The sequence below is a fragment of the Callorhinus ursinus genome, unplaced genomic scaffold, assembly GCF_003265705.2.
Source record: "Callorhinus ursinus isolate GAN/ISIS: 27379988/994484 unplaced genomic scaffold, GSC_fseal_2.0 scaffold102, whole genome shotgun sequence".
NCBI classification, from domain to species: Eukaryota; Metazoa; Chordata; class Mammalia; order Carnivora; family Otariidae; genus Callorhinus; species Callorhinus ursinus.
This window is the reverse complement of record NW_027397164.1, coordinates 260,504-328,752: the sequence shown is the minus strand read 5'-3', so window position 1 is coordinate 328,752 and position 68,249 is coordinate 260,504. Positions and strand designations below refer to the sequence as shown.

Below are 68,249 nucleotides of genomic sequence, written 5' to 3'. Positions count from 1 at the left end.
CTCGGTTTAATAATGCACCGCAGCTCAGATCACAGGTTTGTTGGAGGAAAGAGAGAGGGGACAGATGGAGGGCTCCTTACGCACACGAGGCCACGGCTGCCTCTCAGCCACAGGGCCTCCTGGTTCCCCTCCACTAACGCTCTTCCATCTGTCTTTTGTGCAAACCGCAGATGATCAGCCTTGTGACAAAGGTAGGCTGGTATTTATCCCCTGTGTACCTGGACAAGAATGTAGACTGTCTGGAGCTAGAGGGCTTTCTTTTCCTCCCCCTGTGCCCTGAGGTGTGAAGAGCCGCTGGGGATAGAGCGCCTCCCTGCCCACCGGACACATAGTGCCCCACCTTCCCTGGACTCTGGCTGGGCTAACTGTGCCACCAGCTGGGTGGGAGGCAGGAGACGGGAAGGTGGGGCGGGCGAGTGAATCTCCCCTCCTTCTACTGTTGGAGATCCTAACCCAGAGGGGCCTGCTGGCCCAGAACCCCTGCCACGGCCTGTAAAGTCTGTTTGGGGCCTAAGCATGGAGAATTGAGTGAAACAGAAGGACTCGGTTTCCTGGGGAGCCAGGACATGGCATCTCTCCCGAGCTCCCGTGAGACATCATTCCAGTGGGCTCCTCCTCGCCACCCAGGAGCCGGGTCCCTTTGGGTCAGAGTATGTGTCCAGCATGGCTCACTGGCTGCCCTCTCTCTGTTTGGTTCCCAGAGACCTGTGACTGTGAGGGGTACTTCAAAGGGCACTATGTGGGTGAGTATCGGGCCTCGCCCCCCAGCACCCCCTGCCCTGCCCACACACAGCCAACTGTGGGCTCTTGGACCAGGGGAAGACAAGGGCAGAGTGACCTGAGCCCCAGCAACGCTTCAAGAGCAGCCGAGCCTGGGGGACCCATATTCCCCTTCATCTCTGTCAGCCAGGGGAGGGACTGACTTGCCCAGGCTTTGGGGTCCCCCCCAACTTCCACCCAGCCCCGGGGAGCAGAGCCCTGGCAGGGAAGGAATGCGGACCGCTCCATTAACACCGATCTGTTATCATCACGGTCTCGGCCATGGTCCAGTCCATGTGTGTGCCGCCACCACACAGTGACGGAGCCTTTTACCAGCCTCCAAAGGTCCTTTGCTGCTTTTATTTTGCTTAGTCTTTTCAAAGGCCTTAGAGACCGGCAGAGATTTTTTTACCTTTCATCTGGAAGTAATTTCAAACTTACCGAAAAGGTGCAAGAATCGTACCAAGAACTCAGATTCACCAGATGACACTTTGCCGTATTTGCTTTGTCATCCCTTGTCTCACACATACACAGTTTCTTCCTGAGTCCTGTGACTCGGTTGTAGACATCACATCCCTTCACCCCTAAATGCCTCAGTATGTATCCCTTAAGGACGGGGACATTCTCTTACAGAACCCAGGGGAATTACTGAAATTCTGGGAGTTTTAACATGTATACAGTTCTCTCATCTAATACACTGTTCATTTTAAAATTTGGCCAGGTTGCCCCAGTAATGTCCTGTAGAGCATTTTCCCTGATCCAGGATCCAACCCAGGACCACACATTGCACTTGTAGATTTGTATTCCCATTTCATCATAGATAAGGAAATGGAGGCTCAGAGAGGTGATGATTCACCCAAGTCGGCCATGTGCTAAATAAAACAGTGACCGGGGCACCTGGGTGGCTCAGTCAGTTGATCGTCCAACTCTTGGTTTCGGCTCAGGTCACGATCTCAGGGTCGTGGGATCGAGCCCCCGGCCAGGCTCTGCGTTCAGCTTGGAGTCTGCTTAAGACTCTCTCTTCCCCTGCTCCTCCCCCTGTGCTCTCTAAAAGTAAACATCTTTAAATAAAACAGTGACCTTGAACCCTATTTTTGGAGGCCAGATGGTCACCTTTTCTTCACTGTGCTGTGCATCCTGATCAGCCCCTTCCTGTAGCAGGAGGTAGTTGGGAGAGGTTCAGTGGGACTCAGACCCCCTTCTAGGTCTGGCCAGGTAGAGAAAGTCTTTCCTGGGAGATTCTGGGACAAATGCCACAGTTCTCCCTGCCCTTCCCACAAAGCTGGTCTTCGGAGAAGCTTCCGGCTGGGCCGAAGAGAAAGACCGGGAAGCCCCCAGGAAGGAAAGGGGTCTGCAGGAGCCGAGGCTCCAGAGCTGCTGACCTATGAGGAGGTAACCAGGTACCAGCACCAGCCTGGTGAACGGCCCCGCCTGGTGGTTCTGATTGGTAGGTGAGGTCCCGCATTTCCAGGGAGTGGGCTGGCTTCCTCCTGGACTCCTTCCTCCAGGAGGGAGCTCAACAGCCTTCCTTTTGTTTCCCAGGATCCCTGGGAGCCCGGCTGCATGAGCTGAAGCAGAAGGTGGTGGCAGAGAACCCACAGCACTTTGGCGTTGCTGTTCCACGTAAGAAGGCCCACACGGGGGTTTGTGTGTGCATGTGTGAGCATGAATAATAGTCCATAGGGACTTGACTCCCCATATCCATCTAATCCTTACTTTGGGTCTGAGGGACCGATGGGCACTGCCTGCTATGGGCAGATCATGGGACCTAGGCATGATAAGAAACCCACTTTCAGTGGTCCACTAGGACCCTCTGAGGCAGAAGCTAGAGGACCACTTGCCCCGTTCCTTCCTGGGGTGGCAGATGAGTCTAAAGCACACTGCAGGCAAAGTAGCAACCTCAGGATGACACCAAGGGGCTATCAGCACCAAGGGGGCATTCCAGCTTCCTCTTCACAGTGACTCTGACTCCAACGGCCCCCGCTCTCTGCTTGGGTAAGAGAGCAGGGCAGAGAAGGCGGGAGCCTGGTGAGTTATGATACTGCTTGGGCACTCCCTTGTAGCTGGCTTCCAGCCCATCAGAGTGGCTGGGCACCCTCCAAGGTGCTCACAGCCCTGCCAGTTCCTGAGGCTAGGAGCAGCTGTGGATACTGAGGACCAAGGAGGCAGGAGGCCCTGGTTCTGGATGTGATGCAGAAGAGGGGCATGAAGGGTCTAGGAGCTTTTATGTGCAGTAGCTTGGGCGGCCCTCCCAGTACCCTTGAGGAGAAGGATGATCACCATCCTGTACAGCAGAGGAAGACACTGGGGCTCAGGAAGGTTAAGTAACTCGCCCAGTGTCACACAGTTGGTAAGTCGTGGGGCCAAGATTCAAACCCAGGCAGCCTGCCGAGTCACATCCTTAATGAGGCCACACGAAGGGCCTCGCCCCTGCCGCCTACCGCTCCTGTCCTTGGCTGTCCCTTCCCTTTCTGGGACCCTCCGTTCTTCTGGCCTCAGAAGGATGCAGTGTGGGCACTCGGGGTCACCGAAAGGGAAGGCTGTGGTGGCAGTAATTAGACTTTTCCAGAATGTTCTAAGGGCAGCTACCAATCCTTTCTTTTGCCAGACGCCTCTCCCCTGGACCTCGGGGTCCATAACCCAGGGTGTGGGTTGTCAGAATTGTCTTTCGGAGCCCTACCTGAAGTGGCAGGGATTGGAGGGAGGAGCAGCAGGCTTCAGGAAGCCATTCTAGTGGCATACCTCTGATGGACCTGGGAGGTAGGCTTCCGAGGGCCACTGCCTTCCAGGGCGGACTGAAACAGGACATGTGGAAGCTGCTCTCACATGGGTCCTTCAGAAATGCCCAGATCCATCCCCCAAGACAGGGGTGCATGGATGGCCAGGCCTACCTGCTTCAGGCACCCCACAGATAGGTGACTTCCCCCCCTTTGCTCTTAGGAGCTGAAAGAGTCAAGGCAGACTTCCCGAGTCTTCCTACTTCAGAGAGGTGGTGACTTTTATCCTGGGCTTTGAAGCATAAATAGGAGTTTTCCAGGCAGAGAAGAAAGGAATAGATCTCTACACAGAGGGAACGGTTTATGGAAAGGGATGGAGGTGTGACCCAGGGTAGCAGCATTAGGGACTGGGGAGGCTAGTGGGGATGATGTGGGAGGAGACACCCATCAAAAGTCTTTAGGATGTTGTCGGTGGTGAATAAAGTTTTTAAACAAGCGAATGACACGGTCAGAAAAGTGACCCTAGCAGCTCTGCCCAAGATGGGACAGGGATGCCACGTACAGAGCACAGAGCATCCCTGTGTGGTCCCCAAGGGCATGAAAATACTGTCCTTCAAGACCCGCATCTTTTCTTTCGGAATGCTCTGGAAAAGAGCCGTGTGTTCCTTCACGCGTGCTCTCCTGTGAAGGACCTGATTTTCCCCTGAAGTGTGCACCTCAGTTCTATCACAGAAATCCGTGGAGAAACGCTGTATGGTTTGTAGTTATTTATGTGAGAGCCAGCTTTGCTGAAACCATCTAGTCCATCACGGGACTGTCTGTTTTCTTGTCTCTTTTCTCAAAATGAGAAATAACCGAATAAGGAATTGAAAGCCTACAGCAGGGCCGTCCGTATCTGGGGCCCCCTGGCTCGCAGAAAAGACACACCCAGCCCATGGCGGCTCACAGCCGCCACTCAACTCCCGGTACCACCGCCACTGAGGAGGAAATCAACGGTTAGGACTAGGGATCCCTTTAGCGATTTTTTACAAGCCACACCACCTCAGCCAGGCTGTCTGGCGGGGCCCCTAAGGGCAAACGCTTGGCATGGGACGGAGCTCACACCCTGGCTTGGGACTTGACCTCCCTGCACCTCAGTTTTCCTCCCCTGCAAAGGGGGAGGCCTCCTTTCCCACATCGAGGAGGGTGCCTGCCCCTCAGGGACACTGAGGAATGGGGAGCGGTGGGTTCATCCACTGAGCAGCGATGAGCTCCGGAGGGGAAGGAGGGCCCAGGCTCACTGTTGTTCTTGCGCACTGTGAGGGGACATCTCTTTGCCCAGTTTCCCATTTCCTTTCTTTCAAAGATACCACCAGACCTCGAAAGAGCCATGAGAAGGAGGGGGTGGAATATCACTTCGTCTCTAAGCAAGCATTCGAGGCCGACTTACATCACAACAAGTACGTGGCCTGGCGGCCCAGCTGGCCCTTGGTGCAGCCGTCTGGTGTTCCCCCTGACCTTGTGGGAGGGCCTTCGGGAAGGATGGGGGACGCGGAAGAGGAGTTATGGTGGAAAGTCTATCTATCTTGCCCCGCTAATTTAGGCAAACTCAGGAACTAAAGGCCCATTCCCTGTTGGTGGTGTTTTAGGTTCCTGGAGCATGGTGAATATAAGGAAAATCTCTACGGAACCAGCCTGGACGCCATTCAGGAGGTGATGGCCAAAAACAAAGTGTGTTTGGTGGACGTGGAGCCGGACGTGAGTTTCTGAGCCAGTTGGGCGTTTTCTGTTGGCAGAATATATAAATGAGGGGAGGGACGCCTGGGGGGCTCAGTCGGTTGAGTGTCTGACTCTTGATTTCAGCTCAGATAATGATCTCAGGGGCGTGGGATTGAGCCCCGCATCTGGCTCTGTGCTCAGCAGGGAGTCTGCTTGAGATTCTCTCCCTCTGCTCTCTCTCTCAAAATAAAAAAAAAAATGATAAAAAAAATAATAATAAATGAGGAGACTGTATATTTTACAAAACATTTGACCCCAGTCTAAGGCTTTTTTAGTCCAGAGGACTGGATGTTAAAATTTCCTTAGGTCTGCCTTTGAGAATCTAAGGAAAGCTCTGTAGCCCGAAATGTGCACATGTATACACCAAATGGCATTCATTGTAGGGTGCTCCCAGGCCCCCTGGTGGCCTGCAGACCTGGGATCATAGCCTCTGCATGGTGGGGATCAGGCAGTGGGCCGGCGCCGCCGGTCCGCAGTGACAGGACAGAGAATTAGATGCCACTGCACAGGTGGATGCTGGGGCCCAGCTCAGGACACCGCCCCCGCGCCCCCACGGCAGGTCAAGTCAGTCAAGTCAGTGGCTCAGGGCATCACCGAGAGAGGCCACCCGGAGAGCAGTTGGAAAGAGAAAAGGGAAGGAGACAGTGACCCTTTGAAGGGTGTCAGATCCACACCCTGCCTGCTGTGTGTTTGGCGGGGGCTCAAGCATCTTCTTAACCTTGTCTTTGACAAATCTTCTAAGCTTTGAACTCAATCTGGGTGTTTTTTTTTCCTCTATAGAAATGGAGCTCTGATTTTATGCTATAAGGTGTAGACTTTATTTAACAGAAGTCGGCTTGAGACAGATTCCAAAAAGCTCATTGTGTCTATGAAGGAAAACCCTCTCTCATTTGGACTTGCTGGGGGTTGGTCCTCAAAATTAAAAGTCTAAATTGCAAAATTTTATTTGAAAAGTGATTTTATTGATTTTGGTGGGGGGGTGGTGCAGATTGTACATATAACAGTTTAATACAGTGTTCCAAATGAGGCCCTTACATTATAGGTCATAGGTGCTAATGAAGAGGATGGATTGCATTTGAAAACCTTCTAATGTCTTTACAGTTTGTTTCAGATGATTTCTTAGCTTCTTCATTTGCTTAGCAAACCTTTCCTTCTCTGAATATCATAAGGAGGCCTGTGTGATAACACATATTGTGAATTAGCGTAGTCCAAATTGACGACGTTTGACTAAGAGATGCACATTGAATCTTCTATCAGGACTGGGCAGGTGGAGAAGGGCATAAAGAAGGTTAATTAGAGCTTGTGGGGTCAGAGCTAAGAGAGATGGCAGCAGTTGGGACCAGGGCTTTGGAACGTTCTTTCTCAGCAAGTGGGCCTTTGGGGCCCAGCCAAGTCCAGTGTCAAAGTGGAGGATGGGAAAATGAGGAGCTGGTCTGCCCGGTTGAAGTCCATTGTCACAGGACCATGTGATCAGGACCTTTGCCACTGAGGTTATGTGATAAAGCACACTGTTACGGAGCATTCAAAAAGTGTTTCATAATAAAATGTGTCCTATTTTTGAACTTTCTCAGGCACTGCAACAACTGAGGACCTCAGAGTTCAAGCCCTATGTTATATTTGTAAAACCTGCGATTCAGGAAAAGAGGAAGACGCCACCCATGTCCCCAGCTTGTGAGGACACAGCAGCCCCACGTGTAAGTTTAGAGTTGATCATTTCTGAGGGCCTAAAGGGGCTGTTACAGCTGTGTAAGGGGCTTGTACCTTCTGCATGGAGCTGTCTTTCCATTTGCCTGTTGGCCAGACTTAGATGGTCAGTCAGGTCACCGGAAAGCCCAAGGTGCGGCAGCTGAAAGTTCCTCCCGCTTCACACAGGGATGGCTCTGCCTGGGCTCCCCACCCTTCACTCCTCCACAGAAGGATCCTCCCAGAAAATAAGGGACATCTGTCAAAGACTTGATCACACTAACCTGTTCAATTCCCAGGCCAAACCCAAGTCGTTTTTAATTGAAACACCAACTTCGGATCCAGCAAGTGGATCCAACATGGGGCAAGGGACAGCATGGCGGGAGTCTTTCCTATGGGTTGTTCAGGACTGTGACTCTCTCCCTGAAGCACAGGGGGTTGAATTCCACCTTTACAGGCCAGGAAAAGGGTTCTGGAGATCTCCCCCCCGCCTTTTTTTTTTAAGTAGGCTCCAACAGGGGGCTTGAACTCAATGACCCTGAGATCAAGACCTGAGCTGAGATCAAAAGTTGGATGCTTAACCCACTGAGCCACCCAGGTGCCCCTGGTTCAGGGGATTTCTGGCTGCAAAACAAATGTCATACTTTTTACTCCATGAGAGATTTACTTGAGTTCCTTCAAGACGCAAATATTAGAAAGATTGAGGTACTTAGTGGCGAAAATGTTCCTTCTATAGTTCCTTAAATAGCTATATGCTTCCAAGCTGAACAATGAGGGTGCCTGGAGGAGGGGAAACTCCAGAAGCAGGGGACAGGGGAGGTAGGATTGAAGATCCAGGGACAGCATCAGATACTGCAGAGTGCTTTTGAGTATGAGAGGAGCCCTGCGAGAGAGAGTATGGATTTAGCAAGCTTCTCCTGATGTCATCTACCTTTTCTCCTCCTGGGAGAAAGTAAGGAGAAGTGACCTCAGCCTTCTGTTCAGTCTTTGTGGCAGCATGCCCAACTCTTTCCGAGCCCCTTACAACCTATCTTCAGACCCTGCAGGTGCTCTCACTAAAGTCGGGATCTGGGGCTGATGGGGAACAGAGAGAAGAGAAGAAGGAGGAGGAAGAGAGAATATTTTGGAATGTGGGTCTCTTTGGGGGAGGGCGGCTCACCCCACGCTCTAAAAGCACTGAGTCTCTGTAAGCACAAGAGAGAAGGCGGCAGAGGCCTGGCTAGAGATAGAAAGGGAGTGGGTGAATGCCAGAGATGAATTTCATTTTGTGATGTTACTTAGAGGTGACCTGCCACGTGCCTTTTTCCCCCAAATCAAGCTAACCATCAGTCAACTACTGGCTTGAGGTTCTGCTTCTTCAAGGTGTTTTTGAATGAAGAAACAAACCCTACGCAGGCCGGGCGAAGGAGGGATGCGGGCAACCTGTCCCTCAGGGTTAGGGGGCAGGAAAACAGTCTGATGAAGGAAGTTGGGGACCCCAGGGAAATGGGGTGTTTGGTCAGGATTGTCCCAGCACTTTTGGAAAGAACTCTACTCTAGCTACGGTGCTCATGTTGGGCTCTGGTATGAGGAAATGGCAAGAAGAATTGAGTTCTACGTGATGAATTTAGGAGTCTGAATTCAGAGAGCCTTAGAGTTATTTATTCTCCTTCTTTGCCCCATCATTGAATCCAGAAATGCTTGCTTTGCTTATAGTTAATAGTATTTGCCATTCTTTGCTGTAATTACTTAACCAAATTGACACACAACACAATGGTACCCCTTCTTTGGAAATACCTTCCACTCGGAAGTGTGTATTATGGGTACACACAGATATAGAATCGGCATCCGCCCAAAGCCCGTGTCATGGCTGAGGTTAACAGGTCCTAATATCTAACAGTAGATATTTTGAGAAGACGAACAAGGATTGTGTCTACTTCTGGGCAACATTTTCGGACATGTGATTGGGTGTTATCACCACATTCTGTTCTTGTGTACACCATGGGTTTTTCATGGGCCCAAGTCAGCCACTCAAAATTAGACGTTAGAACACTGCCCGAGAAAAAGGCTGGAGGTTTCTTATTTTGAGGGAGAACAACCCAGTGGCTCCCCAGCTGCCCCTTTCCCTGCAGGACGAGGAGCAGCAGGAGATGGCTGCCTCTGCCGCCTTCATAGACCAGCACTACGGGCATCTGGTGGACAGCGTGCTGGTGAAGGAGGACCTCCAGAGTGCCCACAGCCAGCTCAGAGTGCTCTTGGAGAAGCTGAGCAAGGACACTCACTGGGTGCCTATTAGTTGGGTCAGGTAACTGTATCCTAGAACATCCGGGTTGGAGGGGACCTAGAAGACCACCTCGTCCAGCCTCCCCCATGCTACCGTCAAGGAATCTCAACTGTGGAGAGGAGCGGAATTTTCCATAAACTCCATTGTCAAGAAGAATATATGTGTGAAGTCTCGTCCGTTATTGGGTTTTTGTCTGTTGTTTTTCACTGCACCCCTTTGGAGCAGAGAACATGAAAGGGGGCGTATCACAAAATAGCATATTTCATTCACTCAAGTATCACAGGCAAGGCGACCCTGATTTGCACTGAAGTTAAGTAGCCACTGTCTTTTGGGGGTGGGGGTGGGAAATTTACACAGTTCCAATTTGCAGAGATTATAAATGGAGCAATGCTTCATTTATTCAGCTTTCTTGGAAATGGAGTTGTCCTTACCCACTGAGATTTTCCATGCAACTGAAGCTCCCCTGTCCTCAAGCACTAAAATGTTGGTTTTAACCTTTGCGATTATGTTTGCTTGGCTGTAAAAAACTTGGTTCTCTGCCTTCTTAAATAGCGAGCACACACAAACTTTTTTTTGAAGACTAAGGCACACTTCGCCATCATCGTGAATTTCTGCGCTATTGTATGATACGGTGGTGTTTTCAGGGACTCTGGAGGAATGTAAGGCTGCTTGTCCCCTTTCTAAATCCCCTCAGACTCCTAACCTTGAGCCCTGGCTTTGCTTTGTTCCATTCCATCACTTGTCCCTCTTGCTCCTCTCACCATAGCTTGGAAATTACAGTAAAATGCAGTGTGGCTTTAACTTCTGAGACTGCAGAGAGGCTACTTACACATGCCAAGCTCTTTCCCTCACGAGAAGAAAAGGGGGTCAGGTTCAGGGCAAAGTACCAGGGGGAAGATTTGCTGCCCGTTTAGAAAATTTTCATTTTGCCTTCTCAAACAAGGCCACCTTTGCAACTTTCTAGCTCACTAACCTGATAGGTCCATCTGCCAGGATCACATTTTTCAGGTCTTTCTAGCAAAAGGATAAGGACTTCTTTGCACTGACCAAGCACAAATTCTAAACAAGTGAAATGAGTCTTGAGTTCTCCCACATAGCCGCAGGGCAGGGAAGACAACTGCCCCGTGGAAGCGTGAAGGACACGTACAAGGTTGTGTGGGTTATATGGGAGAGCCAGGATCTCAGGTCAGGTCTGAGGCCGAAAACAAGTCAAAACGACTCTTGTTTTTTTATTTTTTATTTATTTATTTGAGAGAGAGAATGAGAGACAGAGAGCACGAGAGGGAAGAGGGTCAGAGGGAGACACAGACTCCCCGCCGAGTGGGGAGCCCGATGCGGGACTCAATCCTGGGACTCCAGGATCACGACCTGAGCCGAAGGCAGATGCTTAACCAGCTGAGCCGCCCAGGCGCCCGGTCAAAATGACTCTTGAGAGACACTAACCAACTCTTAGCAAAGTCCCATCTGGGTGGTTTTTCCTCCAGTGTACGAACAGAGGGGTTGAACGCCAGATGGCGCTTTTTTTTTTTTCCCGTTTATCATTTTACTCAACAGGCATTTTTGGCTTTGTAATGTTTTTATGCAATTGTCAGATAAAATGGTAATAATTCTCCTCATGTATATTATGAAGCAGGTCCTGAAAATGGGATGTCTGCCTCACTTCCCGTCCAAGTAACTTTGCTGCCCCTGAGATAAGCTGTTTGCTGCTCGTCTACAAGAGTAGAGTGGGTAGGGCCCTGGAGACAGAGGTCATTTGTAAAGTGTTTATACTGTTTGTAAAAAGCAGAAAAGCCTTGCTTTAAAAACAACAACAACAACCACGCAATTGTTTACACATAGATATCGGTGACACGTGTGTAAATGCCACGCCAAGTCCCATCCCAGCTAGAATTATATACGTTCTGAGCCCCTGGGCAAAATCTTGACAAAAGTCCATCACTCTGGGCCCCCATACTGAGAAATCTCTTTATTACATACCCCTCAAATACAGCTTTTTTCCCCCCATGGGCCTTCAAACTCAGGTAAGCTCTGTGTCTGCAAAAAGCATGTGAGCTCTAGAGGATGTTTCTAGATCTGGGATGTTCAATGGGTGGGGCATATCCACTGCCACCGACCATTCAGGACTCATTGAACATGACACTCCTACTGAATCTAGGCATGGCTTTTGGATCTCTCAGGACAAAGTATCCAGTATCAATTGAGCAGAATGAGCAAGTGAATTAATTCTGTTTGCCATCCTTGATCCAGCAATTTGTAAGCTCCTTTGCCATCCATTCCACTCTCTGCAAGAGGGGGGTTTAAGAAAGTTACAACCATCCATCCTTCAGGCAGTGCTCAGTGATGATAAACATCAGCTAATTATGCATTTACCCTTCTAGGTTTTTTTTTAAAGATTTTATTTATTTGAGAGAGAGAGAATAAGAGAGAGCACGAGAGGGAAGAGGGTTAGGGGGAGAAGCAGACTCCCTGCTGAGCAGGGAGCCTGATGTGGGACTCGATCCCAGGACTCCAGGATCATGACCTGAGCCAAAGGCAGTCGCTTAACCAACTGAGCCACCCAGGCGCCCTACCCTTGTATGTTTGAATACATACATAAAGATGTGTAGCCTTTCGCAATTTTACACCCACTTACCCGGGGTCACATCACTGATACCACCAGTCACAGGAATTATGCATCCTGAAGCGATAGCCCTCAGTGATTTATTTAAAGACAACACACCAGCACAAGCTCAAAGCCCAATCTTGAGGCATCCAGGTCAGAATCAATGAGCAGCATTTATCTGGGGGAGCTGATGTGGGGCAATTTCTTACTCTATTTTTTTTGTCCTGCCCTCTGAATATAGTCTCAAATTATTGCTTCCTTTAAAAGGCAGGCTTGTGGTTTCAGAACAAGATGGTGTAGAATCACAGTTTCCTCCTCTAAGTACAGCTAAAAACCTTGGAAGTTTAAAAACAATGATAAAAGGACTCTGAAAGCTAGAAAGACGATGGTGGGGGGTATAGGGGCTGGGCCTGGGTGGCTCAGTGGGTTAAGTGTCTGCCTTTGGCTCAGGTCATGGTCTTGCAGTCATGGGATCGAGCCCTGCATCGGGCTCTGCACTCAGCAGGGAGCTTGCTTCTCCCTCTCCCTCTGCTCCTCCCCCTGCCCCCACTTGTGCGCTCTCTGTCTCAAATAATTAAATTTTTTTTTAAAAGAAAGAAAATGGTGGGCTGGCTAAGGACCTCAGGACTTGAGGAACAACAATGTGGTGAGTTTCCTGGGTTTTCTTTTCGTCTCCCATATACCCTGGACTAGCTCTGAAGGGGCCTGCAACCCAGAACCACCAACAGGCATAGATGAAGAAGGGGGAAAAAAAAGGAAAGGAAAGTTTGCTTTCTCTGCCAAAGGACAGGGAGCCCAGTAGAGACCTATGGGGAGCCCCCACCCCAGTTTCACACCAGGGCGCCAGCAAGTGGCCCAATTCGTTCCCAGCAGCCGCAAAGCCCTTTGCCTCCAGGCCCTCCAAACAGTGGCAGCCCCATCTGCCTGCCCTTCTGCAGAAGGCGGCCCAGCAACACCATGCAATCCAGGGAGGCATCTTCTGACACCACAGAAGACACCAGCAGGGATGGATCGGGAACCCTAGCAGCACCCAAAGAACAACGCAGACCAGAACAGTATCTCGAGGGCTCAGAAAACTGCATCGCGATCTCCTTCTCCTGGCAGCCATCTCTTACTCAGCATCATGGCCGCCCTCAGACCTCTGGTGAAGCCCGAGATGGCCAACAAGAGGACCAAGAAGTTCATCGACACCCATCAGACCAGCATGTCAAAATTAAGAGCAACTGGTGGAAACCCAGAGGCATTGACAGTAGGGTGCACAGAAGATTCAAGGACTAGATCTTGATGCCCAGCATTGGTTACAGGAGCAACAAGGAAAGAAAGCACATGCTGCCCAGTGGCTTCTGGAAGTTCCTAGTTCACAAGGTCAAGGAGATTGAAGTGCTGCTGATGTGCAGCAAATCTCACTATGCGGAGACTGCTCACAATGTCTCCTCCAAGAACTGCAAAGCCATTGTGGAAAGAACAGCCCAGTTGGCCATCAGAGTTGTCAATCCCAATGCCAGGCTGCACAGTGAAGAAAATGAATAGACAGCTTATATGCATGTCATTCATGTTAATAAAACCATAAAACTAAAAGGAAAAAAAGAGAGAAATGAACTTCCATTGGAACTAAAACCCGTAAAAGAACCAAGAACAATACACTACACCTAAACAGGACTCCTACCTGCTAAAATAGAAGATGTGAATAAAATTAAAAGATCCCTAACATAATAACCCAAATGTCCAGGATACAAGAGAAAATCACTCATCATAACCCAAACCAGGAAAACAACAATGTAAAGAAAAGACAATCAACTGTACCAATACTGATATGATTCGGATGTTAGAATTTATCTCACAAGGATTTTAAAGCAGTTGTAATAAAAATGCTTCAACAGCCAATTGCAAATTCTCTTGAATTGGAAAATCTTAGCAAAGAAATGGAAGTTATGAGAAAGAACCAAATGGAAATTATAGAAATTAAGAATTGTTGTAAAAGTTAAAATTTGGATGAACTCAGTAGTAGAGTGAAAATGACAGAAGATCAAATCAGGGTACTTAAGGGCAAATCAATAGAATTTACTCAATCTGAACAACAGACTGGAAGAAAAAAAAAAAGAAAAGAATCAGGGACCCATGAGACAAGAACAAAAGATCAACGTTTGTATCATGGGAATCCTAGAAGGAGAGGAGAAATGTGGAACTGAAAAGTATTCAAAGAATAATGGCTGAAAACTCCCCCAAATTTGGTGAAAGATAGAAACCTACAGATTCAAGAAGCTGATAAACTCCAAGTAGGTTAAGACCAAAGAGATCCATAAGACACATCATAATTAGTCTTCTGAAAACCAAAGACTAAGAAAAAATCTGAAAAACAGGGAGAAACAACCAGGGAGGAACACCAATTCAAGTTCTATTTTAGTATTGCCTATTAAGGAAACTATGGAGGCAGACAGAAGTCACACAACATTTATAGAGTGCTGAAAGCAAAGAACCATCAATCTTGAATTCTATATGTGATGAAATTACCCTTAAGGAACAAAAAGGAAATGAAGACATTCTCGGATGAAGGGAAACTTAACAGTAGCACATGCAGACACTGAGCAGTAAGAGTGCTGGTTTGAAAATATGTAGCCATGGGCTGGCGGTGCTGGTTAAGCTCAGCTGGTTAAATGGCTCAGCTGGTTAAGTGTCTGACCTGGGCTCAGGTCATGATCTCGAGGTCCCAGGATCGAGTCTCACATCGGGCTCCCTGCTCAGTGGGGAGTTTGCTTCTCCCTCTGCCCCTCTCCTTGCTTGTGCTCTCTCTCAAATAAATAAAATCTTTTAAAAATATTGAAAAAAATCATTTACTCAGGGAGAAGGAGAAAGAGAGGTAGTAAAGGATGACCCTGAGGTTTCTAACCTGTATGTCTAGAGGAAGAATCTAGATTGAGGTGATTCCTCAAACTGAGATAAACTGGAACCAGTTAATAATGAATTTATAATTGGACATTTGATTTATTCTTTAAACTTTTTATTTTGAGAAAATTGCAGATTTACATGGGTGTAAGAAATAACATAGAGATCCTGTGTGCCCTTTACCCCATTTCCCCAGGGGTAGCACATGGTAAAATTATGGCACAATGTCACCAGGATATTGATATTGATATCAAAACACAGAACAGTTTCATCATTGATAAACTGGATGACATCAAAATTAAAATACTTTGCTCTATGAAAGACTCTGTTAAGAGGAAGAAAAGACAAATTACAGACTGGGAGAAAATATTTTGCAGATCACATATCCAAAAAGGATTTGGTCTAGAATATATAAAGAACTCTCAAAATTCAATATTAAAAAAATGAACAGTCCAGTTAGGAAATGAGCAAAAGATATTCACAGACATTTCACAGAAGAGGATATCCAGATGACAAGTAAGCCTATGAAAGTTGTTCAACTTCATTAATCTCTAGAGAAATGCAAATGAAGACCATATGAGATGTCACTATGCACATATTGGAATGGCTAAAATGAAAAATATCAAATGCTGGTGAGGATGTGGAGAAACTGGATCACTCATCCATTGCAGAAATGTGAATGGCATAGCCGCTCTGGAAACAGATTTGGGGTTCCTTTTAAAATGGGCTTACCATACAACCCAGCAATTGTACTCTCAAGTGTTTATCCCAGAGAAATTAAACTTATTTTCATGCAGAAACTTGTAACATATATTCCTAGCTGCTTTATTCATAATAGTGAAAAAAGCTAGAAACTACCCAAATATCCTTCGACAGTTAAATGTTTAAACAAACTGGTACATGTATACCTTGGAATACTACTCAGCAGTGAAAAGGAATGATCTTTTGATGTACACAACTTGGATGAACTGCAAAGAAATGATATGGAATTTAAAAAAGCCAGTCTCAAAAGAATGGATACATACCGCATGATCCCATTTATGTAAGACTCATGAAATAACATAATTACAGAGATGGAAAACAAAATAGTGACTGCCAGGGGTGGGGGGTGGTTAGGAATGGGAGGAAGAGGGGGGCTGTCACTAAAAGGGGTGGTACCATGGAGTATTTTGATGATGGTACAGTCAACTATGTATCTTGAATGTGACTGTAGTTACCCAAAGCTACACATCTGATAACATTACATAGAGCTACACACACACACACACACACACACACACACACACACACACACACGAGTGCATGTATAACTGGTGAAATTTGTATGCATTCTATGGATTGTACCAACGTCAGCCTCCCGGATTGATATCGTATTACAGTTACACAAGATGCTAACTTTGGGGGAAGCTCGGTGAAGGGTGGAGGAGCCCCCCTGCCCCCGCGTACATTTATTTGCAACTTCCTGTGAATCTAATTATTTTAAAATAAAAAGTTTATTTATTTGTGATGAGAACACTTAAGCTTTACTCTCTTTCAGTATAAAAAGCTTAAAAAGGCTCAAACCCAGCACGATCAGTCATGGCAGTCATGCAGCGTTGTCTTGCCATATGTTTTGAGATATGTTTGACACTTTCACTGTTGCTGTTCCCTATAAATGAACAGAGTACGTGGAAACTTCAATGAAGCATTCTTTTCCAATGCTGTGTATTCACAGAGAGACTAATGGCGTTTGTTTTCTGTGTTGTCTGAACCTTAATCTTACCACGTGCTTCTGTTTTCCATTTTCACAGAGCTGTACTTGGGGCTGGGTCATCTTAACCCCACCTTCCTCCCCTCTAGGATGGTGACAACGGTGTTATGTTGTTTTTTTTTTTAAGATTTTATTTATTTATTTGAGAGAGAGAGAATGAGAGATAGAGAGCATGAGAGGGAAGAGGTTCAGAGGGAGAAGCAGACTCCCTGCTCAGCAGGGAGCCCGATGTGGGACTCGATCCCGGGACTCCAGGATCATGACCTGAGCCGAAGGTAGTCACCCAACCAACTGAGCTACCCCAGGTGCCCGACGGTGTTATGTTTTAAAAAGGCATTCTTCTCTCTTACTTTCTCAGAGAAACTTCTTTTCATAGTCCCAAATAAAAATGCTTATTGCATTCTCCCTTCCGCATGCTCCACTCTGTCCCCATTTTGGGATGGGACTTAAAGCCTTTGGATAGTTTCAATGTAACTTACTCATTTTATGTTCCAAGCTTTATTGTAGCATCCTAAGATTAAGCATTCAGCCACTTAGGAGTGTCTTGAAATTCCAAGCAGCTAAGAAATCTTAGGGCTTTCTCTTGTATCTTTTCCATGGTGAGTAACCTTGTATTCAGGGAGAGGAGAGGGAGAGAAATGGAGAAACATCAATTATACAGAACTATTCTTTGGAAAGCCTGAGTGTCCATTTATCCTTCTCCCCAGGGGCAAAACACATACACACACACACACACACACACACAACTTAGTCATTCCTAATAATGTGAAATAATACAAAATGCCAACACAACCGTACTTGAATAGTGACAGAGTAAAGTAACTTTGGCGCAATAAGAAAGCCATGAGACCTCCTGTTTACATCCTACTGCAACAAATCACTTCCCCTTAGACTCACGTAAAGACTCAAAGCTGATGACAAAGCCCAGCCATTTCCTCCTCGTTTGGAGAGAGGAAACAGAGAGCTCTAAGTTCCTTCTGTACTAGAAGGGCAAAAATCCATCCCTTTAACTGGGTCCCTTGTGCTCCATCTGTATAGTTCTTAGGGCTTTGCTATCAGCCATGATCACTGTATTTCCCAGTAAGAAGCAGCCGTGTTAAGACATACCTATTCATCTTGGGAGAGAAGATATCTTGTTGTATTTTTGATATAGCGCCTTGAATTCTTGAAGGGAAAAATCAGAAAGATTTATGTCAATGCCATGGGGCTGGTTCTAAAGTTGAAGGTCTAGCTCCTGAGGCTGACTTAGAAAAGGCTTACAGACCCAAGCCAGGGAGTGGGTTTTTTTTTAAAAAGACCGCAGAAGGCTTTTTTTTCCTTCTTGAAGGGTTGTTCCTAAATGAAGGAAATCGTGTACCCTTCCTCCTTTTTGCTTGTACATTCAGTCTTTTTTTTAATGAATTAAAGCTTGAGGGAAGATGCTACCAGATAGTTTCTGAAACTGACGCATGGTGGCTTTGCTACCCAAGGAGCAAATGGATTAGCTCCTGGATGGTTCGCTCCCGTCATTAGCTTTGTTTGCTCTGGGTGGTTTTTCTTTTACCAGTTGCTGCATTTTGCATGATCTCTCCCTTAGCCGCTTAGGGGGTCTCTTCTGAGACCGACTCTACTCTGAACACAGACGAACTGTGTGGGTGCAAGGGAGGAGCACAGAGTAGCCACGTGCCTGCCAGTCCATCTCGGACAACCTGCGGTCATAGTGGGGTTTGCGATCACCAAGCCTCTTCAGAATGCCCTGGTTTTCCACAGTGATTCTCACTAGTTCCCGGTTCCTTGTTTCTCTGTTTAAGCTGAAAAACACAAAATCCTGAGATGGCCGGAGAATAAAATTCCTTTCCTGGATGAAGTCGTGATGTCGTAAACCCAGGCTGCCTAAGTGCAGGGAACAGACTTTCCTGCTGAGCCCTGAGACCCCCCTACCCCTGTTGAACTAGACTACGCTCTGGGGTCCGGGCACAACGTTGGCAGGTTTCTATCAGTGGTTCTCAACCCTGATGTCCACTAGAAGATTCTACTTTATTGGTCTGGGTGCAGCTTGGGCATTGGCATTTTATAAAAGCACCCCAGGAATAATTATGTGAAACCAGGACTGAGAATGTCTGGTTTATATGACGGGGGAAGGTCTTGCCTATGGACACATCACAAAAGGCTGGTGACGAGTTTTGCTTCACTTCATCTCACCGTTCAATGGTTTCAGATACACAGGATATAGGAAAGGCACCTTGACACGCCCTCCCCTCTCACACGACCAAATTCTTTCCCTTGCATACACTTCTTTTGTAGCCCTGTCTACACTGCATTATTATTTACAGAAAAGTCTCCCCTAACAGGTCTTGAGTTTTTTGAGGCTGGGAAACATATATATCTCATTTCATCTTTGTATTCATAGCACTTAGCACATAATAGTTCCTTAGGAAATATTTGAGGAACCGATTCTTAAGAATGCTGTGTCATAGTCCCAGCTACGGTCACCATTTTATAAAAGTGTGCAGTGTTTTCTTGTGACAAACTCTGAATAGAATTCCAAAAATTCTCTTAGCTGCAATAAAAGTTAGCTCTTTACCAACTAGAGAAAGGTCCCCGTTTTGGATAGTTTTCATTCTCCTTAACCTGGTCTCTGGCTACCATCAAGATACCTTCTCTCGAGTACACCTCCTGCTCAGGAGAACCTCGCACTAAAAGCCAACAAGGGGAAAGTCAATTTTGACTTCCCAAACATGAAGAGAGGAGAGAGAACACTACCTCTTGGAAAAATATTCATTCCAGCAATCCACCTTGGCAGGGCCACGATGGGCCTTTGCGATTTTCTGACACAGTTGCTTGTTTTCGTATTCGATTTTGTCGATTCGCTTTTGTTCACCCTGGTAAGAAACCGCATCCCCACCATGGTCACATCGTTCAACACCCAAAGGCTCCGCATCACCCTCCTCTGGAATGGTGGGAAAGGGGCAAATTGAGGGCCGCAGTGGAGCCTGGGAGGAGAGCATAGGGATGGGTGGTGTGCAAAGGGGAGGGAATCTTAACAAATCTCTGGGTGAGGAGGGTATTTATAAGTCTGGGAAACTGGGCCTCTTCAGGACATTGATAAAAATCGATAATAAAGTACATCCACAGAGGGCAAGAACGAATACCTGTAGTTTGCTCAGTTTTAAAATGTGATGTGTGTGCGCCACTGGAGGTTTGGTATCAACAGTAGGCTTCACTAGAGGATAAAAGAGAGCCATGTTACTACACAGGGGTCCTCTTAGCTACCTCGGAAAACCTGCTCACGTTCCAGACAACTGCCCCGACTAATAAACATGACAATTTTGAGTTCTGACCTTACTGTGGTTCAGGAATTTTAGGTTAGTTTAATTTCCCAAACTGACATCTTTGAAGAGTTTTCAGCACAAATACCAGAATGTGAGGACGAGAAAAACTACAACAGAGATGAATGTCCTTTGCATCTAATGAAAGATTCTCTCCCATCCTTTCCCAGTACAACTAGCCTGTTGGGAGCTGGAGTCCTACTGTCTCTCTAGCTTACTCTGGCTTTAAAGAGTTTTAAGTGAGCATTTCCATCCATTGGTAAATTTTGTCACTGACGCCAACGTCCTCTTGACCCAACCCAGCAGAGAAGGCCATATCATCACAAAGCCATGTACTGGTCTGGTTTACTGTCACTATCTCTAAGGTGTGGACCCTTCCAGAACTCCTAATCACAGTGTCCCACCCCAACTGCCCACATACCTATTTGTATTCTATTCTTGTGAAATACGTAGTGGCCAAAGTCCAGCTTCTTTCTGAAGGTTGTGCTCTGTCTGTGATTAGAAACAATTACAGGGTAGGCTAGATAATCCAGGGAATTGTTCATCTTCTCTTCCTAGTCTCACTTCAGAAATGAGGCACCCAGGCTCCTCTGTGAGGTACTTAGCGGTCCCCATTAGAGGTTGTCATAGTTACCCCCTTATGACATCAGGGACAGGTCTTGGGGAAGGAAGAGGAGCGGCAGAGCATGCTTGGCTGTCCCTGGGCTTCTGTTTGGAAGCTAACACAGGTCCAAATCAAGATGAGGGTCAAGACTCAGAATCTCTCCCACCCGCCCGGCCTGCGGATGCCACCAACACCAGGGGGAAAAGGTGTGGTGTGCTGGGAGGGGTGGGAAGGCACCGGGTGGGAGGTGGGGGGTGGGGATGGAGAAGTCCAGCCTTGGTCACACACCTTCAGCTATAAGCTAAGGAGTCTCCACCACAGTAGATCTTCTGGAGGTGTGAGACCACAAGCTTTTGGGGGGAGGTGAAAGATGACCTTAATGAGAGTCTCATCCAGTTTTTTCATTTTGCAGATGAAGAACCTGAAGTCCAAAGCAATAGCCTGCTCTGCTGCTCAGGAACCAAGTTAGTGGCAGGGCAGGGCTCAGGATGGGGGGTATCCTAAATTCCTGGGATATTCGCTTTTTGGAGGAGTGGGGGTGGGGTGGGAATCTGCCATCGTCAGGAGGACAGAGATTGTTTTCTGCTTTTAGTGGGATTTCAGCAAATGAGGGGGGCTGCCAACACTGACGAGGCTCATGGTGGGCTAGCGGCTGCTCCTGGAAGGGCTGCAAAGGAGCCTGATTCATCTCCATGCTAGCACATGTGTAGTGGCACCTAGTGGGTGATGTAGAGGGAGAACACCTACTGAGTGCTCACCGGGCGCTTTCCTTGAGTGTCACATTCAATCTTTCAAAGAACCCTAGGAGTTAGGTACTAGTATCCCATTTTTTACCCCCAGCAAGCAGGCTCAGGGACGTTGATTCGCCAGGGTCAGAATGCCAAGCCTGGTTGCATAGAGTCCAAGCTTTGAAGCCCGGTGCTGACTCCCAGTAAAGGTTGGAAGAAATGTGCCTCAGAGTTGGGCTTCCCAAACTTTAACCTTTCTAAGGATCGCCAGGGGGGCCTGTAAAATGCACATTCTCATTCAGCGGGGCTGGGCTGGGGCGGAGATTTCGCAATTCTGACCAGCTCCCGGGTGGTGTCAATGCCGCTGGTCCGCAGCAGGCAGATCAGCGCACAAGCGGAATCGGGTGTCCCGGTAATCCTGCAAAAACTAAGCGACACCTGTGTGTACCCCGTTCAGTGGGAACATTTATTGCGCTCTGCGTTTAATCCAATGAAGTTACTGCACTTCCCCATTTATAATGATGCAGGAAAGGCCTCAGCTGGGCGTGGGCCGAGGACCCCCGAAACTCCTGGGTGGCGCCATCTTCGCCGGGGTGGGGGGACCGACAGGCCCGGGGTCCCCCAGAGCGTCCCCGCGGCGCCGCCTGCCCGCGGGGAGCGCAGCGCGCCGCTCGTCCGCGCTCCGCCTTTTCCCGCGCCCGGCGGGCCCGCCTCCGGGGCGGGACGGGGCGGGTCCCGGCTCGGGAGCCCCCGCCCAGCTGACCCGGCGGCTCTCCCCTCGCAGGCTGCTGCCCCGCCGTGCAGGGCCCGGCAGCCGCCATGTCCGGCCCGTTCGAGCTCTCGGTGCAGGATCTCAACGACCTGCTGTCGGACGGCAGCGGCTGCTACAGCCTGCCGAGCCAGCCCTGCAACGAGGTCACCCCCAGGATCTACGTGGGCAACGCGTGAGTAGCAGCCGGGGCGCCCCGCCCACCCGAAAGCCGGGGTGGGGGCGTCGCGGGCGTGCGGGGGGGTGGTGGTGGGCGGTGCGGGGCGTGGTCGCCGTCCGGGAGCATCGCAGGGGCGGGGGAGGGGCTGGAGTCGCCGACCGCCCCCGCGCGGGGAGCGGAGGGGCTAGACCCCGCCCCGGCCCCGCGCGGTCCTCCTCCTCGCGGGGGGCCCGGATCCCGGGACGCTCGGCCAGCCCGGCGTCCGGCCCGAAGCCGCCGCCCTCTAGGGGCTCGGCTTTGGGCGGGGTCGGGCTACCGTGATCACTTAACAGGTGGCCCTCTGTCACCCGGCCGGTCTCCAGCCCGCGCGTCATGTGACAGCTGCCTGGTTCTGCAGTGAGGTCACCGCGGAATGTCTGCCTTCGCTGCCATGGCAACTGGCTGACGTCACAAATCGGGCGTGGAACTTTCCTGGCTGGGCAGACTAGATCAAGGAATCGAAATACTCCCAATGAGGGATCCGGAGAGCTGGGCTGGGGTTCCCTCGCTCCTTCGCCTGCCTTCCGGATAGGGTTTGATTTACCGACGCCCTACGCTCTATGGGCCAGGGTCTGCGTGTTGGAAACCCAGAACTAACTTCCTTCTCTCCTTTTATCCGGGAGGAAATGGTGGCCCAGGGTGGTTGAGGGACTGTGAGGACAGAGTCAATGTCTCGTTCATGTCTGTATCCCCTGTCCTGCTGCTTATCCTGCTAAGGGCTGCCGCAAAAACGGGGTTCCTCGCGGGGCTAACAGGGGTCCATAAGGCAGGGCCCACTTTCATGGGGGACAGTCTCATCCACTCCATCCCTTCATTCACCGTATTGAGCACCTACTCTGTGTCAGGCACTTACAGTGCACATTCATAGTGATAGTAATGGCAATGGTAAATTTGTTGAATGTTGAATTTGTAATGCATAAGGGAGGTGAATGGGAGCTCACCTTCAGAGTTTTTTTAATCAACCACTGCTTTACAACCATGTGCAGCGTTGTGAGCAGGGACAGCTGCAACAGTCCCAGAGCCTCAGCCAAAGGGCTCAGGGAATTGCAAAGTTCTGAGGATAGCGCCCTGTCCAGACACCCAAGCAGCATGTAGCCGTGGCACCCTCAGGGACCCTGTGCTCTCGGACAGTTTGGCATATTCAGCTGCCCCTACTTCCTGGGTGGAAACCGAGGTTGTGAATGTCTGTCTGGTGACAGCCAGAGTGGCCAGTGCTGAAGACCACTGTAGAAAAACACATCCCCTGCCTGATTAACGAATCTGGCTTTGACCTGACCAGGGGTGTGTTGGGGGGGGCACTCAGCAGGGAGCCAAGTGCTCCCTGCCCGTTGGGAGCCCCCTGAACCAAATCAGGGCTCACAGGCAAAGAGGAGCCTGTATGAGCCTCATTTTCTAGAACTCAGGATATGTAGTTGATGTGGACATGACAGGCAGAGTGAGGGGGGTGGGCAGAGCAGGGCTGGTGTCAGGCCTCCTCCCAGCTCGGCTGCCAGCAGCCCGTGTGACCCACAGCTCATCCTCCCGCCGTCCTGTGGGGCCAGAGCTCAAGCCCAGGCCTTGCTTCCTCACAGGCTGCTGTGACAGGCAGACGCCATCGAGTCGGAGAAAGCGTTTTGTGAAGTATAAACTGCTGTTTGAATTGGGATGTTGTTGGGAGATGAAATAAAGGAGCCCTTTGACTATTCAGATCAAATGTTTTATAACCCCCAGAGTTCTGTTGGCGCCACTCGGTCCCCAAGTGCTTGCTCACCCAGGAGGGCTTCAGAGACGTGGCTAGTGCTCTGTGGCAGAAAGGTCCCTCTGGGGGACTGGAGGGGCTGCCGTTCTTTATGATCCGAGGAAGGAGGCTGCCTCGGATGTGCTGATGTCCTTCTTTTTCACTGATTCACTACATAGTCATTCGGCACCTAATACGTGCCCGGTGCTGTAGCAGGTGCTGGGAAGGCAGACCGGGTTACTCCCTCCAGGAGCTCAGAACAAATAAGCACAATCAGGCATTAGAAGAGCACGGACCACAGTGTCACGCTCTGTCTATGGGACCGCTCATTTAACACAGCCACCCCAAGGGGTATCAGCCCCATTTGACAGACAGGGAAACTGAGTCACCAAAAGGTTAAGTGGCTTGCTCAAGGTCATCTGGCTGGTAAGTCTGAGGGTTGGATTCAGACCCAGGCAGTCTGGCTCTAGAGCCCATTTTGAGCCACTGGGTTGTACCACCACCACAGGATAGGGGAGCACGATGCCAGATGGGATGGAGGGGCTATCGGGACATACTGCAGAGGGTGGTGAAAAATGAGAGGGTGTGTGTCCATGGAGAAGCTTGAGAAGGGCATTCCAGAGGGAGGGAACAAACATGGGCATGAAACGCCCCAGCTATTTGGGGAAGCTGCCGGTAATTAGATATGGCTGGAGGGAGGGAGGGAGGTCATAAGATGAGGGGAAGCCGGCAGGGGCCGAGCGTGGACAGTTCCTAGCTTTGCCGGGAGACTTAGAATCTTCTCCATCTTCCTCCCCCCGCGGCTGCCAGTTGGTGAGTTAATCATCCCCTGTTGCTGTCTCCTGTCCAGGTCTGTGGCGCAAGACATCCCCAAGCTGCAGAAACTAGGCATCACCCATGTGCTGAATGCTGCTGAGGGCAGGTCCTTCATGCACGTCAACACCAATGCCAACTTCTACAAGGACTCCGGTATCACCTACCTGGGCATCAAGGCCAATGACACGCAGGAGTTCAACCTCAGCGCCTACTTTGAAAGGGCTGCAGACTTCATTGACCAGGCCTTGGCTCAAAAGAATGGTAAGACACCTGCGGTCCAGGAAACAAGGCAAGGGCAGCTTTGACTGGACTTTTTTTCTAGAAAACAGGCCCACAGCCGGCTTCCTCTTGGAACCTGTCAAGAGGCCCCACGTTACACAAGATGTACAAACCTTTCTCACAGTGGCAGCCTCCGGGGTCCTGGTGTTTGAGTGGACTTTGGCTGGGAGTTCATTTCTAGCCACTCCCCGCCATGCCCCCAATTCAAATAGGTTCAGCAATAACGATTTATCTTCTGTGATAAGAAGTGCTGAAGTGTTGGAGCTCTGGGGCTGGTTGATTCAGCAGCTCAGTGGCGGCATCTTCCCCCTGCCACCTTCTGGGCTCTCCCCTAGTGGTCCCAAGATGGCGGTGGCAGACCCAGTCACCACACCCTGGCGGGACGAAGTATAGCAAAAGACCTGACAGCCGTCTCTTCCTCATGTTTCTTCCTTTTTTTAAAGAGCAAGTAGAAGGGCTCCTGGGTGGCTCAGTTGGTTAAGCGTCTGCCTTCAGCTCAGGTCTTGATCCCAGGGTCCTGGGATCGAGCCCCGTGTCGGGCTCCCTGCTCAGCAGAGGGAGTCTGCTTCTCCCGCCCCCTCTGCTCCTCTGCCCGGCTCGTGCTCTCTCTCTCAAATAAATACATAAAATCTTAAAAATAAGTAAATAAATAAAAATAAAGAGCAAGTAGAAGGGTCCTCAGAAACCCCTCAGTGGGCTTCCCCTCACATCTCACTGGCTGGAGTTGGCTTACACGAATGCCCGGCCAGGGGAATGGGGCAGCCATGACTGGCTTAGGCTGGTGCTCAGCAAGCTATAGCCCACAGGCCACATCTTCCAGCCACTTTCTAAATGCTTCCTGCAGCACAGATCTAAGACTGAAGGAAAACTGCGGAGGCACTGGAAGTCAGGCAGGCCGCCCCCCCGGGGGGGAAACCTGGAAGGCAGAGGGCAGACCTCAGTTGAGCAGGCCGGGCCACCTGCCCTTCCTGCTTTTAGCTTGTTCCTCTCAGCATCTGCCTCTACCTTCAGGCTGCGTCCCCCAGCCTCTTCCTCCCTGACCCACAGCCTTTTCAGGGGAGGTGAGCCCTGTGAATGTGCAATCAGCCTTGTCCCCCTGCTTCTGGCCTGTCTCTGCTTCTCTTGCCCAGCAGCCTCCCCCTGGAATGATTTCCAGTGACCAGTGTGGACTAGACGCTGGTTATCGCATGTCTGGGGCTCAGGAGGGAGGTTTTATCACCCGGGAAATCTGCAGGCTCTACTATCAGCCCCTTCATGGTCCATTACGGTCTCGTGTACGTCACCCCCTCCGTTCCGGCTGTACTGAGTTCCTGTGTAGATGGGAGCGAGCGGCCCAGTTAAGGGGATGGATTTTGCTCTTCTTGTATATGGGTTGGTCATCCACTCGGGGAACTTAGAGCTTTCTGACTTTGTTTCCCCTTCCCCTACCACTAGGAACAGACCTTGACTTTTTGTGACCTCCTGCCTTAGCAGGAGGTGGCATGGGCTAAGTTGTCAGTCTGGAAAGTTCTCTCTGCCTCTCCCTACCTTGTCTTCTGGCAAACTCCACCTTGTGCCTTAGCACCGGGCATAGTGTTCTGTCTTCCATGAAGCCTACCCTCAGGCTGGGTCCACTCTGTCCCTGTCTGTCTCCCCAGCACGCGATATAGCATTGGGCACCTAGCAGACACACTGCAAATAATTACCGAGTGAGTGACAAAAATAAATTCCGTGGGCTCTCATGCCAAGTGTAAATGCCTCTAGGATTGACTGGCTGAGTGAGTGAACAGAAATACACTGGCCTCCCGCAGGGTGCAGGGCTCGGGGGAGCCAGGCGTCCCTCACTTTGGAGAAGTGGGATGAGCCAGGAGTGCTCAGAGGAGGAAGCAGTCACTTCCTGACTGGATCAAGGGAGGCTTATACGGAGGAGGTGTTATCTGGGTGGGGCCTGGAGGGATGGGAGTTGGACCTTCCCCTTCCCGATGGGCTCTGTGAGTCCTGGGCTGCTGATTATCTACCAGGTGGTGAGGCAGCGGCTCTGCAGAGGGTCCCCTTGCCAGGGCCTGGGCAGGGAGAGCCCCACTGCGCATCCTTTGGGTATACTGGCTAGAGAGGGAATGGGCAGGAGAGTGGCGGACTCCCCCTTCCTGCTTGGGAGGCACGGGGAGAATAGAGTCCTGTTTTGGGGTAGGGTGATGGGAACAGAAGAGACTCTGTTTGACCTCTGGGCTAGCAGATTTCCTTCAAAATAATGGCAGGATAGAGGCATTGGTGGATAATCATTCACTTGGCTAGTCAGCAAATATTTATTGAGCACCAAGTGCATACTAGAAGTTGTAGGGCATCCAGAAATCAATACCCCACAGTCCGTGCCCTTAAGGCACGCACAGTCTGGTGGAGGAGCATAGATCTGTGCATGGCCAACAGTGGCACAGAGCCAGGCCGCTGTTGTAGAAGGTTCTGGGTGCCACCAGACAACTCCTGTTGCTGGCTAGGAGTTCATTATTGAGTGCTTGCATATGCCAGACACTAGCCTAAGGGCTTTATATGACATTACCTTCAGTCCCCTGACAACACGGTGCAATGGGTAGTATTAACACGGATGAGGAAATCAAGGTGCGGGGGCTTAGGTGGGTCACAGAGCTCATAAGCAGTGTACTGGCCAGCAAAACAGAACCAATAGAATAAATAGATATTATTTATTTTAAGGAATGGGCTCACATGATTATAGGATCTGGCAACTCTGAAATCTGTAGGGCAGAGTGGCAGGCTGGAAATTCGGGGCCAGGCTTCTTTATTACAGCCTCGAGGCAGAAGGTTTTCTTCTCCAGCGAACCTCACTTTTTGCTCTTAAGATCTTTAACTGATTGGGTGAGGCCCGTCGACATGATTAAGGGCAGTCTCCTTTACTGAAGGTCAACTGATAGTTGGTGTTAATTACATCCAGGAAATACCTTCTAGACTAGTGTTTGCCCAAGCAACTGGGCATCGTAGACAAGCGGAGTTGACACATGTAACCATCGCAACCAGCAAGTTAAAAGTTAAGCCCACATTCATATGACTTCAAAGGTCTTGGTTCTTTTTTTTTTTTTTTTAAGATTTATTTTTCGGGGCGCCAGGGTGGATCATTCAGTTGAGAGTCCCACTCTTGGTTTTGGCTCAGGTCATGAGCTCAGGTTCCTGAGACTGAACCTTGCCTATGGCTCTGCGCTCAGCAGGGAGTCTGCTTGCCCCTCCCTAGCCCTCTGTCCTCCCCGCCTCCTAGCCCCCGTCCCTGGCTCACGCACGCACACACGCACGTGCTCTTTCTCTCAAAAAAAGATGTATTTATTTATTTATTTGAGAGAAAGAGAGTGTGTGTGCACATGTGCCCCTCCGGGGGAGGGGGGGAGGTTCAGTGCAGGGCTCAGTCTCATGACCCTCAGACTGTGACATGAACCGAAATCAAGAGTCAGACACTCAACCAACTGAGCCACCCAGGCGCCCCAAAGATTTTGGTTCTAAATCCCTATGCTGACAAAGGAAATACTTGAACTGGGGTTTTAAGGGATGAGTAGGAGTTTGCCAGGTGGCCACAAGAGAGACTGTGTTCCAGGTAGAGGGAATGACACGTGCAGAGGCACTGGGGTGTGGGAAAGCACGGGGAGGTATCAGGGCCGTGGGCACTTGGCCTTGTAAGCCACATCTTGGAGACTAGAAGTCCTGCAAAGGGTGACAGGTTGTTTTTGAATTTTAGAAAGCCCCTTCCGGCTGCTGGGGGGAGTGTGGATTGGTGGTGGTGAGGGTAAAGCGAGAGCTCGGTTTGGAGGCGTGGAGGGGGTGGAGGTGAGGGTGATGAGGACCTGAACTAAGGCTCTGTGGTGGGAGGGGGTGATGGCAGAGAGAAGCCAAGGCTTGTGGGTCCCAGGGACGCCCCCCTCCACGGTGGAAATGCAATGTGCTGGGACTTGTTGATGCTTGCTTTCACCAGATGCTGGGGATGCAGCGGGGAGCAAAATGGCAGACACCCCTGCCTTGTGGAGCTTCCCCGTTTCAGGCGAAGCTGACAGCAAACAAATGAAAAAACATTTCCGGCCTGTGTGGTGGGGGGCACTAAAGCAGGCGGGAGAAGGGCTGGGAGTGGGGGGGGGGGGGTTGTGGCTTTAGAGAAGGTGGGTCGGGGAGCAGACACCGGAGGAAAGAGGTTTGCAGGCTGAGAGGCCCGCTGTCTGGAGAGACAGAGAGGAGGAGATGACTTCAGAAGGGGGGGCTGGATTGCATCAGGCCTCGTGGGCCATGGGGGAGGGCGTGAGAGGGTGTTTTTGTTTGTGTGTTTTGATTTTTTCTGTCCCTGTGTTTGTATTTGACATGCATGTTCCTTTTATTTTTTTAAACCGCTTTGTTGAGGTATAATGGACATTCAACAAATCACACGTATTTAAAGCCTACAATTTGGGGCGCCTGGGTGGCTCAGTCGTTAAGCGTCTGCCTTCTGCTGGGGTCATGACCCCGGGGTCCTGGGATCGAGCCCCGCATCGGGCTCCCTGCTCCGCGGGAAGCCTGCTTCTCCCTCTCCCACTCCCCCTGCTTGTGTTCCCTCTCTCGCTGTGTCTCTCTGTCAAATAAATACATAAAATCTTTAAAAAAAAATAAATAAAGCCTACAGTTTGATGTTTTGGCATAGGTGCACACCTGTGAGACCATCACCGCAAGCACAATAGTGAGCCCGCCCGTCACCCCCCAGCCCTGGCGTTTCCTCAGGCGCCTCTGTGACCTCTCCCCTCTGTCGCCTCCGCCTTCCTTTCCTAAGCAACCACGGCTCTGCTTTCTGTCCCCAGACATGAGTGTACATTTTGTAGACTTTTGTATACATGGAATTACACGGCGGGTTCGTTTTCTTGGCCTGGCCCCTGTCAGTATAATTGCCGTGAGTTCCATCCGTGTGGCTGCACATGGCCGTAGCTCTTTCCTGTTTAATGCTGACGAGTTGTCCATCGTGCGGAGGTGTCCCAGTTTGTCCGTTCACCTGCCGGTGGACATTTGGGTCATTTCTCTGTTGTTTTCTTTTTAAGATCTTATTTTGTTATTTGATAGAGAGAGAGAGCACGAGTGGGGGTAGGAGCAGAGGGAGAAACAGAGACTCCCTGCTGAGCAGGGCTCAATCCCAGGAGCCTGAGATCATGACCTGAGCCCAAGGCAGACGCTTCACCGACTGGGCCACCCAGTGGCCCTATCTGTTTTGCTTTTGATGGAAATTTCAAATTCAGGGGTGCCTGGGTGGCCCAGGCACCCCTCCTTCTTGTTATTTATCTGTCCTGCTATTGATGGGCCTTCGGGAGCTGCCAGTTGGGGCCGTTATGAACAGCTCCGCCCTCTGAATATTCTGGCACGTGTCTTTTGGGGACACGCGTGCACCTCCCTGCTGGGCCATAGGACTTGCATGCGTTCCGCTTGAGTACGTGCGGCCCTGCAGTCGGCCAGAGTGACGTGCAGGTGTACATCCCCGCCCTGCACAGCCTCAGAGAGAAGTCTTGCTTCTCCACAACCTCACTGGTGCTCTGTGTTTTCCATCTTTTTCCATGCGGGTGGGGACACAAGGGCGTCTTGTTGTACTTTTCATTGGCGCTTCCCCGGAAGAGTTCTGACTCGAGTCGGGCTGTGTGCGGACGGCCCCAACTCCAGCTCACGTGCCCCTCTTTCTTTTTCAGGCCGGGTCCTCGTCCACTGCCGGGAAGGTTACAGCCGCTCCCCAACCCTCGTGATTGCCTACCTCATGATGCGTCAGAAGATGGATGTCAAGTCTGCCCTGAGCATCGTGAGGCAGAACCGTGAGATCGGCCCCAATGATGGTTTCCTGGCCCAACTCTGCCAGCTCAATGAGAAACTAGTCAAGGAGGGGAAGTTGAAACTCTAGGGCACTCCTGCTGCCTCTTCTCTAGAGGCAGGGAGGGGAGGCCCTGGTCCAGGTGCCCCAAGCTGCCATGTTTAGGAAACACAGTGTACCCTGCTCCCAGCATCACCAGGCACTTGCCCACAAGTCTGTCCCAATACAGCCCTGGGCCACTTTCCCCCTGGGGAGCATATAAAGAAGCTTGCTAAGGAAGGCATTGTCGCTCCCTGGTGTGTCCTGTGCCTACAGTTTATGATGCCCTCTCCCTGAGGTGGGGGCGCAGAGGGGGAAGGCCTGCGACGTGCATGTTTCTCCTGGATGGCCCAAGGCAGGTCTGTGGGAGTATAAGGCTCGAGATGCCCCCAGGGCCCCTCCTGACCTCCGTTGCCCCCTGCCTCCCTCCCCCGCTCCCTGGCACCCGCCCCTGGGTCTTCTCCTGAGTAGGGGACCTCAGCACCTCGAGCCCTGTAAGGGAACTATGCAAACGCAGGCCCCTCTCTCCCCACCATGCCTGTGTGCCCCGGCTCCTCCCCACTGCCCACACCTTGTTCATAGGCGGAGGCACATTGTGAGGTCTGAAGCTGGCCCCGTGGCTGGCAGTTAGTGGGTGGAAATTCCCATGAAGAGACTGCATTTTAAGTATTTCAGTAGGATTAAAGATACCCAAACAAAGAGGCCATCAGGTGGGCAGACATTCCCCTGGAGGACTCCTGTAAGTCCATAGTTTCTAAAATATGAATCTTTGGAGGGCTTGCATTCAGAATCCGCTGCTTTGGAATATTTCCCTTGGACTGCTCTCAGTCACTTGGATTGTTAGAAGAGCGATGCCTTGGGCATGGTTTTATTCTATTCTATTCTATTTTATTTTATTATTTTTATTCTATTTTAGAAAACAGGGTGTTGAAGTTCCAGCCTATTTAAAAACCCCACCATTTGAAGAATTACAAAGGTTTTGTCCTGAGTTACAGCGTTGGCGAGCTCAAGCCACTCATGCTAACTGCTTTTTGTCTTGGTTGCTATTCCAAGAACAGAAGGAGGAAGTTGGCCGATTACAGGGTGGGTGTGTGGGTGTGTAGGGGGGTGTGTATCTCAGAAACACAGCCAGAGGATGGAGGAGCAGGCTCTCACCCCGCCCACTTTTAGGTAGTTCTTAGGGCTCTGTGCTGCCAAGAAAGATCCTGGAGCCCTAAGAGCAAAAATGACTCAGCCAGGCCAAAATGAAACACGGCAGAGCCTCCAAATGTAGACTTCACTGGTGGTAGAGCAAACATACAAACCGGAACCACCTTTTTTTAGGACTAATTTAAGGATGACGTCAGAATGCACTAGCACTCACGCTCACACGTGTGTGCACATTCGTCAGAATTTAGGAGTTTTGTTTTGAACACAGTCTTGTTAGGACTTCAAATGATTGTTGCCATGGAAAGTGATTCATTCCTGTCGTCTTCAGGTTCCCCAACAGCAGGGAGGCTGGTCCTCAGCCATACCCCCCAGCTCCTAGCACACAGAGGTCTAGAAAAGTTTGCTGAATTAAACTTTTTTTGAGCCCCAGATATATGTAGGTTGTTGTTCTGGTGGGTGTATCAAGCTCCCAGAAACCTGAATTCATGGTAGGATCACTTGCAAGAATTTGCAAAAGGATTCTTACCAGAAGTGAAAAACCAAGGACTTTAGTCAAGTCTTTAAAATTCAGTTGTAAATGGAAATTCAGGCAGTGTTAACCTGTCGAGGTGGAGAATGTGCCTTTTTCAGAGTTGACCAGGGGCGTCTGGCTAGACAAGGAGAAGCAGGGTGCCACGGGGCCTCGTTCCCGGGGGTCATGGCCTTTCCCGCCACAGGGCCAGCAGTGCGGGGCCTGGACGGTCCCTTTCCTCTGTGACCACAGCCACCCTGAACAAACCAGGATCTGTCGCCTTTTCCAGATACCGGACTGCCCACATAGACCCGCCTCAGTAAAATGGCCATCCTCTAACCCATGCACCTCACCTCAGTTTCCAGTGAACCATCCCACTTAATCTAACTTGATCCTTCCAATAACCCTATCAAGTTGGTAGAGCTTATTCATGTATTATGACCTTTTAAGGAAAAGGAACTGGAGTTCGGACTGATGGAGGGCATGGTGCCTGGGCTGTCCTGGCTCTAAGGAAGAGCTGAGGCCAGATTTCAGGTTTGCTGCTCCCTGAAGCTGAATCCTTTGTCCCATACTACGCTCCTCACCAAGAAAGGAGCCCCCTGGGAGTGTCCAGGTGCACTGCATATGCCCTTGACCCAGCCCGTGTACGCAAGAGCCAGTTTTGTGGATGGAGTACAACCATTCAAGCTGGGGTGCCGCGGGGTGGGTGGGGGGTCTGGAATAGGGTGGGAGGGAGTTGATACAAACCCATCCCCGCTCCAGGAAAAGGAAGCAAAAAGTGTGGGTCCCCGATTCGATTAGAATGTGTGGCTCTTCCTCCAGGAAGCGTGTAGTGTCCCTAAGTTGGAGCTTTCTGCTCTACTTCTGGAAGAGGCTCTGGGACTCGGGCGAGGGCTCCCCCTCCCACGCTCAGGAAGGGGTCACTCCATAGGACAGCCATAGCTACTCAGGCTAGTTAGCCAGGACCTCTTGAAGGCCTTTTTGTGGGGGCATGAGGGCAAACAGGCCATTGGGAGAATTACTGCCTTTACTTGGGGGCTACTTTTATGCTGATAACTGGGGATTTCTTGGTAGTCTTTGGCCCCAGAAACCCTATCTTTACTTCATGAGATCTAGCTCCTAATTTTTGAGTTAAAATAAAATTCTATTGTGTAAGAGCCAGCACGTGCCCATGGCCAGTGGAAGCTGTTTCTGGACGGCTTTCTACCCCTGGGAAGTGATGGAATAGGAACTCAGGGTGCCCTTGCCCTCCCCCCTGACCTGATCCCTTTCTTTGACTAGCAGACCCCCACCTAGGTCAAATTAGAGCACCAAATGGTTTTCTTCTCAAGTCTAAAAGCAGTACGCTTTCCACAGGCTGGTCTGTTTCTCTGCCACTCTGAGTTATCTGGAGAGCAGAAACCACCATCTGTCAAACGAGGGGACTCATCTAGAAGACCTCTAAGGTCCCTTTGGCTCTGACACTGTAGGATTCTCAGAATCCCCACCTGGAATTTACCCCAACCTGGGAATTATAGGGGATGTAATAATATGATGACCAGCAGGTGGCACTGTGTTCCACCCATGGTGATGGATGGTTTTTGAAAGGGAATGTTGGTGCCTTTTGTGTCACAAGTTAATGTTAAGATGCTAATGTTTTAATCCAAATAAGCACTGATCTTACAATAGGAAGATATGCGCTTTCCTCGCAGGAAATTTTCTGTCATAAAACCGGTGTCAAGAACCACTGAAGAGCCAACAGTGTGGGTCTTACCAAGTCAAGACTTTATCCTGATTGGAAGTAGACGCCCTCTCTGGCTGAGAGAGTAGAGCGGTTGGAAGCTTAATTTATCTCCTGTCAGCTTTCAGGGTAATTTGATTGTGAAAGTGTGAGTTTCCTGGACAGAAAAGGGGAAGGTATTAAATTGGTTTTAAAGGAAAGTAAGTTTAACGTCTGTTGTATCACCAAGCAGCGTTAAAGCACTAACTGTAACCAAAATAAATGTCTTACATTACATAGAAATGGTCTTTTTTGTCCTTCTTATCACTGCTGATTTTCTCTGATGCTCTTATGTTTGCTTTTGTCTAACTTTCAAAAATAAGTATCATCTAAAAATTAACCCTCCCGAACTCATTCTCAGTCCCGAGATGATTATATTTATGCAGTAGATGTTGATTAAACTTATCTTGCCAGTACCAGAAATTTCCCGTGATAGGGATAATCTTTTTATTTATTTAGTTTCTAAAAAACTGCAGCTTTTTGGGGGGTTAATTGACTGGAATATTCTTGAATAGAGAGGCCCATCCTAAATGAGGGAGGTAGATCTGTGTTCCTAAGAAAGTAGGAGACTGGGGGTGACAGTCTCAACCTGGCCTCACGTGAAGATGATTAGGGTTTGAATGGTCCTGCAAACGGGCAGCCCCAAAACATAGCCCTGCCCCCAGATGCCTTAAACTCTGTCATTAGCATTTATCTCCCTTATGGTAAGCATTGGCTTTTTTTCTCTGAATAAATAACTCAAAAGAGAGTTGTGTGCCTTTTCTCCCTGACAGAAAAAAACCTCTTTGTGGGGCACCTGGGTGGCTCAGTCGGTGAAGCGTCTCCCTTCAGCTCAGGTCATGATCCCAGGGTCCTGGGAACAAGTCCCACTCCCTGCTCAGGGGGGAGCCTGCTTCTCCCTCTGCTTGTGCTCTCTCTCTCTCTCTGACAAATAAATAAAATCTTAAAAAAAAAATCCCATGCATCCGTAAGTACACATACGTGTGTCTGTGTATATAGAGATCTCCATGGAAAATGTTCTGCATTTGCTTTTGTGCTTAACAAACAGTTGTTTCTTACAGCACCATTCATTTTACTAGCTACCTAGCATTCCGTTGTGTATGGTGTGCTGTGATTTCTGTATACTCTAATTTTAAAGGTCCAGGCTGCTTTAATGAGCACAGAATGTTGAAATGAGACTTATGAATAACAGTTGCAGTTTATCTGCTTAATATCCTGTTAATTTCTGTCATCTGTTGTGATGGCACAGTGTCAAAGCTAAGGAGGATTGTTCTGTGCTTGCTTGTGTAATTTTACGGGGGTGGGGGGGGTTGCCTGGCTGCTCAGTGGGAGTGTGCAACTCTTGATCTCTGGGTGGTGAGTTTGAGCCCCATGCTGGGATGTAGAGATGACTTAAAAAAAAGAAAGATAATTTTATGGGGGTGGCATCCCCAAGCCCAATATTTAGACAGAGTCTCTGAGCCATGGCCTTCTGAATTGATGACCCATTTATAAGAAGTCCAAATGCACAGAGATTCTGTTTTGGAAGTCTGCACTAAAATGAGTTAACCTAGAGGCAACACAATGAATGGGTGGTCTCCATTTCATTAAAAGTGGAAATACACCACATTTAATTAATGTGTGTTTTTATATTTTTATTTATTTTTATTTAACTTTTACTTAGGGGGCGCCTGGGTGGCTCAGTCGGCTAAGTGTCTGTCTTTGGCTCAGATCATGATCCTGGGGTCTTGCTCAGTGGGGAGTCTGCTTCTCCCTCCCTCTGCTGCTCCCTGCTGCTTGTGTTCTCTCTCTCTGTCAAACAAAATCTTTAAAAAAATAAATTTTACTTAGTTAACATAGAGTGCAATATTGGTTTCTGGAGTAGAAATCAGTGATTCCTCCTTTACATGCAACACCCAGTGCTCGTCACAACAAGTGCCCTCCTTCCTACCCATCGCCCATCTTGTCCATCCCCCCCACCTCTCTCCATCAACCCTCAGTTTGTTCTCTATCATTAAGAGTCTCTTGTAGTTTGTTTCCCTACCTCCTTTTTTTTCATTATATTTTTACATAATTGAAATGTACATATTTTAATAAATATTTTTTGAAGATTTTATTTTAGCACATGTGCATGAACAGGGGGAGGGGCAGAAGGAGAGAGAATCTCAAGCAGACTGTGCTGAGCGCAGAGCCCAGCACAGGGCTCGATCCCACAGCCCTGAGATTATGACCTGAGCTGAAGTCCAGAGTCGGACACTTCGGTGACTGAGCCACCCAGGCGCCCTGAAATGTACATATTTTTAAAACCGTAAGACATCCTTGTGGAAATGTGGAGTTCTGAGAAACCTAGTCCGAAAGCCCATGAACTAGATGTCCTTCCGGTGGAATGTTCCCAGTGCGCGGAGCGCTGGGGCAGCCGCCCTGAGAGGCGGGAGGGCGGAAAGAAGAGAGGAGTTGAAAAGGAGAATGGAGAGCAGAGGGCAGGTGCAACTGGGCTTGGAAGAGGGAAGCCGGTCTCCAAACCCACGGGGTGACAGAGGCTCTCTTTTGCCAGACTTCATTCTTTTTCAACTAGGCCCGACCTTTGGACTTCCATGTTTGTCTCCTTTTGTCCCATTTTAGCCAGAATTCCCCCAACCTCCCCATCTGATCATCCTCAGTATCTAATCGGGTTCTTCACCACCACCACCCCCCCCACTGTCCCGCAGGTGAAGTCTGATCGCCACCACTGCCTTCAGCAGGAATCAGGTTAGGTTGGTTTAGCCAGAATCCCCCCTTACCTTCCCTGCTTCCTCTTAGTAATTTTCCATCCACTGACCCCACACTGCTCCTGGGCTATAGATTCCCACTTTCTGTGCTGTGTTCGGAGCTGAGCCTGGTCTCTCACCGCCACTGCAAGACCCCCATGCCAACTCTCCTTCTGCTGCTCCCCCCGCTTGTGCACTCGCTCACACCTGCACGCGCTCTCTCTGTCAAATATTTATTTATTTATTTGAGAGAGAGACAGAAATAGTGACAGCATGAGTGGGGAGGAGAGGGAGAAGCAGGTTCCCCACTGAGTAGGGAGCCCGACTTGGGGCTTGATCCCAGGAGCCTGGGATCAGGGCTTGAGCCAAAGATGGACGCTTAACTGACTGAGCCACCCAGGCGCCCCTAATATAAAATCTTAAAAAAAAAAAGACAGGCTGATTTGGATGTCCCTTATTGCAGACAACTGCCTATAGACAGGATAGCCCTCCAAATCCAGATATTCCATTTTACCCTGACCTGTGGGAGCAAAGTCTGTGTAAAAATGCAGCCCATAAGGAGAACCCTCCATTCCCATGAATTACAGGCAGGTGGCTTGAGAACCAAGTAGAGAGTTAGATGCCTCTGGAGGCTTCTTTCAGATCAAAGATTCTATAATCCCGAGGATTCAAACAAACATACCTTTCTTTCCAAACTTGACCTATCCTTCAAAGTGGGGTGCAAAGGCCACATCTTCCTGTGTGGGTCCCAGATACACCCCAGGCAGAAGAGACTGTTCTCCCCTCTGCAGGCTCATAACACTTTGTCCCTTTAAAAAAATGCATCTAGGGCGCCTGGTTGGCTCAGTCGGTTGAGCCACTGCCTTCGGCTCAGGTCATGATCCTGGAGTCCCGGGATCGAGTCCCGCATCGGGCTCCAGTCCCGCATCCCGCTCCCTGCTCGGCAGGGAGTCTGCTTCTCCCTCTGACCCTCCCCTCTCTCATGTTCTCTCTCTCTATCTCATTCTCTCTCTCAAATAAATAAATAAATCTTTTAAAAAAATGCATCTAAACCTTTCCTCAGTGGCACTAACCACTTTCTTTGCTGAAGAACTGTTTTCTTCCCCAGTACAGGAGCTCCTGGAGGGGGAGTATGGATCGGTTCACAGCTCCTGGCAGGGGTGGGTCTTGCCTCATGAAAGGTTTGGCAAGTGGACATACGAACAGGCAGCTTGGTAGAAATGAGAACCAGCAAATCATCACAAAAAAAAAAAAAAAAAGCCTTGCTAGAAATTTAGGTACAACTGTTAAATTATTAAATGCAATTTAAAGATTTTTAGCCCAAACCCAGAGTTGGTCACCTTGTGGAGGCGCGTGCTGTTATGGGCTGAACCATGCCCCTCCAAAATTCATATCTTGAATCCTAACTCCTAGTACATCAGAACGTGACCTTATTTGGAAGTAGGGTTGTAGCAGATATAATTAGATGAGGTCATTAAGGTGGACCTAACTGAATATGACTGATGTCCTTTTAAGAAAGGGGAAATGAGGGGCGCCTGGGTGGCTCAGTCGTTAAGCGTCTGCCTTCGGCTCAGGTCATGATCCCAGGGTCCTGGGATCGAGCCCCACGTCGGGCTCCCTGCTCGGCGGGAAGCCTGCTTCTCCCTCTCCCACTCCCCCTGCTTGTGTTCTCTCTCTCTCGCTGTCTCTGTCAAATAAATAAATAAAATCTTAAAAAAAAAAAAGAAAGGGGAAATGAGGGCATAGACAAACACAGGGAGAATGCCACATGAAGATGAAGGCAGAGATCGGGGGTTGGGGGGATGCTTCTATAAGTCAAGGAATGCCAAAGATTGCCAGTAAAGGCACCAGCAGCAAGGGCAGAGACATGCAACAGACTCTGCTCACAAGCCCTCACAAGGAACCAACCCTGCCAACACTCTGATCTCACAGTTCCAGCCTCCAGAACTATGAGAAAATGCATTTCTGTCGTTCGAGCCACCCAGTTTGAGGTACTTGGTTTCGACAGCCCTAGCCAACTTACGCGCACGTTTACCTGTATGACACTGGTGGGACCGGGGACCTGGCTGAGCTTTCTGGAGAACAACCCTGCAATGCACAGCCAACTGTTCACTCTCCCAGACCCAGTGTTCACTTCTGGAAGTAACACTAAAGTTTTTTTTTTTTAATTATTTTGTGGAATATTACCCAGCAGGAAAAAGGAACAAATCGTTGATACATGCAACAACCGGGATGAATCTCCAGGGAATCACTTGGAGCGAAAAAAGCCAGTCCTAAAAGGTTACATACAATTTGGTTCCATTTATATGACACTTCTGAAATGACAGATTAGTGGTACCACGGGCTAGGGGGGCATGGGAAGAAGGTAGGTGTCGTTATCAAAAGGCAACAAGAGGGATCTTTGTGGTCACAGAGTTGTTCCTTATCTTGGCTGTGATGGATACTGGAACTTACACATATGATAAAGTGACATAGACCGAAACACACACACACACACACACACACACACACACACATGTGCGTGTGCACACGAATACAAGTAAAACTGGGGAAATTTGAATCAGATTGGTGGGTCGTATCAATGTCAATATCCTGGTAATATTGTACTATAGTTTTGCAAGATGCTACCATTGAGAGAACTGGGCAAAGAGTACGTGGAATTTGCTCTGTTTTATTCCTTACAAGTACATGTGAATTTACAATGATCGCAAAGAGTTTAACTCAAAAAATTATTTCGTACGAGGAGTCCGTTCATATCATCCCTACTGAGGATAGGGAAGCATTGGAAATAACCTAAGTACCCGCAACAGACGTCAGCTAAAACCCTGGGGGTTTAACTCTGAACAATGATAAGCTCCCGAACTGAGTAAATATAAAGCTGGATTAGCATGAAGTGAAAAAGCAGATGGCATCATAGCAGGTTCTCTGTGAGCCGTTCTGGGAAGAGCAGCCTATACCTTGGCAGAGAATAACTCAAAAGGATGGACATACTTCATAGGTTCAAATCCACTGGATTCTTCTCTTTTTTTCTTTTAACAATGACTTTAGTTCCAAATAAAACATGAAATGAAATAAAACCCTTCGCCATCCTCCAGCCGCCGGCTCTTCTGTCTCCAGCAGGTGGCAGCAGTGCTCCGAGGATGGGCCCCACGGGCTCGGGTTCCGGCGGCTGGGTCTGTAGCTCCCACCAGCAGGTGGGGTTTCAGCGTCCCGATCGCGCCAGCTCAAGGAATCCGGCCTCGGAACCTCCCTCTCCCAAATCCAGGGCAAGAAGGCCGTTGTCCGGCCACGATTGGGTTAACGGTCCACATTCCAGAGCAAGGGAAAAGGAGGCTGGAGGGTCAGAGACAGGGGGAGGGGGCGCAGAGGGCCAGCTTCTCACAACACCCACGGGCTCTGTTGGGAGAGATAGATCACCTCCAACAATGGCCACAGCTGTTTTCGTCTGCCCCGAAGGAAACTGACTTAGGAAGCAGGTATCAGAGAGGGCCCTTCCTGCAGGGGCTTCTGTCTGGCTTGTAAAACTGTCAGAGCAGCTGCATTCATGTGTGGAGTGATGGATGGTGGAAAGGAGGGACAGACGGCTGCAGATGGACACCGCGGCTTACAAGTCAAGGCAGGTGGCAAAGGCCTCCTAGAGGCTCTGCAGGTGGGGCGTGCTGATTCATTGCCCAGTGAAAATACCAAGGGGACCTGGGCCACAGCCCTCTTCCCAGCCTCCTTCAGGGCCAGGAGCCTGATGCACCTCCTCCTTTATCCGCAGGGAAAGCTTCCGCTGGCTCTCCTTTCTTTTCCTGCACCTCAGGTGTGAACCTTCCTCCCCAGTACCCTACCCCTCCCAGGCCCCTCGTTCTGCTCCAGGGCTAAGGTGGCAATTCCTTTTGGCTTTTTTGTGGCTAGCTGGACCTGGGATGGCTTCATGGAATGCACCCCACACCCCATAGCATGCACCAATAAGGCTTTCCACATAGGACTCAAAACTCTTTTTGAAAAATGTAATGGTCCAGGAGACCAAAAAAAAAAAAAAAAAAAAAAAGGAGAAGAAGAGAACATCAGCACCAAAAATGCTGGCCTTGGCTTTTGCTAAGAAAAGGGATTTTTGTGCTCTCCATTCCTAGCCACGGCCTAGCCATGGAAATAAGTGTCTTTGGCACATCAGTCCCCAAGCGGCTGTGTCTTGGCCAAGAAGTGCCTGTCACGGTGCACAGAAGCCCCAAGATTTCCTCCTTGGGCTCCATCACCATTGCCTGTTGACTTGCTCATCCTGGCCTTGTAACCGGAATCCCTGCCTCCTGGTGCAAGCAGACGCCCTCCCCGTGGCCTTCCGGTTTTCTCTCTTGCCTTCCAGAGGGTGCCAACAAAGGGCTATCTTGGTCAAGATAATTGATGCTGAGCCTCCCCATGGAACTGGGACCGATGACATTTCTTAAAAAGCCTCCTTCTGCCTCTGCCTGGGTCTGTGGGGGCCAGAGATAGAGCCCTTGGGCCATTTGTTGGTGGGGTAACAAATGAACTTGGCCGGAGAAAGGGACTTGGCTGGGCTCAGCCCTGCAGAGGGCTCAGCGCTGTCGTTTTCTTTGTGACGCTGGTCCACAGTTTGTTTTTGAGAAAGCCCAGGGGGCCCAAGGAGGTAAAGATTCCAAGCTGGAGCTCATTTTGATATCTGAAAACCACAGCCGCCTGCACGTGGGAGGGGCTGGAGGGCAGGCTTGCCTCACACACCCGCCTCCCTCTAGGTCACCTGGGAGCACCAGCAGCAATTTGGGAGTTTGCTGTGCCTGGGAAGTCTTTGGGGAGGGCTTGCTGTGAGCACACCCCGTTCCCTCCCCCTGGGTTTGAGAGAAACATGGGACCAGCCCTGCCCCAGCCTGTCCTCATTGGTTGGCATCAGGCAGAGGGGGCTTTAAAAAGGCAAACGTGTCCCAGGCTGGAGGTCGGAGCCTGTGCTACTGGAAGGCTGGGTGCCATCCTCTGGCTGGCACCATGCAGCTTTCTCTTGCCCTGTGTCTTGTCTGCCTGCTGGTGCATGCAGCCTTCCGTGTGGGGGCCGGCCAGGGGTGGCAGGCCTTCAAGAACGATGCCACAGAGATCATCCCCGAGCTGCGCGAGTACCCCGAGCCTCCGCCGGAGCTGGAGAACAACAAGACCATGAACCGGGCGGAGAACGGAGGGAGGCCCCCTCACCATCCCTTTGAGACCAAAGGTATGCTGGAGAGGAGGGCATTTTTCACACGAGGGGCCTGGAAGGTTCTCTCTGGGAGGTTGTGAAGACTGGGGTGGCCCGTCCGCCGCTGTCAGCTCTAACAGAGGGACAGCCTCGCCTGGAGGCAGGGGGAGGCTGGCAAGCCAGAATAGCCTTGGCGATCCAGCGCGGGGGCATGAGGCTGGTGGGGGGGCTGGCAGCAGGAGCCTGGGGCAGGAAGGAGGCAGAGGTGGTGAGGATACAACCCTGGGACAGGCTCAGAGCCTCAGAAAGGAGACAATTTCCAAGAATCCCCTCCTGAGACTATAGGAGACAGGCCCGGCAGCTGGCATCCCTGGACAGGGGACCAGACAAGGGAGCCTCCTGTCTGTGAGCACCTGCTGGAGGTAGACGCTCTACCCAGGCTGTACCTGAGGGATCCGCCGCAGGGGAGCCCCAGGAGGTGCACTCCCAGTTGGAAAGTGAAGAAATCTCCAGACACTAAGTAACTTGGTAGGGAGCAGAAGAGCTGAGATTTGACCCCAGTCTGATCCCATTCCAAGACAGCCCTGGTGGGGGAATGTGTGGGGGGTGCTGGGGACTGAGAGCCAGAGCAAGTCCCCACAAATCAGCGGGAAGAGGACACTCCCACTGCCCCGAGTCTTCCCAGTGAGCTGACACTTGAAGGCATGGAAGTTGTAGGCAGAGTATTAGCATCCGACCTGGGTAGCAACTCGGGTCCAGGCCCTGGAGGGGAGGTAGCATCCTCTGTGCAGGGAGTGGACACAGGTGGCCCCATCTGTCCCCAGGTCCCCACCCGAGACCCAGGCTTGCCTCCCTACTAGGGAGGGAGCCTGACCCTCGTGACAAGGCGAGGGCCGTGGTCGAGGGCACATCTGGGCTCCTGGTCAGGTGTGCACGGAGAAGCCTAGGGGGCGGTGTGCACAGCTGGCCCGGCAGCGGGCAGGAAAGGCTGGGGGTGGGGCCGGAATGACACTTCAGAGGGAGGGCCTCACTGCCCTCCAGTCATTGTCTGGGTGGGAGAGGAGTCCCCTGCCCAGGCCCCCTCATCCCCTCCCTCCCTGCCCCACAACCAGCTGGGAATGTGGGGCTCGGCAAAGGGGGCAGCCTCACAGGAGGCCTGGGACCTCAAGTCTTCAAAAAGGGAGGGCAGGAGAACACCACCCTGCCATTCCCCCCAGGCAAGGTCGATTAAGCTCAAGGGACTGCTTCCTGGGCTCTATGGGGCCCAAGTACAAAATATCCACCTCCCGAGGCTCCCATGAGAGGCCACAGGCCCCAAGGAAGCTGTGAGCTCAAAACAAAGTCCCTTCTGTAGAGGAAGTGCCTGACCTGGGGGCACTATTCTTGGAAAGCCCAAAAAGCCTCCTTGCCTGGGCAAACAGGCCGCCTCCACACACTACCCCTGCAGCCTGGGAGCCGGGGTGAGGATGCCAAGCCAGCCCAGAAACCAGGTCAGCCACTGGAGGAAGGCAAACCCACATCTCCCCTGCTATGCTTGTTCTCCAGGGCCTGGGGAGTGGAGGCCTGGCCTGTTCTGCCCTCTCTCGGCTTTTGGTCTCAGGACTGTTGTTCATCTCCTTGGGTGACGGACAGGTGCTCACATGAGGACCAGCTGTTTAAAAAGCTCCCACCTGTTTAAGCCCACAGTAGGAGAGTTGATCGCGGTGTCTTCAGGGGACCAAGCCAGGCCTCAGAGCCCAATCCCCACCCCCACCCCAACTCAGGAGCAAGGCTGGGTTACCATCTGGGATCCATTAAAACGGCACAAAACAAGAGATGTGCCCAGCAGCATGCCTGGTACACAGCAGGTGCTTAATAAGTGTTTGTGGCAGCTGAACCTGTAGGTTTTCAGGCAGAGCTCCATCCCCTCTGGTAGGGAAGTAACTGCAGTAAGAGGCAGCCCTTTGCCCCCACCCCCAGTGCAGCCTCCCACAAGGGTGCTCAGGCACACAGCGTCCACCCTTAGAGGAACCCAGAGGCGCCGGGGCCCCAGGAAAGTGGAGTGAGGATGCGCAGCTCTGCCTTTTGGGCAAGTACTTTCCCCCCTCTAGGCCTCCTGGTCCTCAGCGATGATGAGGGGGTTGGACAAGCAGCGTTTGGCTCTTTTCAAGTCTAATGACTTCTCCTCCCCACCTCCGCTTCCATCTCTCTCCTCCGTGGCAGCTGCCCTGATTTATTACCTTCAATTAACCCCTACTCCTTTCTCCATCCCTCGCCATCCCTCCCAAGTGGCTGGAAAAAGTCTTTAGGGGAAGCCAAGGCCATGCAAAGGGTGTGGCAAGTACCTACTCTGCCTAGACCAGGCACTCTATTACACAGATGTAAGTTATATGGGGGAGAAAAAGCCCCCCTTGGAGAAGAAGAAGAACACATAACGGCCTATACTTCCAGCTCTTATTATGTGCTCACTGTGTCCCCTGCATTATGGCTGCAGTGGATTCACTCACTAACTCCTTAGGACAATGCATTTTACAGATAGGAAGCACAGAGAGGTTAAATGACTTGCCCAAGATCAAAGTTTTAGGGGGAAAGGGTGGGCCAGAGGTCTTTCCACTCGCACCAGAATACCTGGGCCCTTCCCGGAAGAGATACCCAGGGGCAAACGCGTCTGGAAAGCGGCAGGTGTGGAAAAGGCCGGGGCGTGGGTTGGTGGCGTGCAGGGAGCCGGGCTGGTCTCAACGCGCCCTCTCTCCGCAGACGTGTCCGAGTTCAGCTGCCGCGAACTGCACTTCACCCGCTACGTGACGGACGGGCCCTGCCGCAGCGCCAAGCCGGTCACCGAGCTGGTGTGCTCGGGTCAGTGCGGCCCGGCGCGCCTGCTGCCCAACGCCATCGGCCGCGGCAAGTGGTGGCGCCCGAGCGGGCCCGACTTCCGCTGCATCCCCGACCGCTACCGCGCGCAGCGGGTGCAGCTGTTGTGCCCCGGGGGCGCGGCGCCGCGCGCGCGCAAAGTGCGCCTGGTGGCCTCCTGCAAGTGCAAGCGCCTCACCCGTTCCCACAACCAGTCCGAGCTCAAGGACTTCGGGCCCGAGGCCGCGCGGCCGCAGAAGGGCCGAAAGCCGCGGCCCCGCGCCCGGGGCGCCAAAGCCAACCAGGCCGAGCTGGAGAACGCCTATTAGAGGCCGCCCGCCGCGCCGCGCTCCCCGACCCGCGCCCCGGCCCAGGCGCCCGGGGTTCTGCCCTCGGCGCGCGGTCTGATTGTTTGTATCTCATTGTAAATGTCTGCAACCCCGGGCAGGGGGCTGAGACCTTCCGGGCTTCCGCAGGAGGCAGCCAGGCCCTGCGGATCCCGGGGCGGGGAGGGCCAGAAGAGCCCCCGTCCCCACTCCCCCGCGTCCGAGGGGGTCCCGCAGGGCAGGGGAGGGCGCTGAGAGTCACACACACTGAGCCACGCAGCCCCGCCCACCGGGGCCGCCCACCTTTGCTGGTCCCACTTCAGAGGGAGGCAGGAAAGCAAGCCTTTCACCGCCCAGGGGTTCTAAGGGAGCGGTGGGGAATGAGAAAAGTCCGGGGACTGGTTAAGAAAGTTCGATAAGATTCCTCCCCCACTCCTCTGCCCCTCATAAAGCCTTTAGTGCCTTGTTGTGCCAAGAACACAGGACTGGGGTCCGCAGATAGGGTTCCCAGTCCGGACTCTGCCACTAACTTGCTGGATGACCTTGGACCACACTCTTCTCTTTCTGTCCCGAGTCTGTCCTCAATTTCCTCTTTGGAAAATGAAGGTGGGGCTGGGATTTGTATCTCGAGGAATCTACTGTCACATGATTCCAAGGCCTTGGGTGCCTTTTGAATGGGCAAAGGAGAGAGAGAGAGGTTGGATTGGATTACCGCCATGGTCACCTCCAGAATTCAGAGTTGTAAACCTCTGATCTGACAACCAAAGATGAAAAACAAGCGTGGTGGTGGGGGCGGGGGGGGGGGGGGGGGGGAGTCTTTTTTATGGCTGACAAAACCGTGGAAGAAGCTGTGTTCTTTCCAGTCTGGCCTCCCCAGAGGTTTCCCTACCTCGACCCCTCCACCTCAAAGGATGCAGAAACAAATCCACCAGTTGGGATAGAGAAGGAGAAGGTCCCAAGGCGGGGGCGGGAGGGGAGGACGGGGGAAGGGCAGGGAGTAGAGCTCGGACAGAAATCACCGCCCCCCATTCCGAAAGAACAGCACCCCCCACCACGGCCATATTTTAAAGTCACCTTCTGCAGAGAAGCTCAAGGTCCCAGGACACTGGGCTTGCAGGCCCAAGGGAGAAGCCAGCACCCATTCAAAGACCAGCAGATCCCTTTGCAGGCACCTCCTCCTGCCTACCACTTACAGACACGATTCTGTCTAGAAGCTAGCTTCTTCCTGCTGTTACCTGTGACGGCGCACCTTACGTTAAAATACTACTACTTGGGGAAAAATTACAAGTGCTGTATATATGCTGAGAAAACCGCAAGACCAGTTAGCTGTCATCCAAAAATCTTTCTGAAAGTCATTTCCAGACATCTCTTACTTTCTGTGTAGTTTTTAATTGTTAAAAGAAAAAAAAGAAACTTTTTTTTTTTTTTTTTAAACAGAAGCACATACCACGTGAAAGCCTGCCGGGCTGGCCATTTTTGCAATCCTTTCATGTGGGGTTTGTCCACAAGAATGAGAGTCGTGGTTCTTAAAAAGAGTTAAGTTACCTATTTATTTTCTCACTTAAGTTATTTATGCAAAAGTTTTTTCTTGTAGAGAAATGACAACGTTAATATTGCTTTATGAAATACCAGTCTGTTCTTTCCGAGTCCAGAGGCATTGTTAATAAAGACAATGAATCATTTCTGAGAGGATGTGGTCTCATTTCGTCAACCACACACAGTCATTCTGTCCAAGTTAACATCCTTCTCTTGGTCACTAGGACCTCGACCTTGGAGACACCTTTGACTGGGCCGCGGGGGGCCCTTGTGGCAATTATGTCGTCCCTTTGAGAGTCCTGTCTGTCCCTTCCTTTCCAAACCTAGACCTCATTCCTTCGCCACAGCGACTGTCCTAACTTCAGCCTGGTCTCCATCAAGCAGCCTGCCCTCCACACTGTCTTCCAGAAACACCCTTCTCATCATGCCACACCCCTGCTCGCAATCCTTCCGTAGCTTCTCCTGGCCCAGGATTGAGTTCTGGCTTCTCATCCTGACGCGAGAGGCCTTCCCCTGCTTGCTTCCCAGCCCCCACCCACACCCCGCTCTACCAAATTTCCTTCCTGATGCCCAAGGGGCCACGCTCTCCTGCGACACTCGTCCCTGCCTTAGTTTACCCCCACACCTACAGACTCAGATGCTGAGCCCCCAGGATGCTCCCTCCGTGCCTCCTCAAAGCCTGTTCATCCTTCAGGTCTCAGCCAAGTGTCACCTCCCCTTACCAACCAAACCAGGCTTTATCTTTCACGAGCAAGGCCCTATTCCTCCGGAGAGCTCACCTTCGTAGTGATGCAATGCTAGATTCATTCACGTAAGCGTTTGATGAGTCTCTCCCCTCGCCCTGACTCTAAGACCCAGGAAAACAGGGACTCTTGGTCTATCGTCACTCACCAGGGCACCCCCAGTACCCAGCATACAGCAGGTGCCTAAGGCGCATTGTGGTCGCATCGCTGTTCAATGTATTCAGGATTTCTTCTCCCATGAGGTTAGGTGGCTAGAATGGCCTGGGATGCATGGACGATGGTACAACGACTTCTGCTCTTGCTTTAGGGTTCATGTTCCTTGTCACCTCGGAGCTTGAACCTTCCAGGGATGTTGCAATCCCCTCTGAGCTCTCCTGAGATGCCCCAGCCCCTTTGTCCGTGCCACGACCTTGGTTTCTGATTCTATGTCTTCCATTCAGTATTCATTCGTGGATCGTGTGTCTCACCTGGCCAAGCCCTGCTTAGTGCTGAGGCTGACACAAGCCACGTACAACTCAGTTCCAGCTCCCACGGGGCTCTGTCACGTGTTTGCCCAAAAGTGAATTGTATGCCTCCCCGGTGAAAATGTAAGGTCATGGACAGGGTCAATGTCTTGTCCTTCTCTTGGTCTTGTCTCACCAAGGTGTCTCACGGCTGACATGCAAGGAATACTCTTCAATCGCCACAGGGAGAGATGAGTCAAAGCTTTGAATCCAGTCCAGCCCCTCTTGGGGTAACCCCACCCCAAAGCCCTCCCCAGCCCCGAAGCCTTTTCACTTTAACTCCCAATGAATCCTCCTAAATTCCTTATCATCACCAGCAAGTTTCTGATAGTTGTCAGTGGGTGTTGTGTCTCTAGGCCCCGAGGAGGCCCCAGCGAAAGCCTTCAGGGAACCCACGCACCGAGAGGAGTGTCTCAGAGATGGGAATGAGAACAGGTAGGAAATGGATACATGGTCCCGGCCCCAGAGGCCATGTGGTACAAAAGATGGGGACATGGGCTCTGGAGCCAGGCTTGTGTTTGGATCTAAGGAAACTGGGGCACCCAGGGGTTAGATGTTCGCCCACAGCCCGATGTGGGATCAGTTCCTGCTCTGACGCTCACTCAAGCTGCTCAGAACCTGGTGGGCACGTGGGCAAGTCATCAGGCCACATTGTCTGTACAGAGTGTTAAGGGAACGAGCACAGGAGTAATTCACTTTGTGGTAGGAACGAGGGAAGACTCTTCGGGAAGGTTTCACAGAGGTGGGTGTTGCTTAGAAGTTCTCCTGGTGGAGAAGGTGGCACAGGGTTCTAAGCAGGGGGCGTGGCCCAAGCAAGGGCACTGGGGCTGAAGGTGCACGGCTGTGTTCATGGGGGCATGAGACTCGATCGGCTGCATTCCTCAACATGTACTGAGTCCTCACCATGTGCCAGGCAGCATAGGGGGGTGGGGAACTGGGCATCCCAAACAATGCCCAACCCCAGGTACACCTAGGGTCTACTTTCTGGGACCCCAAGACCCAGGAGGGATCAGCCCAGTCTATAATCCCATTACCACGAGGGGAAAAAAAACCCAAAGCCTAAATTGTAGGTCGGGCTAGGGGTTATTTATGGAAAGTTATATTCTACCTACATGGGGTCTATGAGCCTGGCGCCGATCAGAAACAGAACAGACAACAGGCTCAGCTGGGAGGGGTGGCATTCTGCTGTGGGGAGCTCATGTTCTGGTGGCTCAGCCAGACGTGGGGTTTGTATTAATAGTCTTGAGAGTCAGACAGACAGAGGAGCAGAGAGAAACAGGTTTCTCTCTCTCTTACACACACACACACACACACACATACACACACACACTCCATCAGGCTCTACCTATACTCCAAGTACAGATCAGGCCACCTTTGCACAAGGAGGTAGAGCGAAAGAAATTCAAAGAGGCCACAGGAACCCAAACTTCCCCTGCCTGTCCTCGAGCAGGCAGGACTTGGGCAGCTGGGGAGGGGGACAGCTCACACACCAAGCTCAGAGTCACTGCCACTGGAAACTGGTGCCACCCGCCCCCTCCCACCTGTTCCCTGACACAGGCCTGCCCTCGTTCCTGATCATTGGTTCTAGCTCTGGGGGCCTGCGTAAACTTTCCTGCCTGCCCCACCCCGACTTCCACGTTCCTGGAGTGCATCCTCTGCCTTCTCCCGTGTCCAAGGGCAGGCGAAAGCTCAGGCTTCCGGCAGCTCTGACCAGGGGTTGAAGTTCCTTTCATCGCTGGAGGGACAGGAAGCAGGAAGATTGTCACTCTTAATTCATGCAACCGGGCGCCTGATTTGCCCAGACACTGACATCTATTGGCCCAGAGAAATTATTAACAGCTCCCACTTTTCCTCTCAAAAGTATCCCGTTCAAGCAATAAATCACATGGTTATTGCAGCTGCAAGAATGAGAGATACAGCTTTTATGTGGAATGGCTGGGACTCAGATGCTGAGCCCCCAGGATGCTCCCTCCGTGCCTCCTCAAAGCCTGTTCATCCTTCAGGTCTCAGCCAAGTGTCACCGCCCCTTACCAACCAAACCAGGCTTTATCTTTCACGAGCAAGGCCCTATTCCTCCGGAGAGCTCACCTTCGTAGTGATGCAATGCTAGATTCATTCACGTAAGCGTTTGATGAGTCTCTCCCCTCGCCCTGACTCTAAGACCCAGGAAAACAGGGACTCTTGGTCTATCGTCACTCACCAGGGCACCCCCAGTACCCAGCATACAGCAGGTGCCTAAGGCGCATTGTGGTCGCATCGCTGTTCAATGTATTCAGGATTTCTTCTCCCATGAGGTTAGGTGGCTAGAATGGCCTGGGATGCATGGACGATGGTGGGAAGAGGGAGGGGAATATCTGGCTTCTAACAAAAGAAGCTGTTCTCCTGGGTCCTTATAGCTTGGGTCTCTGAGGTTAAGACACATCTCCTACCCTCAAGCAGTTTGTAATCTTGCTGGGGAGTCAAGTGGAAAATACCACTGTGGAGTATGTGATCATTTGCCACCAGAGTGATGGAGACCTGAGGGGGGGTGGGGCTTCTGGGGAACAAGGTAGTGGTGGGGTCTGGCTGAGCTGAGCTTTGCAGGCTCCAGGACGAAGAGGGGCAGTGGAGGAAAAGGAGCAAGGGAGGGGTGCACACCAGGTGGGCTGGGGTGATGTTGGCCTGGGACCTGGCACATAGCTGGCTCTCCCTATCCAAGTTTATTACACAAAGAAGCCGAAGCCAGGAAGGAGAGAGGAGTGGGGGTGGGGCAGAGTCAGATACTGTGGATCAGGGCAGCGGGGAGGAGGCATCCGGTAGCAAGAAGAAAGGGGCTGAGTGCCTACAATGGCAGCACTAACTCCTATGAGAAAGGCAAGAAGCTGGGTCCTGGGTGCTAAAGGATACCCTGAATGACCTTCTATGCTCTGTGACCTGGCAGCCCTACCTTTCTTACAATCTTCCCTCAATTCCCAACTTCCCTACAGTCATCTGAGGTGCCTGAGCCTGGATCCTGCCCACAGAGAAGGCCCACGCTGCTGGGGGGCAGCTGCAGGTGGGAGAGAGGTACCCACGAGGGGGGATGGGCAACGGACACGAGGAGAAGAGCCACGGACCTCACCTGCCTGACAGCTTCCTGAGGACTGACCCTGCCAGCAGGTTTGAGATGGGGGCAGGAGAGGAAGTTGGGGAACGGAGAAGGTAGGCATGGAGAGGAAACGAGGGGTGCTCAATTCATTTGTCCCGCTAATACAGACAGAATGTCCGCTATGTGCCAGGCACCGCCCTAGGCTCTGGGCATGTGGCTGTGATGATGGGGCCTCATGAAGCTCTTGGTCTAGGACCCACAGGGAGATGGATGCTGGATAACAAAGAAATGCACAGCATAATGCCCAGGAATGAAAAGTTCTGGAAAAAAATACAGCTGGTAAGCAGATAGAGAGCCTTGGAGGTGGCCAGGCCGGGCCTCTCTGAGGAAGTGGCACTTGAGCTGAGACCTAAATGCAGGGAGGAAGTGAGCCACAGAAGGACCCGGGGGACGCATGTGCTAGAGAGGGGACAACAAGTGCAAAGGCTCTGACAGTATGTAGGGGGTGGCGAAGGGACACCACTAATTGCCTTTGGGTGCCTTTCAGGCGTCTCCAGGCCAAGCCTATTAACCCGTGATCTGGAAACCAGCATGATAATTATAATTATAGTGGGGAGGTGTGTGTGTTTGCGTGCGCGCGCATGTGTGCACGTGTAAAAGAGGGGGCGCCTGGGTGGCTCAGTCGTTGGGCGTCTGCCTTCGGCTCGGGTCATGATCCTAGGGTCCGGGGATCGAGCCCCGCATCGGGCTCTCTGCTCCGCGGGAAGCCTGCTTCTCCCTCTCCCACTCTCCCTGCTTGTGTTCCCTCTCTCGCTGTGTCTCTCTCTGTCAAATAAATAAATAAAATCTTTAAAAAAAAAAAAAAAAAGAGGGTGAGTCTCTCTTTGCATGTTCTCCTGGCTCTGTATATTAAAGACCAAGTGATGGTCCCCAGAGAAGAATGACTTGCATATTATTGATTATGTAGCTATGGACGCCTTTGTTCTTAGAAAGCATGATAAGTTTGTTTAAGTAAGGCTGTGGGCATCGGGCAGATATATTCCTTCTAGGATACGCCTAAGTCATGAAATTCATATGTAATTGCAGAAAAGTCACAGTTTTCCTTTACTGGATGCCCACAAAATCCAGGCTGGGGTGGAAGCAAGGATTAGCTTGGCCCAGGAAAGCACAAACAGAAACGTATTCTTTCCTAGGGGAACCCTCCTACACTGTTGGTGGGAATGCAAGCTGGTGCAGCCACTCTGGAAAACAGTATGGAGGTTCCTCAAACAGTTGAAAATAGAGCTACCATACGATCCAGCAATTGCACTACTGGGTATTTACCCCAAAGATACAAATGTAGGGATCCGAAGGGGTACGTGCACCCCAATGTTTATAGCAGCAATGTCCACAATAGCCAAACTGTGGAAAGAGCCAAGATGTCCATCGACAGATGAATGGATAAAGAAGATGTGGTATATATACACAATGAAATATTATGCAGCCATCAAAAGGAATGAGATCTTGCCATTTGCAACGACGTGGATGGAACTGGAGGGTGTTATGCTGAGTGAAATAAGTCAATCAGAGAAAGACATGTATCATATGACCTCACTGATATGAGGAATTCTTAATCTCAGGAACAAACTGAGTGTTACTGGAGTGGTGGGGGGTGGGAGGGATGAGGTGGCTGGGTGACAGACATTGGGGAGGGTATGTGCTATATGGTGAGCGTTGTGAATTGTGCAAGACTGTTGAATCACAGATCTGTACTTCTGAAACAAATAATGCAATATATGTTAAAAAAAAAAAAAGAAGAAGAAGATAGCAGGAGGGGAAGAATGAAGGGGAGTAAGTTGGAGGGGGAGACGAACCGTGAGAGACGATGGACTCTGAGAAACAAACTGAGGTTTCTAGAGGGGAGGGGGTTGGGGGGATGGGTCAGCCTGGTGATGGGTATTAAAGAGGGCACATTCTGCATGGAGCACTGGGTGTTATGCACAAACAATGAATCATGGAACACTACATCAAAAACTAATGATGTATGGTGATTAACATAACAATTAAAAAATTAAAAAAAAAAGAAACGTATTCTTTTCCTGCCACGGCTCTAGCCCAGACACATAAATATATGTAGATGCACGTACATGTTTATTGTATTCCCACTAGGTCAGAGGATGGAGATCTGAATGGTAAGTAGTTGTCTAAAAATGAATTCCTTCTGGAAAGATTCATTCTTACTTCTCTGAACTGTATAAGAACATTCCCATCACGGAGCACACTTAGGTCACAGAATCCACTGCAAATCCCTTTCCAGAAGATTCGCTTTCACCCTGCTCCTCGGTTTTGCACATGCAGTCACATGTGTATACACACACACACACACACACCCCATCTCTACTCTGAGCATACAATGTCAAACGTTCCCAGGTATTCTAAGAGCCTCCTGCCTCTGCCCCTTGGTTAGCAGGTGTCCAGGAACAGTACTGGCATCCAGGGACTGTGAACCATGCTTCATGTCAGATCCAAACGGTGGCCAGGTCTGGACGAGACCGAGCCCCACATCTTCCAGGGACACCAGACAAGAGGCCAGAACTGCACATCAGCTCTGCCCAGGGCTAAAAGCGGCTCAAGAAGGTGGGGTGAAAAGATTGCCTTGTGCACTGCCCTCGGGGGCTCCCCAGACCTGCCCCCAGCTCTCCCCCACTAGGGAGGCAACAAGGCCGGCTTGGACTGCCTTCTCGGTCTCTCCTGTTTCCTCCTCGACAGCTCCACCAGATGGATCTCTGGTTTTTTAAAAAACAAAGTTCAAGTTGTTTTAAATGCAGGGAATTTACTGTTTTAGCATTTTTGCTCCATTACTTCTTTTCTTGTAAACACAAATAGAACATTCTAGATAAATTTCTCTTTGTATTTCTCCCCTTCCTCATGCCTTTCCCTCACTCTCCAGAAGCAACAATCCATGTTTCTATGCTTTTCTACATATATATGATTTATAATGATATACAGACGTGCGGTTTTAAATTTTACATGCATTTTACCATGCCATACAGATTCTGAAACTCACCTTTTTTCTACTCAAAATCATGCTTTAAAAAAAAGAATTTATTTTTATTTATTTGAGAGAGAGCAAGAGCAAGAGATTTCACAGAGGGAGAAGAGGCAGAAGCAGACTCCCTTGCTGAGCAGGGACCTTGGGATCGTGACCTGAGTTGGAGGTAGATGCTTAATGGACTGAGCCACCCAGGTGCCCCTCAAAGTTATGCTTTTAAGATCTGGTCATGCTGGATCATTTTAACTATTGAGCCCTATTACATTTTATGATTACACCACTTTTTGTTCATTTTTCTACCGCTGGACGTTTATTTTGTTTTTGGGGCTTTCACTATCATAAGCAATGCTGTAAAGAAGTTGCCTGCCTTAGTTTCCTGATAATGACATGCAGTAGAGTTTTTTCAAGACAGGAAGGAGTGAGTGTTCTTTTTTTTAAATTTTTTATTGTTATGTTAATCACCATACATTACATCATTAGTTTTTGATGTAGTGTTCCGTGATTCATTGTTTGTGCATAACACCCAGTGCTCCATGCAGAACGTGCCCTCTTTAATACCCATCACCAGGCTAACCCATCCCCCCACCCCCCTCCCCTCTAGAACCCTGTTTGTTTCTCAGAGTCCATCGTCTCTCATGGTTCGTCTCCCCCTCCGATTTCCTCCCCTTCATTCTTCCCCTCCTGCTATCTTCTTCTTTTTTTTTTTTTTAACATATATTGCATTATTTGTTTCAGAGGTACAGATCTGTGATTCAACAGTCTTGCACAATTCACAGCGCTCACCATAGCACATACCCTCCCCAATGTCTATCACCCAGCTCCCCCCCCCCCCCCCCCCCCCCCCACTCCAGGAACCCTCAGTTTGTTTCCTGAGATTAAGAATGCCTCATATCAGCGAGGTCATATGATACATGTCTTTCTCCGATTGACTTATTTCACTCAGCATAACACCCTCCAGTTCCATCCACGTCGTTGCAAATGGCAAGATCTCATTCCTCAGAAAGGAGTGAGTGTTCTAATACAAAAATCTAATCATATCACTTCCCTGCTCAAGATTCCTCCTCGGCTCCCTATTACCTAAAGGATAAACCCTGAACACCTTAGCTCACAAAGGTATGATTCTGTTCCTGCCTGCCTGTCCAGTCACACCGTCGGCCACTGACCTCCTTAGCACTTTATTCCCTGCAATAGTGTATTTCTTTTGATTTCCAAAGAGTCCAGGTAGTTTTGAAACCTCTGTGCTTTTGCACCTGCTGTTCATTCCATCTAGGACACCCTCTTTCCACTTCTCTGGTATGGAAAGTCCTCTTCATTTCCAAGTCAAGTCAAACGCTACCTCCTCCGTGGGGGCAGACCCCTGTGCCAAGTGCATACTACATCATAGCATCTGCCACACGGGCTGAACTTGGCTGCCTCCCCTCCAGATTGAGTCTCTTGAGGGCAGGGCCCCAGCTTTTGCACATCTGTAGCCCCAGTGCCTTTGCACAGGCTGGGCCAATCCGTGCTTGGTAAATATTTGTTGAATTAGCAGGCATTGGGTCGGTGAAGCATGGTTTGAGCAGCAGGAATGAAAAGTCCAGCTTCCTTGGAGCTCGGCAGCAAGCAAGAGCTCTGGAACAACCTTTTCAAAAGCTTTCCTTCCATCTGAGTCCCTCTGAGCTTTGTCGCATTGTTGCGGGGAGCAGGGCCGCTCCCAAGAAACCAAGTCCCTGGCTGTTTACCTAGGATGTTACCAAGCGCCCAAATTACAGATATCTCTATCACTTGGCCAACAATTTGGTGTTGTGGTGTTAAGTTATTTCTATGTCTGAAGAAAACAGCTCAGCTCTGACTAAAGAAATAAATGATATCATTTTTCATTCAGGCAACCAGATTCCTCGGTACAAAAGGCTCCCTGGGGAGGAGCGCCGGGACAGTGTGTCTCCTCCGAGGCTATTTACATCTGTCAGCTTCTCTAATCTCTGGCCTTCCTTCCTCTGCCTGTTTCCTTCCCTTTACACAGAAGCCCATGTTGAGCCCCGGACTTGCAAGGAGGGCGGTGAGCTACCATCCTCACGTATGTGCTGGGGGCGCGTGGGGGTGAGGTTTTGGCCAGTGGCATTTGGGTTTTTTCTTTTTTCTTAGAAACCAGTCTCAATTTAAGATAATGACTCTCCTTATTTGCCGGTGATCGCTATTTGTGGGGACTTATTTTTCCCTGGGCAGCTTGGCTAAGAGAAGTTGAATTTAAAAGGGAACTTTTCTAAAACTGTTGCTGGACAGTTTGCAGGGCACCGAGGGGCGTGTTCTGGGTCACCTGTTTCAAGAGAGCCTGAGTGGCCCCTCTTCTCAGCAGACTCCAGAGCCTGTTATGACGGAGGGAAATCAGGAAGAATGTCCTTGAAACCTGGGGTGACAAGGGCCCCGAGGCACCATTTGGTCCAGACTTTGCTAAAATATTCCAAGCCCTGCACAGTCAGCCCCCACCTCCTCTCCAGCCCATCTCCCTCTGTCAGTGTCCCCAGGCCCCCCCAGCCTTGGCCCCCCCTCCAACCACACTGCCTCTCTTTCCATTCCTTGAAAGCGTCACCCCTGGTAGGGTGATGCTATTCCCACCGCCTGGAACCCTCTTCCTGAATTCTCTGCCTTCCAATCTCAGCTCAGATGTCACCTCCTCAGAGACCTGACCTCTTCCCCTTTGAAACAGGACCCTGCTGTTCTCTTTCCCAACCCTTATCATGATTTGTCATTTTGTATTAGTGTCCCCTGCTACCACTCTTAACCCACCACGGCAGATGTCACTGAAATACCACATCCTGAACACGTTCGAGCCTCCGTCGGCCCACATGGCCCTCCTCCTGGAGCAGGGGTGAGAGACCCCAGACCTGGAAAAATGTTTTGAACTTTTCTATTTCTCATTCTTAGTCTCTTCATGCACGAGATGCTTCCCTTCCCTCAATCACCTTATTGCCCCCTTTTTTTTTCTGATAGTCACGTCTTCACTAGAGACTTCATTTTACCGATGATACTGTTCACACTGCAGCTTCTGCTCTCAGGGCTGACCAGTTGGGCACCTGCAACCCTTCAGGGACTCCAGCCAGACGCCTGGGGTCCCCCATGACTCCTCCTGCCCCCCTCATCCCCTGCAACCAACCCACCGATCACCAGGTACGTACATGGTTTCTCCCTCCTTCCAGCTGTCTAATGTCCCTCTGATCCCGTCATTTCCCTCCAGTGCCACCCCCTGGTTCAGCCACCTTCCCCTTGTCCTGGCTTCTGAGGTTCTCTCGCTTCTGGGCTTACCTCCTCCAAGCCAGTTTCTCAGAGAAGCAGAATCTGGTTCTGCCCCTCCTCTGCTTAACATTCTGGCCCCAGAGTGGTGAGCCCTCACCTCAGCCTGGCCCTGGGCCAGACGTGATCACACCTCCCAGCTTTCCAGCTCCTTGTCTTCCCGCTGCCTGGCAACCTCCCAGGTGCCGCAGTGGGCCCCATTCAGTTCCCCGCAGCCCCAGCTCCCCGCCATCTCCCGCTGTCAGGCAGCTCGCCCCACACCCGAAAGCCTCTCCTGCCTCACCTGCTGCTCTCCCCTCGGCTTACATCACTTCTTCCGGGAAGCCCCCTCTGAGCCTCCCCAGCCGAGTTAGGGGCCCCCTCCCCCGCCCCGGGTATTCTCACGGCAGGTTGTAGTTTCCCTCATTTTGCTCTTGCTATGGTGCTCTTTAATTGCCAAATCCCAGGGACAGGGGCTGGCTGTCAGGCCCAGGACTGCAGAGAAGAAAGACCCTGACTTGAAAGTCCCGTGACTTGGACACTTAGGAGCCTCCAGACTTGAAGGATATGAACTGAGCCATGTCCCCCCTGGAATCCCGGCCGGGAAGATCTGATCTCCCTGGAGGGAAACTCGTTTGAGTTTAGAGGCCCCTGAGGGGAAAAGGAGCCCTAGACAACCTGTTGTCTGATCTTGTCTTGGAGCAGGCCTGACGGCTTTCCAGGAGTACAAACCAGAGCAAAGCCCCCCAGGACTTCTGGAGAGGACCTGCAGCTGAAGAAGCCCCTCCACTGAAAGCCACCTCCTCTTCCTCCTGGCAGGTGGCCTGAAAGAGGGCAGAGCTCTCCTAACATGTGAGGGTAAGGGGGCCCTCTCCTTCTTCAGCCCTGGATGTTAAGAGATCTGCCCCAGGTGAGCTGTGTGTGTGTGTGTGTGTGTGTGTGTGTGTGTGTGTGTTGGGGGGGGCGGGGAGATGCTTACAGAGATGCTCCTAAAAAGGGATTCATGATAAGGACTGAAAAGGGTCCAGCCAGGGCAGCAACGTATATGGGAATAAAGGAATTATTATAGGCATGAGACTACCCAAATGTAGGGCGAGCTGAAATCAGTGATGTTTCTGAAAGGAGATTGGGGCAATCAGGGAAAGTCTTGCCATGGGCGACAAGTTGGAGCTTGCAGAGAAATTTGAGAAGCCAAGCACGTCCAGCTGCCCAAGGGGGGCGGGAGGGCAACCAATGGAGAGGCTGTGGGAGCCGTTGCTCAGCAACGCCCGTGGGCGGGGATGGGGCCCAGAGGAGGGGAAGGATGAGCTGGCACGGGGTGGGGGGGGGGGAACCCCGCCTCTGTCTCTGGCAGCACCCGCTGGAGGCAACCCTCAGAGTCGTGGTGCTGCCTCTCTTCTCTTTTCCAAACCTCCTGGAAGTTCCTCTTCTGAGCAAATCTGCCCCGGGCCCCTATGGAGAAAGGGGTTCTGGGAAGCTTAACGGAACCAGTGCGCAGAGCTGCCCCCACCCAGCCCCCAGCCTCCTCTGCTCGCCCCCCTCCCCGTGCCCTGGCCCTGAGCGATTTACACTTCCCCAGCGTGTCCCCCGCGTACTGTGCCCTGGATCCAGAACACCCTTGCCCCCTTCTTTAGCTGGTCACCTCTACTTCCCCTTCGCGATGTGGTCCCGAGACCTGTTCCCCCAGAGGTCTTTCCTCTCTCTGAGTCCCGCTCTCTCTTGTGCTCCCAGAGGACTTGGTACAAACCCGTAATGCAGCTCCCATTGCTTGCTGCATTTTCCACAGCCCCAGATCTCAGAGTCTCTTGGGGACCAGGAGTGCCTGCTGGCTCAGGGTGTGGGGTCTCGGCCAGGGAGCCAGGGGCTCCCTCAGCCCAGAAGCCACTCAAACTCTGTCCTCCAGAACGACCTGGGGAGCTTGCTAAAAATTCAGGTTCCCAGTCCTCACCTCCCTGAGATTCTGATCGGGTGGCTCTGGAGATGAGCCCGGGAATCTGCATTTTGGACCAAAGCTGCGAGTGATTCTATGCAGGCAGTCCACCATAGCAGGTTGACTCTGACTGGGCTGAATCTGCTTTTTATAGTTTGAGTTGGATTCTTTAATAGAAGAAACTTCTGTTTCTTCTAACAGAAAAATCAATGACTTTTACATAGTTTATTAATAATAATTACTATAAAAATATTTGTAGGTTCCTATAGGTCATATTTTGCTTTCACTGAAAGCCCTCAAGGGGCTTTTAAATCCTATGGGATTTAAATGTTCCCACATTCCCTTAAGGGTTGAAGGCGGGCTGCCAGGGAGAAGGCAGTGGGCATAAGTGTAGAGGTGAGGTGTGGAGCCCTGCCAGGAGCCTGGCCTGGACACAGAGGCCCAGAAACACCTTGGCCCCAAGAAAGTCTCCTTGCCTTCCCGGGAATGCTGCGAAGAGCTGAGGGGATGGTGGGGGGCTCAGGCCCATGGGTGGGGTGCCGCCGCGGTCCAGGCTCTGAGGACCTCCCATGCAGGTCTCCCGAGGAGCTAGAGCAGGAAGCAGATTCCTTCCAGCACATCAGTGAGGAAGACGCTTTCCTGGAGGCACCTTGGGCATGATTGGCTGGGGATGTGGGCATGTGTGGGGTGGGGGTGACCTGCCTCAAGACTGCTTTAGATTGACCGCGAAGGAGCTGGAACCGGGACAGGAACCAGAGCATGCTGGCTTCCACACAGCTGCGCCTTGCCAGCTTCAAAGTCTGCCCCTAATCCCTGCCTGGTCCCCCAAGGAAGGTGGCTCAGGGCCCCAGGAGAGGGAGAGAGAGAGACCCTCAGCCCTCCCAGGCCTCCTCAGCCGTGTTGTGGGAATTTGGCGTGCCCTGGGCTTCTCCCAACGGGTCTGAGGGCTGCTGGATGAGATAGGGACTCAGTTATCCTGATTTGTGCCATTATTTTATTTTAAAATACTGAACAAAGAACCCCAGCCACAATTCCACCTCTCTCAGTCAACACAAGCGCGCTTGCATTTAGGTGTAACTCCTTCTGGTCTTGTTTCCTGCGCGAGCGTGCGTGCGTGTGTGCGTGTGCACGCATGTGTTAAAGGTTCACAAAGTGATGTCTTCAGCATAATAACAAAAGCATTTTTCATGTTGCTGCAGAGGGTTCATAACCATTATTCCTAACAGCTGCCTGGGCCATTGAGCTGATGGGCCATGGTTTCCTTAGGGGTTGGCTGTGGTCTTCTGCCCCCCACCCTTAGCTCACTGTGTCCTATCCTGGGGCCAGGCCCCCACTCCAGGCACCCGGTCCTACTCAAGCCCCAAGTCCTGGTGCTCTCAATCCTGTCCCTTCCTCCCTGACCTGTTCCTGAGTCCTCGCAGCTGCAGACTTTGTGCTTTGTGTCCCGGTTTGTACATTGCACTCACCCCTCAGATCTGACAACTTGGAGGATGCCTTCTCAAAGACTGGAAAAACCTGATTTACCTACCGTTTTTGAGACTCTTAGTATATCATGAAATGAAGGGATGCCAAAAGAGGGTTATAAAGATCTGCCAGCTATTTTAATACTTACATTGAATAGCTGGGTGCTCTTATTAGACAATAATGTGGTAAAATATGATTATAAAACTCACAAGAAAAGTGCAAATTCATAAGGCAGCACAGGTGGTGCTCACTCTCCAGGGGTACTAACACGATCAAGGCTAAGCGACAAATGTCCTCTTTGGGTCTTGTCAGACTCGCTGTCTAGGACTAAGCATGCCAAATGCATTTGAAAAGAAGGGTAGAAGGCTAAATGTGAGATCCATTGAAATATTAGACCCGGACCCACGGCCCTCCAGACCGCCCCCCCCCCCCCCCCCCCCCCCCACCCCAAATAAAAAAAAAAAACAAGTGACCCAGAATGCTTCTCTAATACTGGCCCTTGGCTTTGTCCTGCTATCCTCAGACCTGATGCCTTGTTGCTTAGAGTACCTCCCTGCTCCAACCCCAGCCCCTGGGATCCTGCCCTAGTCATAGCCTTGGCTGCGCGAGAGGACGTTTGAAACATCAGATGGTTTGTAATAGTTTCATTATTGTAAATATAGTGGGTGGGACTCTCTGGCCCGTCAACCTCTTTCCCTTCTCTACCCTCATCCCTACTGGAGAGGGAGTCTTGGAACATCATAAATCATTAGAGTGGCACACTGAGGATCTACCCTAACCAGAAAGAAGCGGGTTACATTACGTATTCCCCACTCAGGCTGGGGGGATGCAAGGCAGGTGGTTGTGCCAACGCGGACATTGAACATCTTTGCCTAAATTGATTTTTCTGTATTTAGGATTGTCTCTTTTCCCAGGAGGGGAATATTTCTGTGGCTCCTGATATATATTGCCTGATTGCTTTCCAGAAGATAGGTACCGCTTTATAATCCCGTGACCCACACGGGCTAAAAGAGGGTGCTCTTTCTGGCATATATTAATATGCAATAACTAAATATTTAATAGCATACAGAACAGAAAATCCCTCAGGCTGTGGAGCAGCAGTGCCATTGCTGGAGAGAGAACCTCCAGATGTTTAACCCCTGGGGCCACTTTGAATACATTTACACAGGACTTAAGGATCATTAGTAGATGTTCCCGAACTGAATCGATAAGTGAATATCACACAGGCTGTCTGCAGGTCTTAGAGCCGGGGCAGATGGGGTGGGGTTCTCAGAAATCCCACAAGGCCTTGACATTGCAGTGTGATGCCCGTGGCAGGAATCACTGCTCTTCCCCATTGATGACTGCCTCCAGGTCCAAATGCCTGGGGGACAAGTCTGATTGCTCTAGCTGGGGGGGGGGAGGGGAGGGTGCCAGTGCCCCACAATGACCAGTAGCATCAGGACTGCATGGAACGGGAGAGAGGTTATTGTTCAAAGAACAACTAGGTTGGAGGCAACCTGCTACAATGTTGAAGATCATCACATCCTAGGTCGGGTTGGCCAGGTATGGCCGCTGATTGGAACAAATAATAGGAGACTCTTGGTGCATTGGAAAGATGTACTGAAAAATTATTTTTAAAAAAGCTTCTACAAACCCATACATGTATGGTCAATTGACTTAAATTTTTTTTCAATTGTAGCAAGACACGCACCACATAAAATTCATCAGCTTCACCATTTTTAAACATACAGTTCAATGGTATTAAGTACATTCAGGTTGCTGTACCACCATACTCACTGTCCTTCTCCAGAACTCTTTTCATCTTGCAGAACTGAAACTCTAGATCTATTAAACAATAACATCCCATATCCGCACCCCCCTGGCCCCCTCATTCTACTTCTGTCTCTATGACCCTGTGTGGGTCACGGGCTTATAAAGCGGTACCTATCTTCTGGAAAGCAATCAGGCAATATACATCAGGAGCCACAGAAATATTCCCCTCCTGGGAAAAGAGATAAGCCTAAATACAGAAAAATCAATTTGGGCAAAGATGTTCCGTGTCCGCGTTAGCACAGACATTCTACTTCTGTCTCTAGGGACCTCACATGAGTAGAATCATACAGTATTTGCCCTTTTGTGGCTGGTTTATTTCACTTAATGTACTGTCTTCAAGGTCAATGCATATTGTAGCATGTGTGAGAATTTCCTTCCTTTTTAAGGCTGAATAATATTCCGTTGTATACCGCATTTTGTTCACCCATTCATTGGTCATTCATTTTGTTTGTCTATTTATTTTGTTTACCCATTCTGAAGATTGTCTTTTTAACTTTGTTCACGCGTCCTATGATTCACATCAGCTTTTAATCATGATGTAGTCCAATTGACCTATTTTTCTCTTGTCGTGTGTGTTTTGGGCGTCATATCCAAAAACTCATTGCCAAATCCAGTCTTGAAGCTTTTCCTCTGTGTTTTCTTCTAAGAGTTTTATAGTGTTAGTTCTTACTAAACTATAGTTTAAGCCTTTGATCCATTTTGAGTCAATCTTTGGGTATGGTTTAATGTAAGAGTCTAACTCCATTCTCTTGCACGTGGATATCCGATTTTCCCAACACCATTTGTTGAAAAGATTGTTCTTTCGTCATTGAATGGTCCTGCTCCCTCATCAAAAATCGTTTGACCATGTATATGAGAGTTTATTTCTGGGCTCTCTATTCTATTCCATTGGTCTATGTGTCTGACTTATGCCAGTACCACATTGTTGGATTACGGTAGCTTTATAGTAAGTTTGGAAATACGAAAATGTGAAACCTCCAACTTTGTTCTTCTTTCTCAAAATTATTTTGGCTATTCAAAATCATTTGGGAGGGGTGTCTGGGTGGCTTAGTCGATTAAGCGTCTGCCTTCAGCTCAGGTGGTCATGATCCCAGAGTCCTGGGATGGAGCCCCGCATCGGACTCTCTGCTCAGCAGGGAGTCTGCTTCTCCCTCTGCCTGCCACGCCCCTTGCTCTCGCTCTCTCTCTGTCAAATAAGTAAATAAAATCTTAAAAATAAAAAAATAAATTTCAATAAGTAAAAGAAAAAAAAAGAATGTCTATAAAGTTTTTAGCCACGTCTATCAAAAGTCTTAAAAATGTTTGTGAGTCAGCCAGGTTCATAGCCAGTTTAAGCAGATAAAAATTAAGGATTTGAGGGAGCTGGCCAACTCCCCCACCCCCAGGGAGCCAGAGACCAAGTCCCCTGGCGGTAAGACTTCTGGCAAAAGCCCACTGTCACACTGCAGGCTGGGCCCAGGACCCAGAAGCCAGGACCCTTGAAAGGTGGTGGCCCTCACTTGCTCCTTCCTGCTCCCCCCCAGAGCAGACTCTGCCGGGTGTCTCCCCCTTCTCTGGCTCTCCTCTGAATCACCCTTGCTGGTGCATCTCAGCAGCGGAGCGCAGATCACAGCCTTGACCTTTAGCTTCAAGGAACTCTGAGAAAGTGAGTTTGGGTTTCTACCAGGGGGAGATGGAGCTCACAAGGTGAGAAACTGATCAAATATAGGAAGGTTATTCAAAAGATGCCAAGCAGCCCAAAAGCATTAAAAACATTCTATAACATCATAGCCTTTGCCTCTGTAATTTCACTTCTAGGAACTGCTCCAATGACATCATCAGGGATAGGGAGCTGAGTAGATTCAAGGACGTTCCCTGGAGTGTTCCCTATAATAGGGAAGACAAGAGGAGAGGGGGTAAGCAAGTTGTGGTTCATATTCATGATGGAATGTTATGCAATTAGAAATATATTATAGGAGAATTTTTTAAATGACATGCGGAAATGCTTGCAATGTAATGCAGAGTGCAAACGGAAGAGGTAAACCAGGGCTCATCGACCTTTACTACACAGAGAATTCTCTCGTTAAAATGCAGATTCTGATTCTGTAAGATTGGGGCAGGGTCTGAGATTCTGCATTTTCAATAAGCCCCCAGGTGATGCCTCTGGGCTTGCTGGGACCAAGAGCAAAATCGTAGAGAGATAGTCCCAGGTAGGTTCAAGCATGTGTGTGTGCAAAGAAAAAAGACAGAGAAAACATGCCAAAATGTTAACATCAGTTATCTCTAGGCCATGAAATTATGGGTGCATTTTTTTCTTCTTTATACACCCATATTTTTCGAGTTTTCTCTGATGACCATTATTTAATACAAAGATTAAATTAAAAAATGCAAAAAGCCTACTGCTTCTGGGAGTGCAATTAAACTTCCTGATGAGCATCTCTCTAAAAATTTTTTCTCATCAAATTCGATGAGAAAATATAGTTCGTGGAAAGAAACAGCTGTAAGCCATTAAGGCCTAACACCGTCAGTAAATCAAGGACACCCCGATGGGGCTCTTGGGATCAATGACGGACCTGGATGGGCTATTTGGACCGGCTGAGTTATCAAGAAATAAAATGATGCCAGAAACAATGAAATACCGAATGGAAATGAATTTATAGCACCTTTTGTGTTTGTGGTTGGGATGACCGCGGAAGTGGTGAAGTCGGAATGTGTATCGGCAGCCACAAAATGGATTTAGGTTTCTGTCTTGCAAAACCCATCCAAACTTCGTGGCTCCACTCACTCGGCCCAGAGATTAAGTCATCTCCTCGAGAAGGGTTTCAGTGAAGGCTGAATCAGATCCAGTGAGGGGGAGCATGCAGCGCTATGCCCAGCTTGCAGAGGATATTCAAGAAATGTCGAAATACAGTTTCCCAACGCTTAGCTGTCGCTGGAAAGAAGCAGGCTGGAGAGCACGGGAAGCTTAAGAAAAGGGGCTCCAGGTGTCCCATATACCCAAGGGGAAGCTGTACCTTGATTTCTACTGCTACACCCCTTGTGTTTTTAATTTATTTTTGTGTGCGTGTGCGCAAGAGAGAGAGAAAGAGAGAGAGAGAGCATGAGCAGGGGGAGAAGCAGGCTCTTGGCTGAGCAAGGAGTCCGATGTGGGGCTTCATCTCACAACCCTGGGATCATGACCTGAGCCGAAGGCAGACGCTTAACCAACTGAGCCACCCAAGCGCCCCAAGACCCATTGTGTTTTCAAGAGAAGGTTGGGCTGGGTCTGCATCCAGGACTCTTACATGAGCTTTGATGTCTGCAGAGTGTGAACCAGGAAGAAGCAACTGCCCTTCTGCTCCCAGAAGTGAGAATTTTCTGCAGCTTCTTGGCTAGACTACCCGAAGTGGTTCCAAGGCTACCAATGTATGTGGGCTGCTCCTTATTTTTGGAAAGGAAGCATCTCAGGTAGCCAGCATTTGCACGCCCGCATTGAGACTGGATGCCTGAGATTCAGGTAGAACTCTGGCCAGCCTCACTCTCTGCCAGATTATTCTTCCAGAATCCCAGTTACTAATCCTGACAATCATCTTCTCATAAGGCTATGACTCCCAGCCACCAAGCCAATAAAGTCCAACTCTTGAATCAGGCATTCATGGATCTAGCATCACAATACTACAATGCAATTCAGCAGTACCTGGAATTAGTGTTAGACTCTGCTGGTTAAGGGCCCCCAAGAAGACTGCCCTCACTTCGGACAGCAGCCGCAAGTTTGGGGGGGTCTCCAGGCCACCTGAACTTCTGACCACCTGGCTATAAATTTGGAGTTTCCCTCAACCCCTTCGTATTTGATAATTTGCTAGAATGACTCACAGAAGTCAGGAAAGCACTTTACTTACAATTACAGTTTTATTTTATAAAGGATGCAAATCAGGAGAAGACGAATGAAGAGATTCAGGAGGGTCCTGCACACAGACCTTCCATGTGCTCTCCCCATGGAATCAGGATGTGTCACTCTCCCAACACTGCGATGTGTTCATCAACCAGAAAACCTCAACCAAACTTGTTCTTACTCCCCAGAGTTTTTATTGGAGGTTCGTTACATAGGCATTAATGATTGGATCATTGGCCACGTGACTGAACTCAATCTACAGCCCCCTTCCCTCCCTGGAGGTCAGGCTGGTATCACATGGCTCAGAGCCCCAACACTTTCAGATGACCAGCCCCTAACCCGAAACTATCAAGGGTCCCCATGAATCACCTTGTTAGCAGAAACTCAGGGTGATCTCAGGGACCTACCGAGAATCCTATCACCAGGGAAATTCCAAGGGTTTAGCAGCTCCCTCCCATAAACCCAGGACAAAGACCAGACAAATTCTTTATTATGCAACAAGTGGCAAACTACCTTTACCGGTGTGTGTGTCCCATGACCCTTCTGTGTGCTCTCGGCTCAGGTCAGAGAGCTTCTTGCCATTTTCTACATGGACCTGGGTTGTATCTCTCTCAAACTCTTATGTTGAAGTCCCAGGGTTGTATGTCTCTCAAACTCTTATGTTGAAGGCCCCGCAGCCTTGGATACCCCACTCAACCTCTCTGTGCCTATTTCCTCGTCTGGAAAATGAAAATGTGAAGAGCACCTCCTTCGTGGGGCCGTGGTTTGTGAGCTTTCAGAACAGGGCCCAGTGCCCAGTGGTGCTACACTTCGTCGCTGTTCCTGTGATTAACGTGCTCAGAGCCTGCTCTCCTTGGGAGTGGAGCTTCTGCTTTACAACCAGTCTTCGTAAAGGGCTCCCCCTTTTTGGGGGGCTTCAAATAGTTCAAAGACATCCAGCAACTTGGAACGGCTTTAGAGCAACTTTAAACCAGAGTTTCTCCAGGCAACCACCCGCATCAGAATCCCTCAGGGTGCTTTTCAAAACACCCTTGGTTTTTTTTTGCACACTGAAGTTTGAGAATCCTAGTGTGGAACTCCAGGATAGGAATTTATTATCCGAACAAGGGGGGCAATCCCATGGGGCTGCCCCGTTCCACCGTCCCCTGCAAGGACAGCCCTCCCCGCAGGGCCAGGAACGGAAGTCCTCCTCGGAGGATGTTCAGCAAGACCAAGGCCTTCTTTGGGGCCTGTCATTGAGGGCCAGAGAAGGTCTTGTCTCAAGAACAGGGCTTGGGGCAGGGAGTGGGTGGGAGACAGGGAGACATTGACCATATGGCTGGTGGCATTTATTCTTCAGGGGTCCCCTGAGCCCTCTGAGAAGCAGATGAACGTCACAGGTCTTTCACACAGGGGGCCAGATACGAGCAGAGAGGCCTGTGATCATCTCCAGAAAGAGGAGGAGAAGCTGGAACCGCTGGTCAGACCGTGGTCCAGCATGTCCCTCATGGGCCTCAGTATGAGCAGAGAATGGCAAAGCCAGAAAGAAGCCCAACCACCAAAGCCCTGGGTCATGAAAAAGACAGCTTGGTGTGAGCTCAGCCCCCATCCTGAGACCCCTCCGCTGGGGTCAGGGAAGCTTCCAAGTCCTAGATCCTGCAAAGACCCCAGGCCCTGCTGTTTAATGAACGTGAAGATTGTCCTTCCCTCCCTCTGAGACATTCCAGGCCTTTCTAGAGTCTACCCGGAACTGAAATAAGCTCCCCATGGAGATGGTGAGACTCCAGAACTAAAATAAACTTAAATAATATCCCAGAAAATTGTAAATTGTGTATTTAGGAATTGGAATGTACAAGGCCAGGCTTTCTCTTCCTCTATTATAGCTTTCACAAAAGGGAAACAAATAACAAAGCTCCCCCAGGCTAAAGTTAGAGTCGACATATAGTTTACACCAAAAAA

The 68,249-nt window shown here is 50.3% G+C and overlaps 5 protein-coding genes and 1 long non-coding RNA gene across 7 annotated transcripts in view; 5 read left to right on the top strand and 1 right to left on the bottom strand.

The window, feature by feature from the left end:
* Positions 1–9,847, top strand: part of MPP3 (MAGUK p55 scaffold protein 3) — a 26,572-nt gene extending 16,725 nt beyond the window's left edge. The window contains exons 13-20 of the mRNA XM_025861809.2: positions 171–191; positions 702–743; positions 2,042–2,206; positions 2,302–2,382; positions 4,822–4,915; positions 5,105–5,213; positions 6,806–6,928; positions 9,029–9,847. Of these exons, the coding sequence (XP_025717594.1) occupies positions 171–191; positions 702–743; positions 2,042–2,206; positions 2,302–2,382; positions 4,822–4,915; positions 5,105–5,213; positions 6,806–6,928; positions 9,029–9,205 (812 nt within the window). The 3' untranslated portion in view covers positions 9,206–9,847. The remainder of the gene's footprint in view (positions 1–170; positions 192–701; positions 744–2,041; positions 2,207–2,301; positions 2,383–4,821; positions 4,916–5,104; positions 5,214–6,805; positions 6,929–9,028) is intronic.
* Positions 9,848–12,905: 3,058 nt separating this feature from the next.
* LOC112815696 (large ribosomal subunit protein eL32-like) lies at positions 12,906–13,312 on the top strand. Its single transcript, XM_073889171.1, has 2 exons — positions 12,906–12,988; positions 13,087–13,312. Exons 1-2 carry the CDS (start codon positions 12,906–12,908, stop codon positions 13,310–13,312), a joined length of 309 nt encoding a protein of 102 aa, XP_073745272.1.
* A 3,585-nt stretch (positions 13,313–16,897) lies between these two features.
* Positions 16,898–20,364, bottom strand: CFAP97D1 (CFAP97 domain containing 1). 2 transcript variants are annotated; one of them, XM_025861807.2, is made up of 6 exons: positions 20,145–20,351; positions 19,547–19,617; positions 19,158–19,276; positions 18,082–18,205; positions 17,523–17,579; positions 16,898–17,023 (listed from the first exon to the last, which is right to left on the bottom strand). In XM_025861807.2, exons 1-5 carry the CDS (start codon positions 20,266–20,268, stop codon positions 17,523–17,525), a joined length of 495 nt encoding a protein of 164 aa, XP_025717592.2. In that variant the 5' UTR covers positions 20,269–20,351; the 3' UTR covers positions 16,898–17,023. The 2 variants fall into 2 exon arrangements, with proteins under 2 accessions (XP_025717592.2, XP_073745295.1); XM_073889194.1 differs by lacking the exon at positions 18,082–18,205 and having other exon boundaries at positions 20,145–20,364.
* A 33-nt stretch (positions 20,365–20,397) lies between these two features.
* Positions 20,398–34,318, top strand: DUSP3 (dual specificity phosphatase 3). The gene is made up of 5 exons (XM_025861806.2): positions 20,398–20,533; positions 20,740–20,791; positions 21,840–21,999; positions 24,591–24,817; positions 30,502–34,318. The coding sequence occupies exons 2-5, from the start codon at positions 20,740–20,742 to the stop codon at positions 30,705–30,707; spliced, it is 645 nt and encodes a 214-aa protein (XP_025717591.1). The 5' UTR covers positions 20,398–20,533; the 3' UTR covers positions 30,708–34,318.
* A 7,458-nt stretch (positions 34,319–41,776) lies between these two features.
* Positions 41,777–46,758, top strand: SOST (sclerostin). The gene is made up of 2 exons (XM_025861720.2): positions 41,777–42,004; positions 44,705–46,758. Exons 1-2 carry the CDS (start codon positions 41,785–41,787, stop codon positions 45,124–45,126), a joined length of 642 nt encoding a protein of 213 aa, XP_025717505.1. The 5' UTR covers positions 41,777–41,784; the 3' UTR covers positions 45,127–46,758.
* Positions 46,759–56,020: 9,262 nt separating this feature from the next.
* LOC141371808 (uncharacterized) overlaps positions 56,021–68,249 on the top strand; it is a 20,950-nt gene continuing 8,721 nt past the window's right edge. The window contains exons 1-4 of the long non-coding RNA XR_012377044.1: positions 56,021–56,059; positions 56,974–57,150; positions 57,958–58,162; positions 64,259–64,356. This is a non-coding gene — a long non-coding RNA (uncharacterized lncRNA). The remainder of the gene's footprint in view (positions 56,060–56,973; positions 57,151–57,957; positions 58,163–64,258; positions 64,357–68,249) is intronic.

Coding starts and splice junctions, on each gene's coding strand:
- LOC112815696 (XM_073889171.1), top strand. CDS start 12,906: ATGGCCGCCCTCAGACCTCTGGTGAAGCCCGAGATGGCCAACAAGAGG. Junction 12,989..13,086: donor GACACCCATCAGACCAGCAT/GTCAAAATTAAG, acceptor CATTGGTTACAG/GAGCAACAAGGAAAGAAAGC.
- CFAP97D1 (XM_025861807.2), bottom strand. CDS start 20,268: ATGAACAATTCCCTGGATTATCTAGCCTACCCTGTAATTGTTTCTAAT. Junction 19,618..20,144: donor CAAGAATAGAATACAAATAG/GTATGTGGGCAG, acceptor TTTATCCTCTAG/TGAAGCCTACTGTTGATACC. Junction 17,580..18,081: donor TGTCCGAGATGGACTGGCAG/GCACGTGGCTAC, acceptor TTTCCCTTCAAG/AATTCAAGGCGCTATATCAA.
- DUSP3 (XM_025861806.2), top strand. CDS start 20,740: ATGAAGAACCTGAAGTCCAAAGCAATAGCCTGCTCTGCTGCTCAGGAA. Junction 20,792..21,839: donor CTCTGCTGCTCAGGAACCAA/GTTAGTGGCAGG, acceptor CTCCCCTCGCAG/GCTGCTGCCCCGCCGTGCAG. Junction 24,818..30,501: donor GGCCTTGGCTCAAAAGAATG/GTAAGACACCTG, acceptor TTTCTTTTTCAG/GCCGGGTCCTCGTCCACTGC.
- SOST (XM_025861720.2), top strand. CDS start 41,785: ATGCAGCTTTCTCTTGCCCTGTGTCTTGTCTGCCTGCTGGTGCATGCA. Junction 42,005..44,704: donor CCATCCCTTTGAGACCAAAG/GTATGCTGGAGA, acceptor CTCTCTCCGCAG/ACGTGTCCGAGTTCAGCTGC.